Here is a 72,089-nt window from a genome sequence, read left to right as displayed (position 1 = left end):
GGCAAATTTTTCTCAATGATTATGAACTATTTTGAACCTAATAAAGCGGTTTTGAATTTGAGTTCTTTTTTTTTCCTGCCAGTTCTTCTGGGACATGAACTAAGTGACTGGGTGCTGCCCTGTAGCTTTGGACCTCTTGGCGAGCATTCTACGGCTTGAGTCACAGCTACGGTTTTTTTTTTTGCCAGTTGCTTTTTACTGGTTGAGATAAGAGACTCATGGAGTTTTTGCACCATCTGGCGTCAAACCATAATCCTCCAATGTCAGCCTCTTGAGTGGCTTGGATTACAAGTGTGAACCATAAGTGTGTAACTTATGTTATGCTTTTTCATGGTAAATTTTCTCAAATGAGCCTAGAAAATGTATCAATTTGTGATTCTATGAATGAGTGAATTCATTTATTTCTTCTGTGAAGTAAGTCACAAATTAAATAAGATTAAAGAATTTTTATTTTCAGACCTGAGAACAAATTCAGGGCCTGGCAGTTGTCAGGCAAGTGCTCTTCCATTTAGCAAAATCCCCAATACCAAAATTAAGATTCCTAACATTCAATAACACAAGATTCAGAGACTCAGTGGAAACTAGTTTGTTGACCACTGAATAGAATGAAAACAAATCACAAGATGAAAGGTCATGAAGGCTGGGAAAATGTAGGCTCCGATAAATAGCTCTGCACCTCTTCTCCCTGCTTCCTGTATTCACCTATTTTTAACCAGTCTTGGGGATTGGACTCAGGGTCTGGTCATTTTCCTGAGCTTTGTTTACTTAAGGCTAGCACTCTTCCACTTGAGCCACAATGTACTTCTAGCTTTTTCTGAGGAATCAAACTTACTGAGGAATCAAATTCAGGGCTTCATGGCTTCTAGGCATGCAATCTCCCACCAAGCCACGTTCTCAGGCCTCACTTTTTGTTCTTGAGACAAGATATTCAACTACAACACAGGCTGGCCTATGTCCATGTTTTTAGTATTAATTGACTTAGGAGAATATGCAGGGTACAACTTGCCTGTATCAATGTCTGCCACCTAATTGTTTCTTGGTGTAGGCCTTTAAGTTGGGTAGTGTATGATTTCACTTCTTCACTGTCACAGTGGGTAGAATACTAATAGAGATAGAAATATATTTTCTAAAAAAAGTCCTTAGTGATGTTTGAGGTCTAAAAATGTCATAGCATTAATTAAATCTTAACAAATGTAATTGACATTACAAAGGTAATATATGGAGGATTTATGGTTACTTTTGACTGATTGATTTAGAATGATCCCTTACCTATGGAGGAAGTCACATTCCAGAGACCCTTGACATAGATGATAATCCTAGAAATGGCAATAAGTGAAGTCTAATTATCACAAGAAACTGCATTTATTTTTTGTGCTGGTCCTAGGGCATTAATCAAGGCCTAAGTACTGTCCCAGATTTGTTTTTAATTTTAACTAAGACTATTACCTGATGAGTTTAGCACATAAGAACAAATATACTCATGAGGGTGAGATATAAAGACCTCTGATTGAGCCCTGCTTGGCCTAGAAAATGAATGGGACACTTCTCTCCCGAAAAGAGATGGAAGTGGTTCTGTACTTCAAGGGGTAGATCAACAGCCTTGAGAGAAGAAGCAAAAGCATCTTGCCAATTCACAGTGTTCAAGTCTAAGTATTGTTATATGTACACCAGAGTGTGTGTATAACACACATACACACACACACAGACACACACAGACACACACACACACACACACACACACACACACACACAAACAAAGAAAAAAAGAAAAGGAAAAAAACCCTAATAAGGTAATTAAGACACCTAATGTGATAAAGAGGAGAGAGCTTGAGGATTAATTTTTGTATTATTAGATTATTAAGCCACAATCTACAGGTGATTTAAAGTATAGAGATATAGCTGGGACACCAGAGTTTCATTCTTGTTAATGTGTGTTTGTATGCATGTGTGAGCTCATATACCCCATACTAGTGCTTGAATTCAAGCCCTTATTCACTTCATTAGCTTTTTCTCTCAAGGATGATGCTTCCCCACTAAAGCTACATCTCCAATCTGGCATGACTGTAACTCTAGCTACTTAGGAGTCTGAGACATGGGAGATTGTAGTTTGAAGCTCCATAAAGTAGAAAAGTCTGTAAGATTCTATCTCCAATTAAACAGAAAAAATAATGAGTCCAGAGGCCTGTCTCAGTAATTTTTCTGAGGTAACCTTTAGTCAGTCCTTCCTTACATTTCTCAGTGCTTATGTAACATACGGAGTCATATAGCTACAAAATATACTCAACCTTTAGACACATATGAGCATGCATATATTTTCATAATATGTACATCAAGAGAAAATATACATGTTTTTGTTTCTATGATCAGTCCACACATCTCCTAGAAGGTGGTGAGTTCATCTTGCACCCATTGCTGTGCATATGGTATTACTCTAGAAAGACGAAATAGTAGAAAGAGGCAGCATATGTACCACATAATTATCAGAATATCTTTCTTGTTGTAGGACTCTAGGTGTGTACACATGCACTGTGTACATATATTAAACTCATTTACTTGCACTGTTTGACAAGTGTTAGACAGCTGGCCCTGTTTTTAGCAGTTACTTTGAACGAATATCATGGGTTCCCTAAGTTGTGTTAGAATGCAGTGCTAGACTCTGAAAACATTAAGGATGGAATAGGAGAAACCCTAGGTAACCTTGGCATAAGCTGAAATTTTCTTTTCATTTTTTTTCACTTTGACAGATTTATTCATTTTAAATTTGTTTTAAAAGCATTCACGTTAATTCTTTGAATATAAGCTATTCAGTTTTATTATTTTATTGTGAACATATTGTACAGAGGGGTTACAATTATATGGGCAAGAAAATGAGTACATTTCTCATCAAGCATTGCAGCCTCCTCCTTTGTTTACCCTTCACATCCCTTCCCTGCTTCCCCCGTCCCTCCCATGCAATCGTTCCCCCCCCACCAAAGTTGTAAAGCTCGTTTTCAATATGACAACTTGTACTTATTGTTGCAACGGATCCACCTGTATCCTTAAATGACTTGTTTTTCACCTTCTCCTCCACAAATTATACCAACATCAAATATAGTGAAAGCAGGGGTTATACTGTGGGGGGGGGGGGGACATACAAAGCACCAAAGAAATAATCTTATAAATGCATTAGAAACAAATGCATGAAAGAAAAAAAACATTTAAATACATATCTAAGGGTTCATTTTCCTAACATCACATTATCTGAACCTTTTCTGCTTGACTAATACATATACTAAATATTGCAAATGAGGAAAACCATGGGACCTATATTTCTTTGGGTTTGGCTTACTTCACTTAATATAATTTTTTCCAAGCCTTTCCATTTCCTAAAAAACGGGGCAATGTTATTCTTTCTGATGGAGGCAGAGAATTCCATTGTGTATATATACCACATTATCTTGATCCATTCATCTACTGAGAGGCATCTGGGTGGGTTCCATATCTTAGCTATGGTAAATAATGCTGCAATAAACTTAGTTGTGCTGGTAGCTTTAGTGTGGTCTTGTTTGTAAATATTTGGGTAAAGGCCCAAAAGTGGGATTGCTGGGTCATAGGGGAGTTCTATGTGAAGTCTTTTGAGGAACCTCCATACTGCTTTCCAAAGTGGTTGAACAAGTTTACACTCCCACCAACAATGAAGTAAGGTTCCCTTCTGTCCACATCCCCTCCAGCATCTCCAAAAGTTTCTTAATAAAGACCCAGAAACACAACAAAGCAAAGAAAGGTTGGACAAATGGGATTGCATGAAATTGCAGAGCTTCTGCATGGCAAAGGACATAGCTAGAAAGAGCAAGATAAAGTCCACGGATTGGGAGAATATCTTCACTAGCTGTACAACGGACAATGGTCTCATATCTAAAATATATCTTGAACTAAAAAAATTAAGTATCACAACAAGAAATCTTCAAAGAAACAACTGCCCAATAAACAAGTGGGCTAAAGACTTACACAGAAACTTCTCTGAAGAGGATAGAAGGATGGCCAATAGACACATGAAGAAATGCTCAACCTCCCTAGCCATAAAAGAAATGCAAATCCAAACAACATTGAGATACCACCTCACTCCAGTTAGAATGGCTAAAACCAAGAACTTTAATAACAACAGATGCTGGAGCAGATGTCTCCGTTAGAAAGAATGGCATTGCCGCATTTGTTAGGAAATGGAAAGGCTTGGACAAATTATATTAAGTGAAGTAAGCCAAGCCCAAAGGAACATAGGTCCCATGGTTTCCATTATTTGCAATATCTAGTATATGACTGAGTCAAGCAGAAAAGTTCAGATAAGGTGATGTTAGGGAAATGAACCCTAAGATATGTATTCAAATGTTTTTTTTCTCTTTCATGTGATTGTTTCTAATACATTTATAAGATTATTTCTTTGTTGCTTTATATGTCGTTCCCCCACAGTATAAACCCTGCTTTCACTGTATTTCATGTCGGTATATTTTCTGGAGGGGAAGGGGAAAAACAAATCGTTTTAATAGGGATACAGGTGGACCCATTGCAGCAATGAGATGTACAAGTCGTTATGTCGAAAACGAAACTTACAAAGTTGGTGCGGCGGGGGGTGGCGGGGAGGATTGGGGGGGGGCATGGGGAAGGATGGGAAAGGATGTGAAGGGGAAACAAAGGAGGAGGCTACAATGCTTGATAAGAAATGTACTCATTATCACACACATAAAAAAAAGAATGCAGTGTTAGAATGCCTCTCATACATACCTACATACCTGGAAGAACTAGTACTTACTTATTGATTGTGAATGGGACTTTTTTTGCCAGTTGTGGGGATTGAACTCACGGTTGAGCACTGTCCCTTAATTTCTTTTTTTTTTTTTTGCTCAAGTTTAGTGTTCTACCACTTTTGCCACCTTTTCTGTTTAGGTGGTACTGATGAATCTAACCCAGGGCTTCATGCATGCTAGGCAAGCATTCTACCACTAAGCTAAAATTCCAGCTGAGAAGGGGATCTTTATAATTGTTCCCTATGCAACCTTGAACTCTGCTTTCCAAGTAACTATTTTATAGGTTTGAGACACTACACTAATTTTAATTTTTAAATTTTTATATATTTCATTTTCCTCCTTTTTATTGGTAGTTCTGTGCCTAAAAGTGGTTCATCCCATGTATAAGAACTGTGTTTAAGAGAAAATTGGTTTCAAGAATTATTCTGGGGTATTTTTGTTTCTGTTTTGTGCTGTAATGAAAGATTTATCCCTGGATGGTAGAAATCTCTCATGGTGGGTAGTGAGTAAGCTGTGGAGCATTGATGGGGTGATGTGTGTTACTTGTTTTGTCCTTTTACATTTTCATTTAGATGTGTTATTCCTCAAAGTAATTCCTTTACTATAGCAAGATTGTCCTTTTATTTTTGAGACATATTTTAGCCCAGGCTGATCTTGAACCCATGATGTTCTAGTTCAACTTCTTGAGTGGTAGGATTCCAAATGAGTAGCATCACACATAGCATGGATGTTCTGTAATTAGTACACACTTCTACTCAACTGCCAGTAGTTTGATGCCATGCCCAGTGTTTACAAAGTATTGTTCTATATTGGAAGATGTCTGTAGAAAGAATATCCTGCTCTAGATAAGTGAGTTATTTAGAAGCGCAGTGAGATGCATAGTAAACTAATTACACCATTTTCCAGGGCAGGACAAGAAGACTGTTAGGAAGTACACAGGTAAAGAATAGTGTGAAATATTATCTTGGGCTTTGAGTACAGTGATACAGAAGAGGACTTATACAGGTAGAGTCCTGTGAGGATTCTGGAAGTGGAACAGGTGTTTTCTAGGTAGATCAAATGTGAGGATGTCCAAGAGGAGGGACCAGAATTTTCTGAACCTTGGAGAGGCATAGCAGCAGAGTACTGGATGGATAGAAACAGAGTGGAAAACAGAATACTCTTTGGGTGTTTGTATGTGTACTAATTTGTTGATGGCACAAAGCCTTAACCCCTGCCAGCAGCAGAGGAAGCTGCCCAGCTCAATCCCATGTGTGTGCTGGAGTGTGTGAGGCTACTGAGGGAGGAAGATGTGGAAACTCAGTCCACACTTGAGCCTGGGTCATTCTATAAATTCACTGTGGAAGAGTGAACCTAGATTTGTCACATATGAAATTAAACTTGTTAGGGAAGAACTGAACTGACAGCCCTTTTAATAATACTTATGTTGTGCATAGGTTCTTGTAGGTTTTTCCTGGGCAACAGCCCAGAAAACTAGCTCTGCTAGTTATGCCTCCCATATAAACTGGAATGACAGATTCATGCCATTACACCTAGCCAATACTGATTGAGATGGTTACTTGGTTAAAAAGTATTTCCTTGAATGGTCTTGCACCATAATACTCTCATTGTGTCTTTACAATACTACTAAAGAAAAGTTTAATGAATGTCTCCTTGTCCTCAAGTTAATCATGATTCTACCAAGGATTTGCGTTCTCAAAGCAGGATAACACCTCATAGAGAGAAGTGTTATGTCAGGACAAAAGTACCACCAATGACTAATCAGCAGGCAGTTAGAAAGAATATGAGCCTGGCTCTCTTGGCTGGGAGATCTTGTTCTTTGTAACAGAATTAGCCTTTACTTTTCTTTTTCTAAGGTCCGTTAGCAAAAGATCAATACAAAAATAAATAATTTGCATTGAGCCTCCTATATAGAAGATTCTAATGACAATATCTCCTCATGGGTTTTGAGAACCCAGTCTTTGGTGTGACAAGCTTGGTGGGCTTGGAGAATTGTTTTCTGTACTCACAAAAGCAGAATCTGTTTCCCATGTTCCCTTGTAAGACTGTTACACTTGTATGGGATTTTAGAAGACAAAAATATGTTTGAAATACTAACTTTCGCAGCCAGTTGATTTACCAGTTTCTATTTTGGCTTCTTTTTTCAATGTTATGATAATTTCTTAGTAAGCAAGTGTATAACAATGGTACCCAAGGAACTTGAAATACAATAATAATTTTCCACTCCCTACTTTATAATTGTATTCTTTCACTATCTTATATTCAATCAACAATTATCTGATAGCCTTCAATGGCTTTGTCAAAGACCCCAGTACCTTAAACTTTGCCAAGTCTGTGTCAGCTCCATTCTTCATGTTACCTGACTTTGCTGTGGCAGGTGGCTCCCAGTTATCTCATCTCCTTTCCCTGCTCAAACTTTTTGGCTATTTCTTCCCTTATCACTCCAGATTCTTTGTCCTGGTTAAGAGGTCTTCTGGCACATTTGGACATGTTGGAGGCTTCCTTGATTTCTCACTTCCCTCCATCTGCACTCACACCAGCAATCTTTCTGGCCACGTGGCATTAAATGATAATTGCAGGTTGCCAGATTCCCATTGTGTATTCCCTGCCAGGTCTTTCCCTTCTAATTCACACCATACATTAAGATGGGTGAAATGTTTTCATTTGCAAGTAAATGGATAGAAATGGAGACTATCAGGCTGAGTGAAGTAAACAGGTTAAGAAGGATAAAGGTCACATGTTTTGTATAATATGTAAATGCACAATCTAAAATATAAGCATGTGTAAACACATAGAGAATCATATATAAATACATGTATAGAATCTGTCTGTACGTTTAGGAATTTTTAAGAGGATTAGTAGGATTGGGGAAGGATAAATAAATTTATTTGTCATCTGTGCATGGCAATATTGACAAAAGGAAACTCACCGAAATCTATTGAATATTGATGAGTAGGCTAGTTGGGGAAAGGGAGACTGAGGTCATCAATATCATTAAGATTACTCAATAAGAGTTTGTAAACTTTTATGGTGAAATCTCTTAAATACTATTTTCATGCAATTTAAATAAAATGGGAGATAGGAATGCAAAACAGCTACTATCATAGGTGCGTGTTTTAATGGAAGTGAGAAGGACAAACAGACTACAAAAGTAGGCAAACATGTTCAAAATATATAGTTTTTAAATAGGTGTGAAAAATAAACAACAAGGCATGTTGACATTGACTTGAGAAAGGCTGAAGATGTGTGAGAGTGATGGAGAGATGAGTCTCATAAAGATACATTGTTTGAATATACAAAAATGTCATAATCAATTCCCTTGGAAAAAGTGAGAAAAAATTACTACAGATATATGTGCTATTTTTCTTATCTCATACGCTAGTAAGTCTTTTTTAATTTTTAAAGTAACAGACTTTAGTTGTATATAACTGTCATAATTGAAATCTAGGGTTTAAATTATTCTCCCCACTCTATCTGCACAATCATATATGCCGTTCCCAAAAGAATACCATTGCCAGATATATATTGCCAGAACCTTTCCCATGCATATACAAACATCAAGTGTCCATGAGTATAACATACTCACATAAGATTTTACCGATTATATCATATATAGGTTTCTTCTCACTTGACCGAGCAACCTGCGGTGTTCACTATATATGAAACATTGTACTTAATTAATCAGCCTGTACATGATCAGTGGAAATTTCAATGGTTTTAAATTATTTTAGACACATCTCATTACTGCTAATGTCTTTCCACTAGTGAAGTGAAAGAATATCATTGGAGCATAAGGAAAGTGGCTATAGTTTCCCATTCCCTACCCTTCCCCACCATTCTAATTTGTGATAGAGACTGCCAAAGAAGTATGGCTATAAATTCTTTTTAAAAATGTAGGACATTCTGCCAAGGAAATAGTCCCCTTTAAGAGAATGTGAAATTCAGTGGGACTTAACATTTGTGAACATTAAATGTTGACACATGACTGAGTTTTCTAATACATAATTAACTTTGTGTGTGTGTGTGTGTGTGTGTGTGTGTGTGTGTGTGTGTGTGTGTGTGTGTGTGTGTGTGTATTTTCTGAACCTGAGAGTGAATTCAGAGCCTGAGTGCTGTCCTGGAGACTTTGTACTTGAACCACAGCTCCATTTCCTATTTGTGGTGTTTCACTTGAGATTAGTGTCTCAGAGACTTTCCTGCTTGTTCTGACATGGATCCTCACAACTCAGGCTCCTGAGTAATTAGGATTACAAGCTTGAGCCACAGATGGCTGGTCATTATAATCCTCTGGTTCTCAGAATGACACTTCTCTATATTTTGCTGTTAAAACTGGCAGTTGGCACTTCATTGGCCTGGTTAGGGTAGGAGCATCTTCAGGGATTGTGGTCGCGGCCTTAGAATTGAATGTAAGTAATACCTTCCCCAGTAGCTAACATCCGTTCTCATCACTGTCTAAATAAAATTTATAAATTGAGAAATTGGCTTTCAAACTTGAATTTCTATTAGACATATTGTCTTATTATTAGACAAATAATGGACTCCATTATATTTTCATGTTTTTATACTACATATTTTGATAATATTCACTTTCATTACCCTCTTTTGCCTGTCTCTTCCCAGGTTTTTACATTTTTCCCTCTCTCTCCCTCCATCTCTTACCCTCCCTCTCTATGTCTCTCCCCTCCCTCTCTTTCTCTCTCATTCTCTGTCTGCCTCTCTGCTAGTATTTGCTTTTCACTTTTTGCCTTCATTCCACCTTTTAAACAAAGCCTCAAGTTCTAGCTTTCTCCTGGTTAATTGGAATTAAGATTTTTAGCCAAGCATCGGTGGCTCTTGCATGTAATACTAGCTACTCAATTTGCTGAGATCTAAGGATCCGGCTTCAAAGCCAGCCCAGACAGGCAATTCCATGAGACTCTCATTTCTAATTAATCACCAGAAAAGCAGAAATAGCTTTGTGGCTCAAGTGGTAGAGTCCTTGCCTTGAGCTGAAGAGATGGTGGGTAGTGCCCAGGCCCACAATTGAAACGCCATGACCGACCAAAAAGATAAATAAAACAATTCCTTAGATTTTTCTGTCAAACCATGGTCATAAATTAAATGTATTCATGTAGATAATATAGGAATTTAATGTTGTTGGCTTATTAACAACTATTTAAATTATTTTTGACAAATATAATGAACCATGCTTTATGAATCTCATCTTATTCTGAAATACTACAAAAATAGTAGAGTTTTCGGACCCTTCCTAACCTAATAAGAAGCCCTATTCTATATCAGAAGTATATATCAACCATTTCTTTCTCCTGTGTTCACCTTAATTTACATCTATTCCTTTATTATTTTTATTTGTTAATTATCTTTAAGTAGTTGTAGAAAAGAGGTGCCATGTGACAAAGCAGTTTATGAATACAGTGTCTATTAATCCAAGCCACCCCTACAACATTCCCACCCACCTCTGACACACCCCTTCCCTTATTTTTTGTAGTTTTGTAGTATATGAAATGAATTCCTTTTTAGAAAATTAATTTAGTTTATAGTTATGATAAAGAGGTAGTGTAGAGGGAATACAATTGCATGAGTCAGAAGAGAACATTTCCTTTCATGAAGCATCTTCTGTTTACTCACTCTCCCAATGAGCTCAACTACATTCTGCCCTTCCTCCCTTCATTTATCTACCTTTTCCCTACCCTCTTCTTTGAGGTAGCCAATTTCTGCTAATATTCTCAGGCTTTGACCTAGTCTTTCTAAAGGTTATAGAATTTGGGCAACATTGGCAGCAGTGATGGTGCAGCAGGAAAGCTCCCACAATGAAGCTCACAATCACATGCAAGGTAAGGTGTATGGAGAAGGGCGGACAGGACACAGCACACCAGAAGTACTGGACCCTCTTCTTCAGATAAATGTCCCAGAGCAAGCCCTCTGAGGCCCAGGAGCTCATGTGCTCATAAGCATACTGCTATTCTTCCCTCATGGCCAGCACAACAGCACAGCAGCACTGTACATGCTGGTGTTTGAGTCCCCAAAGAAGGCAGAAGTGTATGTGATGTCTGGCTAGGGTTTTGTTTGATGGACCCCACTTCTCCACAGCCCTGAAGTGTTCCCGTTTGGGTTCCTGGAAACAGTTACACTCCTGGCTCCATCCGCTTTGGGCACTGACCCTATGGAAAGAGAGAACTCCTGGGAATCTTGATATTACTTCCTACCCTTCACAGACGGTGTGAGCTGCACCAACATCCTGGTGGAGGTCTCCTGGTGGAGGAAGCCCACAGCTTCCAAGGCAAGTGGACATGCTTATGGCCCAGGCAGCGCTGCAGTTTCTCTATTGGAAAAACAAAAGCTGGACTGTGGTCTTCATCATGTATGCACAGAAGCATCATCCATCAAGCACGGGTCAGCCTCTGTATAATCCCTGCTCCACTTCATCTGGTTTCTGCTGCTGACCATGGATGGTGGCAAACTGACTATATTCATGTTGTTGTGCTAGCAGTGCCAGCCCTCCCTATGCAGGCACCTAATTCATGACAAGTACCTTGACAGGACAGGACAGAATAGGACAATTCTACCTCAGGGTGTATCCCAAGCTTTTGTCTTTCTATGGAGGTGCTCAACCACCTCCTGGCCTCCCTTACTCGTCACCTAAAATGTTCTTTCTTACTTATGCTCTATGTATTAAAAACTTATTCAAAGACAAGTTAACTGTTCATGGCTTTCATACTCACTGCTCTAAATCCTGAGATGTCTACAGTATGTCATTCTGCTTTGAGTAAAAACCCTCCAAATGGATTTTATGGAAGCTTACAACTGTTATACAAAAAAACAAGGACTGAGTAAATGAAGAATCAAGTACTTAATGATTAGACAACTCAATGTCCTGAAAAAAATTGCCCTTCATTGCTCAGGACATGGAATATAATTCCAGACAAAATTCAGCCAGGTATATTTTTAAAGAACCTTTAATAGGGCAACTACTCTTTCTTCACTTTCTAAAGAAGTATTTTGTAGAATCAAAATGATCTCTTCAAAGTTTTAGGAAAAATCAATAATAAATTTATTAATTCCTAGAGTTTTCTTGATTGGAATGCATTTAAATGTAAAATAATGAAATATGCATAGATTCCATTTGTCTCTTTCTTCCTTAAGTAGGCTTGATAAGTTTCATCTTTGAATAAATCATCTGAAGTTATTGATTACTTCACTTTTTAATTTTACAACTGTAGGATTTCTGATAAAGTACTCATTTGTTTTGGTTATTGGCAACTGGTTTCTTCTCTGCTTTGTTATTATGTATTTTGATCAGTCTTTTTAAATATATGTCCATTTATTGATCTATTCAGACACAGCTACTATTTTCATTGATTTGTCTCTGCTGTGTTCAAAAGCAGGGTTTTTAAGCCACTTAACAAAGTGATTCTTAAATATCCATAGAGGAGCAAAAGAAGAATAGAAGAGAATAGAGGAATAAAAGAGTATCAGTTTAAGCTTGAAATCCTAGCTACTCAGTAGGCAAAGAGCTGAGGATTTTGTTTCAAAGCCAGCCATGGGAGGAAAACCTGTGAGACTCCTATCTCCAAGTAAAAACCCCAAATGCTGGAAATGGAGTTTGTGGCTCAAGTAGCAGAGCCCTAGGCTAGAATTATTGATGTGAATTCCCAGTGTCCTGGTAAGTTGTGCTTTTTTTAGCAGTATAAATGTGTACAGTTTTTAAGCCCTTAATATAACCCACTTCATGTAGTATAAAGTTACACATGCTCTGATAAGTCTGTATGGTAATCACTGAAATTTAAAATTCGGTCTTCCCGAATTTTTCAGTTTTCATATGGTCATTTCTCATTTAGAAACAAATTATTTCAGATTTTATTTAAAGTCTGAGACTGGGACTTTTATTTGGTGTTTGATGCTGTTGCTCTTCAGCTAGTACTATATCAACTAAGCTATGCATGTAACTCATAATTTCAGATTTTTCAAAATGCCAGAGAAGGTAATAGTGATAATGCTATTAAGTCCTTCACCCATCTAGATACCCACATTTGGTTTGTTTGGGTTCCTAGTTTATCAGTATATTTATATGTCATAACTTTTGGTTTTGATTTTGTGCTGTTCCTGGAGCTTGAAATCAGTACCTTGCCCTCTCCTTGAAACTGGACATTGTTAGCACACATAATTATCCTAACTACTCAGAGAGCTGATATCTGTGAATCCAGGTTTTAATCCAGCCCAAGAAGGAAAGATGAGTTTTTTTAATCTCTAAGTAATCTCCCAAATGAATTTGGAAGGGAATCTGTGGTTCAAGGGCAAAACACCGTCCTTGAAGGAAAACACGTGAGTGAGAAGGTAAGGTCCCGAGTTTAAACCCCAATATCAGCATTCAACAACGTTGTTTTCCTTGAGCTTGATATTAAATTGCTCAGAAAATAATCAGCATTGTAGTAATGTTTAGCACTACTATTACAAACATCAGTTATATTTATTGATGTTATTCCATTATTTTCCTAAATTTTACTTACACATTAATATCCAGTAATGGAAAGACAAGATTACTCTTTCACAAGTATTTATGGCAGTTGAATATATGGATGAGAGGGGCATACAAGGAGTTTAGATTGAAAATAGATATTTACAAGCTCTTCACATGAGTAAATGATAGCTGAAGAAGCTGTGAGCATGTATGAAATAAGCTAAAGAAACCAGAAAGGAAAGACAAGGCATGATTCCGGAAAGCAAACAATTTTGGAAGGATAGAACACAAGGAAAGTATGTAGCTTTTGGTAAGAACTTTGTAACCCACCTACAAAGTGAGCACATTTGATTCCTTATTTCTAGTAGAAGGCATTTCAGTTAACTTTATTTTACAAAGTTAAACATGATTAACATTTAATTTTAACTGATCTCTCAGTTAAGCAATTAGTCTAGCCAGGTGCCAGTAGCTCATGCCTATAATTCTACCTATTCAGAGGGCTGAGATCTCCAGATCCTAGTTCAAAGCCAGGTTGGACAAGAAAGTCAGTGAGACACTTCTCGTCAATTAACCAGGAGAAAATTACAAGTGTCACTGTGGCTCAACATGGCAGCACTATTCTTGAGTAATAAATCTCAGAATTTGAACCCAGGCCCTGAGTTCAAGATCTCTGAAATTATTCTTAAAATAACTTGTTCTTAGTAATTATTTAACTTGTCTAGAAGAATGTTTTAAACTTTGGGATTTTTTATTTCATGTTGACAGCATGGTTTTTTAAGATATGCAGAGAAAAAATATTTATAGTCAGAATTGGTTTGGTTTCCTTTGTATTACAGATTGCTTCTACACCCAAAATCAGGTGGAAAGCAGATGGCCAAATCCTGGCTCTTGGCAATGGAAATGGATTTGTGTTTCTATTATCAAAGAAACAAACTTATGAAATGATAGTCTTTATATATAACACCTTAATAGTAACTTTAAAATTATCATTACTATTATTATTAATATTATTAGTTTTTGTTAGTTGTGGGGCTTGAACTGTGGGTCTGCACGTTGTCCCTGAGCTCTTGAGCTCATGGCTAGTGCTCTACCACTTGAACAAGATTACACTTCACATTTTCTGAACGTTTAATTGGAGATAAGAGTCTCATGGACCCATAGTTCTCAGCGTCCCTAGTAGCTAGGATTACAAGTGTGAGCCACTGGCTCCTAACAGTAAGATTATTTGGAAAAAGACAAAAACCCATGATTGTACCTTTACAATATCACAATCTGACAATTGTATCTGTAACGTTAGTTGTATGAAGTAACCATAGGCAGCAATCAGTTGTAGATCTCACCATGTCCTGTCCAATGCTAGATATTATTTCATTAATTTATTTTACTTTTTCCTAACAAAGTTCATTATGAATGTCCAACAACACAATTTGCTATTGAGCACAAAGAACTCTTCAGCATATTTATTCCAACAAACAGCATTTTGCACTTGTTCTTTAAAAAAAAAAAACTTTGCCAGTCCTAGGGCTTGAAATCATGGCCTGGGCAATCTCTCTGAGCTTCTTTTGCTCAAGGCTAGCACACTACCAATTGAGCCACAGCACCACTTCCAGTTTTTCTGTTTATGTCATACTGAGGAATCAAATCAAGTGCTTCATGCAGGCTAGGCAACCATTCTAAAACTAACCACATTCCCAGTCATTGGGAATTATTTTGTTGTTGTTGTTTTAAGATAGGGTTTTTCTATGTGTCCTTCTGTTGACCTAAAACTTGGGGTGGTCTCAAGCTAACTTCTAAATTAGCCTCTCTATTTAAATGATTTATTGTTTCCCATCCCCTCCACAAACTATATCAACATCAAATACAGTGAAAACAGCGGTTATTACTTTGGCCGGGGGGTGGTGGCAGGGGGCGGGGAGCAATGGGAGGGATGGGAAATGGGAAGGGATGGAAAGGGGAAACAAAGGAAGCGGCAACAATGCTTGATAAGAAATATACACATTATCTTGTCCATTTAATTGTAACTCCTCTATATTGTATTTTCACAATAAAAAAAGTCAGCCTCTCAATTTCAGAGATATCAGACATGCACCAACATATTCAGCTCAGGATTCTTTGTAAGAGAATTCTTTCAGAAATAAAGTTATTCTGTCTTCCTTGGACTGGATGTCTTTTTGCATTCGGCACTGGTAATCACATTTCTTGTACTGGTGTGTTTCTCCTGCTAGATCAATAGAAATATTTCAGGCTCCCAACTGGAAACGGAGCTGTGTCACCAGCAACATCACAATCTTGTAAAAAGTAGCAGCTGGCATCATGTGTATGGCAGCCAGCTGGACCTCAACTATCTGATATCTTTGTTCTCCAACAATTCAATCATTTCTATGCACAGTCTGAAAACAGTCATAAGTAATTTTTTATTTATTCCATCCTCTTCCCAGCTACTTGCCATTCTGAGCTATGTATGTTTTAAATCCTGTTAAACATTAATTACTATTTCCTCCCACTTTCAAAAGTAACATATATGTCTTAATTTAAAATTCATTCAAACATGACAAAAACGTTAACATAGTTGCTGTACACCATTGGTTCATGTTTTAACTCTTAGCTACTGTAGAGGCCAAAAATGGAGGATCCTGGTTTAAAGCGGCCTATGCAAAATAATCTGCAATATTTCTCCAATTAAGAAACTAAAATCTGGGTTGGGAAGGTGGCTCAGTGGTAGAGCACTTTCCTTGCATGCATGAGGCCCTGGGTTCGATTCCTCAGCACCACATAAGCAAAAAGAAAGAAGCCAGAAGTGGTGCTGTGGCACACGTTGTAGACTGCTAGTCTTGAGCTGAAGAGGTGAGAGTGTCCAGGCCCAGAATTCAGGCCCACTACCGGACCCCCCAAAAAAGAAAGAAAGAAAGAAAGAAAGAAAGAAAGAAAGAAAGAAAGAAAGAAAGAAAGAAAGAAAGAAAGAAAGAAAGAAAGAAAGAAAGAAAGAAAGAAACCAAAATCTAAGCTGGTGCCGGTGACTCAATCCTGTAACCCTTGCTACTCAGGAGGCTGAGATCAGAGGATCACAATTAAAGCTAGCCTGAACAGGAAAGTCTGCGAGACTATCTCCAATAAACCACTACAAAACTGGAAGTGGCACTGTGGCTCAAGCAGTAGAGTACTCGCCTTGAGCTGAAGAGCTGAGAGATAGCACCCAAGACCAGAGTTCAAGCCCCATGACCCACAAATAAAAAGAAAGAAATCAAAATCCAGAAGTGGAAATGTGGCTTAAGTAGTAGAATGGCAGCTTTGAGCAAAAAGACTAAGTAAGAGTAATATGTGTACTTTAGACTCCATTATTTACTCATGGAACACACACACACACACACACACACACACACACACACACACACAATCTACATTCTCTTAGACTTCCATTCTTGAGCAGTATTCCATGCCATTAACTTAATGCATATTTTCTCCAAATCCTTATGGTAGGGAATAAAGTACTTTTGTACATATGATAATGCAACTTTTGAATTTTTGGTTTTGAACTTTTTTTGTACTTATGTGAGAAAACAGCATTTTTTGAACACTAAATAGAAATCACTGTTGTTGGTAAATAGGTGGGTGACAGATTGACAGATGCAGATAATACCACTTGAAAATTTTCTTCTTTAAATTTAAATATATAATATATAATACATATACACACATATGTATGTATTTAAAATTTCTGCCAAGATTTTATTTCCATTATAATGATCTATTTGTTCCATTATATAAATTTAACATATTGTATATTTCACAGGAGATTAATATTTATAAAATTTTCTTTCTTTGCGAGACTAAGTCCTACAGTGTGGACCAGACTTACCTCAAATCTTTATTCTTCTCTGTTTCAAGTTCCTGAGTAATGGCTGGAATTACCATGTGGTAGCATAGTACCATATCCACCTATATTATTTATATTTTGTATACTTGAAAATTAGTGTGAACAGCTTTAAGCCATAGTATCATCATGAATTTGAATGAATTTAATTCTGAGTGAATTCAAGTATGTTAGACATACCTGTAATCCCAGTACCCAGGAGGATTTAAGTTAAAGAGCAGCCTGAGCTACCCAGCAAGTCCTTGTCCACAAAGCCAACAATTTGTGTGTGTGTGTGTGTGTGTGTGTGTGTGTGTGTGTGTGTGTGTGTGTGTGTGCGGGCCCTAGGGCTTGAACTCAGGGCCTGGGCACTGTTCCTGAGGTTTATGCTCAAGTCTAGCACTCTACCACTTGAACCAAAGCTCCACCTCCAGCCTTTTTAGAAGTCATTGGAGATGAGTCTCATCCACTTTCTGTCCAGGCTGACTTAGAAACAAGATCCTCAGGTGTCAGCCTCTTTTTTAAGTAGGATTACAGGTGTGAGCCTGTAGTAGTTGTTGTATAACTGTTAAGTAATATGGTAAACATCATGCCATTTTATACTCCCCCCCCAGCAGTGTTTGAGTGTTGCACACACAACTAACACACAACCTGCTCCATGTTTGATGACATCCAGGTCTCATAATCCTGTGAGATAAGTATTGTTATGCTCACTTTACCTATGAAGAATTTGAAGTCCAGAGACTTTAGTTAACTTTCCATCCCCAGCTAGTATACAGTGCAGCCTGTATTCAAATTCAACTATGTTTTTTTTTTTTAAATTTCAGAAATCATGGCGTCAGCATGTGTTCTAGTCAACATGTATTCTAGCTTGTACTGCTCTTTACAGGTGCTGTTCTCTGCCTGATAGATTAAATTTCTCCTGTATGTATGGCTTATTCCTCACTCTTTAACTGTTTACACCCCCTCTCATAAGCTAGGGAAATAAAAGTGATGAGAAGAACCGTTTTTGAAGAGGAAATTGATAATGGGATTTGAACTTGCTATTACATATTAGTCTGAACTTATTCCATGTGAGTTATGCCTCCAGCACTATTTCTGTTTTTTTTTCTTTTATATTGTTATTATAAAGATGATTTAAACAGAGGTTATAGTCATATAATTTAGGTATGAGTATATTTCTTTTTGGAAATATCAGCCCATCCCTTGCTCTCTCAGTTTTTCTCTCCCACTGGTTTGTTTTTTTAATTAACTTCCTTATTATTATTATTTTATTAATATTGTGATGTAGAGAGCTTTGTTACATAAGTGAGGTAATGACTACATTTCTTTTGTCTTTATTTTTGTTATAGTCAGTCATGAGGCTTGAACCCAGGGCATGGGCACTGTCCCTGAGCCCTTTCGCTGAAGAATCGCACTCATCTTGAGCCACAGATCTATTTCCATGAGTGCATTTCTTTGTGGACAATATCACCCTTTCCTTTCATCTCTTCCAGTTTTCCTCTACTTCCCTGTCAACGTCTAGGGCGTCGGGGTCCCTGGATAAGGGTCGTGAAATCAAAAGGACATAGGGGATGCAGAGTCCAAAGAACAATTGCCACTGCATGCTGTGATTTATTATTAGTGGGTATTTAAAGACAAGCAAGCATGATCTTTGCCAAGATTTGGTCAGAAGACATTCATACAAAAAATTTCAACAGATACATTTTTATTTGACCTATGAGACAATATCTTGATATATTATTATCTAAACTATTTTAGAACAAGCTCAAACCACTTCTCCAATTTCAGGAAAATGCTTGACCAGCTGTTCATCTATGCTTAAGCAGCCAGAAGATCTACTTCCTCAGCTCCCAGGAGTCTATGACATGTGTTTTGAGATAGGGAGAGAAAACATTTTCCTTCTCTAGCCCGGCATACCAAGAGCTTTCCTAATCCCAAACACAGTCCTCAGATAATCCTGAGGCTGAAGCCTGCATCATTCTGCCCCCTCAACATAGACCCTGAGTCTTCACACTTCCCCACCAACAAGTTGCATAGTGCACTTTCAACATAGTCTCAACTGAGTACCACTGCTCCATATGTTCATCTTTTGTGCCTCCATTTCTCTGCCCCCTTTACCTTCCCAAAGAGAAATAAATGAAAAAAATGACAAATATGTCTAAGACAAGCAAAAAGGTGAGGTAAGTTGATGTTAGGTGAAATGAACCTGAAGATAAGGATTCAAATGTTTTTGCTTTCATGCAATTGATTCTAACATGCTTATAAGATGATTTCTTTGTTGCTTTGTATGTGCCTCCCTCACGGTATAAACCCTGCTTTCACTGTATATGATGTAGGTATAATTTGTGGAGGGGAAGGGAAAAAACAATTGTTTAAATAGGTGTACAGGTGGGCCCATTCCAACAATGAGATGTACAAATCGTTATGTCGAAAAACGAAATTTACAACTTTGGCCAGTGGGGGGGTCTTACGGAGCGGGGGGGGGGGCTGGTGGGAAGGGGTGGGAAGAGGAAACAAAGGAGGGGGCAAAAACGAAAGAAAATAAAGAAAATTATTATCTTGTTTCTGTTTCCTGGTCACTGGTTATTTTTGAGGTAGATTGTGTGTGTGTGTGTGTGTGTGTGTGTGTGTGTGTGTGTGTGTGTGTGTGTGTGTGTGTGTGTGTGTGTGTGTGTGTGTGTGTATACTGGGACTTGAACTCAAGGAGCTGACCTTTAGCTTTTTTTAGTCAAGGCTGACACTCTACAACTTGAACCAAACTTCCACTTCTGGAATTTGAACTGTTAATTGGAGATTAAAGTTTCACAGATTTTCCTACCTGGGGTAAACTTAAATCCACTTTCCTCAGGTCAAATCCTTCTAAATAGCTAGAGTTACAGCTAGATGTGAGTCACTGGTAGTGCTTGGCCTAGCTTCTTTTTATTAAGGAGTTGAAATGTAAAAGAAATTTGCAATAGTAGAACAAAAGAAATCAATATAACTTACGCAGCTTCATTAAGTTTTAATAATTTGTCATATTTGATATGTACAGAACAACATTTTTGTAAATGCCCCTGAAATTTTGTTTTTATCTGGGTTTTTTCCTCATCATCAACTTGATTTTATAACTTTTAAACTAATAAATATTGATGAGAATATGCCCAGAGGGCATTATATTTTGTTGGCTTTCATTAGGAAATGGTTCAAGCTAACACATGTCATGATAAATTCTTGTACTGGAACCTCATGATACATTCACATTCTTAGTCAGAAGGCATCAGAGCCTGTTACGAATCATCTAAACCTGACAAAACCCAGACTGAGGTCTTGTGATGACTTTCCTCTATGTCATTGTCTTAGAGAGCAATTCTGAATCTCCAGTGACCATGACAGAGTCCTCCTGGACCCTCTCAGAACACAGCCAAGATAATCATTCAAGCATGATGGGAGATTGGTGTCTGCTTCCTATGAGGAACAGCACAGGAACTGTTAGTTCCTTAAACTGTCCTCTGTACTGAGGATTCCTCATTGAGCATGGAAACCTAAGAATTAAGGAGACATTAAACTCTTTCTTCCTTCTGCAGGTTGTGGACCGGTTTTCCTTCTGCTGCTGTCATCTTCTGTGGAAAGAAATGATCTAGAAGCCATTTTGCTTATTCTAGGCCCTTAGTTTAAGTCTGGGATTTATATTTAGACAAAAAGATATGTAGTGATAAAAAAGTGAATTAATATTTTTTCTATTCTATTTATTACTCAAATATATTTTCAAATACCAATAATTCTTTTTTTGTGTGTGAAAATACCGTACAGAGGGGTTACAATTACATGGGCAATGTAATGAGTATATTTCTTATCAAGCACGGTAGCCTCCTCCTTTAATTCCCCTTGCCATCCCTTCCCATCTCCCACTCACTGCCCCTCCCCCCAGCCAAAGTTGTAAAGTTCTCATTTCAACATAACTAATTCTACATCTCATTGTTGTAATGGGTCCACCTGTATCCCTATTTAAATGATTTGGTTTTTTTCCCTTCCCTTCCTCAAATTATACCAACATCAAATAGAATGAAAGCAGGGGTTCAAACGTGAGGGAGGAACATACGAAACAACAAATAAATCATGTTATAAATATGGTAGAAACAATAGCAAGAAAGAACAACCATTTGAACACTTATCTTGGGGTTCATTTCACCTAACATCAACTTATCTGAGCTTTTGTGCTTGTCTCAGAAATATACTAGTTATTGCAAATAAGGGAAACCATGGGATCTAGGTTTCTTTGGGCCTGGCTTATTTCACTTAATATAATTTTGTTCAAGTCGTTTCATTTCCTAACAAATGGGGCAATGCCTTTCTTTCTGAAGGAGGCATAGAATTCTATTGTGTATATATACCATATTTTCTTGACCATTCATCTACTGTGGGCATCTTGGTTGGTTCCATTTCTTAGCTATGGTAAATAATGTTGCAATAAACATAGTTGTGTTGGTAGTTTTAGTATGGTCTTGTTTGTGGTCATTTCGTTAAGTGACTAAAAGTGGGATTGCTGGGTCTTAGGGGAGCTCTATGTGGAGTCTTTTGAGGAACCTCCATACTACTTTGCAAGGTGGTTGAACAAGTTTACACTCCCACCAATAATGCAGTAAGGTTCCCTTCTGTCCACATCCCCTCCAGCATCTGTTGTTATTAGAGTTCTTGATTATAGCCATTCTATCTGGAGTGAGGTGGTATCTCAATATTGTTTTGACTTGCATTTCTTTTATGGCTAGGGAGGTTGAGCATTTCTTCATGTGTCTACTGGCCATCCTTCTTTCCTCTTCAGAGAAGTTTCTCTTTAAGAACTACACTATAATTTTTTAGAAAAACTAACTCACAGCCCAACAAAATAAGCACCCAGAATTGAGTATTCATATGTGGGAGTTGAATCAAGTGCTGAAAGGCACATTAATGAGCACATGAAGGGTGGAGAAATACAGTTATAAAATCAAATTCATAATTAAAATGAATGAATATGTCATTTTAAAATGCATTTAATTTTACATGCATTTAGTTTTATAACTAATCTTTACATGCCTCTTGCTTTTTGTACTTTTAGGTTATCTTTCAATCTCTTTTATGTAGGCAATGCATGGACCATGTCACTGGTACCTATCCCTCTTATGTTGCTGAGATTAATGGTATGAGTATTCATGCTTCACTTGTTTTTGAGATTGGTATGCATACATTTTTGGCGAGGCTATGTTCACATTGTGATGCCGTAGATCTCTGACTTCTAACAAATATTTATCATAGATGTGAGATAGCATATCAGGCAATTCAAAGTCTTTAATCTCATTTTCAAGAAATAAAGTATGTTTTCAAAAATTACATTCAAAATGACAAGCAGCAAAATAACTCCTTACATTATCTGATTAGTGAAACTATATTTTCACACTTACTTACCCTATATTTTAACAGGAACAAACCTATTTTAATATTTATGCCAGTGATTAAACTCAAATTGTAGGCATGCAACAGTGCCTGACATCTGTAATCGTAGTTATTTGAATGCTGAGACCTGAGCATAGTGGTTCAAACCCAGCCTGAGCAGGAAAGTCTGTGAGTCTTTTGTCACCAAATCATCACAGAAAAAAACAAAAATATCACTGTCGCTCAAGTGCCTTGAGCCAAAGCATCCTAGTTCAAGCCAAAGTTCAAGCCATAGGAATGTCAAAAAAGAGATTAAAATCATATTGCCTTCAATCACTCATTTAGACAATCTGTAGTAGGGCAGGCTACTGGAGTTCACATCATTAACTGAAGAGATAGAATTTGAGATGATCACTGTTCAGCATCAGTCAGCAAGGAAAGTAATAAGATCTGCACATCGAAAACCAGGCATGTTGGAATGCACTTTTGATCCCTCAAATTCGCCGACAGAGGTGAGGAATTTAGACTCTGTTTGGCCCTCAGCAAAACTGATAACCTATGAGCAAAGTAAATCAAAAAAGGAATGTTGTTTAGCAAACAAAATAAATCCATAGTCATGTGCTAAAGAAGGAAAGGAAAAAGAACGAAGAAAGAGAAAAGAAAGGAGGGAGGGAGGAAAATAAGAGGGAGGGAAAAAAGAAAGGGAGAAAGAGAGGTATAAATAAAAATCTCAGCATGTGTTAGATGTTAATAATGACACTAAATCTTTTTAGCTATTATGCCATCATTTATTTATTTGGCAGAAACATTTTGTGTGAAGCCTACATAAACCCCAAACTGGACTTAGACATCTAATAGCTATCTCATTTTTATGTTTCCTGTTTGCAACACTGCTATTTTATCCTATTGATTAGTGTGAATTCTATGACCAATATAAAATCACATTTGGAATAAAACAGTTACTAGGTGAGACCTTCCTGGATAAGGTTGTGTGGGGATCCTGGTGGGGCCCTGTCAGGTTCAAGGGAGAAGCTGGTACTTACAAAGGTTCTGTGGTGTAACTGGCCAGGGCTTTGAGGGTAGAGGTCAGTATGGGTAGGGCTATGAGACAGTAGGGAGGGGACCGGAAAGACTAGACTAGTTCGGGGTGGGATTTCCAGGGGAACAGGGCATGGCTTTAGGAAGAAGGCCGACAGGTGGCCTGTTTGTCAGTATAAGAAGGCAGGGCAAAAGGGGAGCTTGTTATTTGCAGACAGGACTTTGAAATGGAAGAACAAGGCTACAGGGGAGAAGGGTTTCTGGTGGAGCACTGAGAGCCTCCACGGGATAGGCAGGGTGGGGTTTCCCATGGAGCAGGGAGGGGAATTGAGGGAAGAGGCTGACAGAAGGCAGTGTTTCTGGTGGAGGAAGGCAGGGCTATCAGTGAGAGGCTTTTTGGGGGTGTGGCTTTGAGAGGGAAGGGCGGTGCTCAGAAGGAGTGGGCTAGTAAGGGGTAAGGTTTCTAGTAGAGCATGGTAGGACTTTGAGGCATGTGGTAAGGTGGAAGTGATGTTTCTATGGAGCAGGATGTGGTAGCAGTTGACAAGCCTTATTAGGAGGGCTTTGTGTAAACAGGGAGAGAATCCAATGGACTAGACTAGTGAGGATGAGGTTTTCAGTAAACCCAGCCACAACTTGCAGACAGGGAGTACAGTTGGGTGGGTATTTCAGTATTGCAAGGCAGTACCAAACCTACTGTGGCTGGGTTTCCAGTAGGGCAACCTTAAAAGAAGGGACTAGGGAGGGACAGGGATTTCCAATTGAGCCTGACGAGGATTCCAGAGGGAAGCCAATTGATGCAGTGGTTTCAGGTGGAGCAATTTGGGTGTTGAGAGATCGGATAGAGTGATGGGTGTTTTCTGATGGAGCAGGGCAGGGCTTGAAGCATTGGGGCAAGCTGGAGGTGGAGCTTTGGGAAGGAGTGGAAGGGTTTCAAGGGTACAGGATAATTACAGGCAGGACATCTGATAGAGCAGAGTGTGGATCCGAGGGAGGAGCCCAGAAGGCAGGTTTATCTGGGGAGCAAGGCAGGGCATAGAGGGAGTGGATGTGGGAGGTGGGGAGGCATGTGGTGGAGCAGGAGGAGTTTTCCAGGGAGGTGGTGAGCTGTGCGAGAAACTTCAGGTTTAGCAAGGCAGAGTTTCAAGAGCAGGTATAGGGAGGTGGAACGTTTTTGGAGTAGCATGGTAGGCTTTGTGGGAGGAGGTAGGTTCAGTATTGGGCTTTGAGAAGTAGGCTAGTAATAGAGGGGGTTTCTGATGAAACTGGGAGGAACTCCATGGGGAAGCCTGGTTGGGGACAGGGTGTGAAAGGAAAAGAGCGGCTTGGAGGGACAATTATATGGGAGGGGCCAGACTGGGAGGGGCTAGAGTAGTTAGGGGGTTGTATCCAGTGGATAAGGGAGGGATTCTTGGTGAACTAAGGCAGTACATAAAGGGAGGAGATAGGGATGTGGACTGGTTTCTGGTAGTGCCGAACAGACTTCTAGGAAGGGGTGGAGTGGAAGAGGGATTTCCCTGTAGCAGAGCAGGACTTTCAGGAAGGGGTCAGGTTGCAGTCAGGGCTTTGAGAATTCATAGAAGGACTACCAGAGAGTAGGTTAGTTAAGGGTGGGCTTTCTAAGGAAGAAGATGACTGGAAGGGCGTTTCCAGTGGATCAAGTCAAGTTTCCTGGGAGGGGAGGATAGGAAACTGGTAATGCATTGAAAGTGAAGAGAAGGGCTAGAAAAAAATAGTTAGTACTAATAAATGCAACATAAGACTACCATTTTCTGTCAGTGTAGAATTAAATTACTTTTATGTATGAGAGAGATACTGGATAAACTAACCAAGTAATTCCTTCCTAGTGAACTTTTTCTAATAAAACCACAGATCACATCAGGCTCAGGGGAACAAAGTAGATTAAGACATATGAAGCACTGGACTTGATTCCCCACCACCACCTTTGGAACACAAAAACTATAAACTGTCTCATTTAGTCATAATGGACACTCTATTGTCCTCAAATTATGAATTAATAGAATTTTTCCTCTGAATATTTTAGAAATACTAAAATCAATTAAATAGTAATGATTTAACTTTATGCTTCTATATTGAACTTAAACTAAAACTAAATACTTAGCAAAATATAAAATATACAGAATGTTCAATCTTCCAGCATTAATTTTAATCTAAAAGAATTTAAAACTAGAAAATTGTCATATGGTGAGATTGCAGTATGGTTTTCTTTTCAATCATCCAAATGGTGACTTGAGCAATTATCATTGGATGCACCAATACTTAAAACGTATCCAAGAATATAAAGCAGTAATATGCAGACCTTGAAGAAACTCAGAGGGCACCATAAAATGATTTTGGAATAAAATTAATGACTGCTTCCACTAGGAATTGATCTTCATGAGGCCCACAAATATTTTCCAGAAGAAAGGTCTATATTGAAAAATAATGTAAAGAAATCAGGCAAGCAGACCATGATGTAAACATTATCCAATGAACAACATCTACTGAGGCATGATTGAGACCCTTCATTTACCTAGGGTACAGTACTGAGTTATGTTCTTCCCTGAAGGCAAATAACAGGCAAAGCAGCGAAAATACAGTAATCATTATCAAGATATTAAATGTACAGAATGAACTCAATGAATGTATTGCTAGAAAGTAAAGATATATTTATGAAATAAAGACTAAATTTAATATTCCCAATATCTGGCCCTGTGCTCTGAGAGGGGTACAGGCCAAGTCACAAGGAGAATGGAGTGAAGTAAAATAGTATATATCAGTAGTTCCCAAATACAGTGATGAAAGCAACAGGGGAGAAAATCAACATGACCATCATAGGATTTACAACAATGAAAATCAAAGGAGAATTACAAAGGATGCCCTTGCAAATTTGGCAGAACTGTGAACTGATATATGGTCAGAAAAGTGTCTGGCAGTGACTTCTAAAACATGTGGAGTGATTACAGGAAACTACCTGGTACCCACATAGTGCCACAAGAAGAGATGAACTTATGAATTACAGGATATTGAATAATCATAAAGGTCTTGCTTCAGTAGTACAGAGATAAACTTTAATAAACTGTTGTGAAAAAACTAACACATTATAAACCAAGACAAGGAAAATTATATGTATATATATATATATATATATATATATATATGACTCTACTGTGTGAAACAATAGAATTCAAGAAATCAAATTAAGTAATGTACATACCAAGTAATAAAAGTAATGCAAAAGAATAGCATAATTAAGGTAATCTTTCAACAATACGTATTTTATTTGAAGAGTGCTGTTTATGAATAATTTGCTTTCCTTACAGATTTTGAATGAACAAAAACAACAGCAAGAAACAAAACAAAACAAAAACACTTGATAATAAAGGTGGATGCCAGTATCCCATCAATATTCCTATATAAACAGGAGGCTAAGATTGAAAGATCAAGGTTCACAGCCTTTTGCAGTAGCAATCCATGAAACATTTATGTTCACTTTTGCAGACAAAGGCAGAGTGAAACCTTGGCTCAAGTAGTATAGCTTCAGTCATGAGTGAAAAAAACAAGCAAGAGTTTGAGGTTTGGAGTCTAATCTCATTACTACACACACACACACACACACACACACACACACACACACACACACACACAGATTTGAGGCTTGGAGTTTCTCTTTACTACAGAGAATAGAGGGAGGGGGAAGGAGAGAGAGAAGGAAAGGAAGAGGGAGAGGGAGAGAGAGGCAGAGGGAGAGAAAGGGAATATTAAGCTTATAAAGTGAATCTATTCTATAAAAATATCATTTTCAAAATAATACATCTGTAAGAATACATGTGAGGATTTCTACAGTAGAGTCATGAGCCCTGGAAAGGGATAAGAGATCGAAAAGCCATCTCAAACAGCACTCAGAAGAATGAAAGCTATGCCCTGGAAGGGTCAAACAGTCAAGTGAAGACAGCCACATAATTTTTTGCCTTAAATTTATTTAAGTTAGAGCTGTTAGGACACTAAAAGATTAAGGCCTTGGAGATAATATTGTTGTCTGTGTTACGGTTGATATGATTATTGCTCCCTTCTGCACCCTAACAGTAAGGGAGTTACATACACAGTGACAACTATGTATACAAACAATACCTCATGTTAATGACTAGATTATGCCATAGTTTGTGCACATACCTGTAACCACTGACAAAAACCCTGTAATAAAATGAATATAAAGCATATTAAGAAGGATTTTGCGATCCAGAACAATGAGCCTTCTGATCCCCAGGTGTATTCTTTCCTATCCCTCTCTGTGATTTCTCAGTTCTTTGTCCAGGTATCCCATCATCTGTGCTGTTCTATTGTTGCAGTTAGTGACAGTACTGATATTCAGAACACCTCAAAACAAACTGTGGAAACACACTTTCCCAACTTTTCTTTTTCCAAAGAAGATCCTCAACAGTAATGATATGAACACCTCTAAACAAACTGTTGATACACTTTTTCCCAAAGAAGATACATAAAATTATATGAGCATCTGGAAAGACAATAAAGCAGTCATCCTGTGATACACTAGCAAGGAAGTACATTTCTGGAGTATTGTTACTTCTGCTAATATAAGAGATGGATAAGTGTCCCTTTTATACAATTGGTATGTGGTTTTGCATAAATTTTCACAAACATATATACATTGTGAAATAATATGATTTATTTCATAGGTCACAAACTGACTGGAGTGAATGACCCTAAAGTCTTATCTCAGTTGCCTGAATCAGACTTAGATTAATCTGAATTGGTTAATTATTAATATTTCTCCATGAAACTCAACAACATAGAATGAAGTTTGAGGGTCGGGTCATCCCATACCTCTAAGGTTTTTATGTGTATTAGAGTAATACACACCTACCCTGCTCACTGCTCACACTCATTGCACACAGAAGTGTTATAATGGTCTTCAGATCATAAATATGCTAGAGCCTAAAGTAAAATGAGATGAGCTGTACATTCTCAACGCAAGAGGGAGGATCACCCCTGCAATTTTTCTCAGTGGAGAATACTTCCTATACCTTTTACTGACTTAGCTTCGACTCTGTACACTACCATTATTAGGGAGAGTCACACTGAATATGCAGCAACAATACTGCAGCAACCTTAGCTGCCTTTGAATTGTACCTCCAATGTTGAGACCAAGGTCAATCCTGCAATTTAATCACATATTTAATGACATCTGATCATTTCAAGCCCTGGTTTAAAATCCAGCTATCAATGCTCTTACCAGTGTGAAAGGTCTCACTCATTTAGGTTTTTTGTTTATCTTCTTGTATTTCAGATACTGATTAGATGTTGGTTTTTGAGATCGAGCTTTTAGTTTGCATTTGATTTGTGGAGGTGATTCCAGGTGAACGGCATATATTGTAATGTAAATAATTTGATGTTTTGACATATGAATTTAATTTTGGCAATTGAGGAAGTGAATACACATCACTTACAAAAGTTTCTTTATATGTGTTAGTATTGCTTTATTGTGAACTTCCTTAAAAGCAGTCATAGTAGCACATATCCTTAATCCCATCTCTTCTGTCACTGAGACAAGGCTTGAAACGTCTAGATCATTTGTCACTTCATAGTGAGAACCTTTCTACAAAGAAGGGGGAGAGAATAGCAAAAAGAGCAAATTAACCTACCATCAGTTTTGTTATATATTCCTTACACTTTGTCATTAAGACCACCATAATAGTACTTTTTATTATTCCTTACAATGCTCTTTCCCTGTTCTGAGCTATCCTTTATGGGTCTAAAAGAAATTAGAAATATACTTCAGGAAAGTATTAAGCATATAATATGCAATGTTTGCCTAAATTGTCTTGTTATTGGAAAGACACTTGTATTTTTTTATTCTGGTAACAAAGATTATAAACTAAGTTACAATTGTATTCCAGATGGAACACAGACTAGAAACATGAAGGGCAGCACTAAAGAATGCTACTGGTACCACTAATATAGTAAATAAATTTAGGCAAACCTCCTTTAGAATAAAAGCCACAGGACAGCCCCAACATTACTTTCATTGTTTCATGTGAAGAATAGAATATTTTTTTTAGTAAAGACAAATTTTCACAGATATTACCATCAATTGGGTAAATATTTCTGAAGGCATTCAGAAAGGATGCTGTGACCATGGTGAGAGAAGCAGATTTATCTGGGACTTATTCAAAACACCATTCCAAGCACTGCACCTGCACTAGAGTAGTTTTAGTGCTCATGACAGTTCTGCAATTTAGGAAAGGAATTCAATATATCACTCAAAAAGACCTAGCCAACAAGGCCAAGCAAATTTCCCAAGTACCTAAGACTGACCATAATTCAAATCCAGTTTTCCACAAGGCATATCTGAGGCAATTTTGTAAATGTCACATTCATTACCTTTTAAGAACTATGGAGTAGATGAAGCCACATTATCTTCTTCATTATGGTTATAATGGCAACAAAATTGCTACAGAATATAAATATTTTTAAATGAAAAGGGTATGGGTAATGACTTATATCAAATGATCTTTGTATCAAATAAAGATCGGTTTAATTTCTAGAGATATAGCTGAATGAACATCATACAGCTTTCAATGTTTGTGGAAGTAATTGGTGTAACAGTTTAAGGAGTAACAAATCCATGTCAACGACACCTATGCTTATGAACACAGGGTTTTATCATTAAGTACCTTGAATGCACATGGAATAGTTTGTTAGTGATATATAATCCAAAAGGAATATTTTTTTGTGAATAGGTACTTTGTTGTACTAAAAAAATCTATTCACTGTTCCAAAACATGTATTAATTTAATGGATAGTATTGTTATTACTATAATGTATGTATAATATATGTAATGTTATTATAATATATAAATGATATATGTATAGTATAATTACTGATATTCTATTACTACTATAAATTATATATGTATAAAATTTGTTTTATTATTATACTGTGAAGGATACAAGGAATGACTTTATTTAAATAAACATATTTGTATGTTTTAGGTGCATGTTATTTTTGTGCCAGTACTGAGGTTTGAACTATGGCCTGGTGTTTTCCTTGAGCCATTTTGCTCAGTGCTAGCAGTTTACAACTTGAACCCCAGGACAACTTCATACTTTTTTCTTGGCTAATTGTCTGTATGAGTCTCAGAGTTATTTTCTGTTTGGGCTAGCTTCAAACAGCTATCTTCAGATCTCTACCTACTAAGTAGCTGTGATTATCCGTGGCATGTTCTTAAGTCATTATTATTGAGTGTTCAATAATATTTTGATATTTCATTTCTAAACCAATTCAGAATAAACAACTACTTATTGGGTAAAACTTTATTTTGCAACAGAAACTGTAAGGACCCTTACTTTAAAATCAGTTTTCAAAGGTATTGCTAGTATAATTCTTTGTCTTACAAGCAGAAAAATTACATAAACATCCCTATCTTAACCGTCTCATTTTCAACAGTATACAAACTACAATATAAACATTCATCTTCCAGAAATCACACCTCTCTAATTACATATTCACCTTTGATTATCCTCCACATGATTATGAACATCCTCTAAGATAGGCTAAACTTATCCACTAGAGTCAGCCTACCACAGCAAACACATTGTAATACTTACTGAATAAATTTGCTTGTCCTCATCCTTATCAGATTTGCAGCTACTTCAGTAAAGAGTATTTTCTGCTGCTTTGCTTGTAGAAAACATCATCCTGTTCTATTTCCCAGCAAAGAAACTGTGGTTGGCAGGCTTGAGAACTGTTAGATTCAGAGGTTCTTTAGTTTTGAATTTTTCCTTTTCTTTCTTGGTAGGTAAGTTGGAATAAGAAAAAAAATTAAGCAGTGTAATTTAGTTTAAATGAAAAGACATTTATTTGAAAATGTATATGTCTGAGTCAAGCAGAAAAGTTCAGATAAGTTGATGTTAGGAAAATGAACCCTAAGATATGTATTCAAATGTTTTTTTTCTTTCAGGTGATTGTTTCTAACACATTTATAAGATTATTTCTTTCTTGCTTTGTATGTTCCTCCCTCACTGTATTTGAGGTTGGTATAATTTGTGGAGGGGAAGGGAAAAAACAAATCGTTTAAATAGGTATACAGGTGGATTCATTGCAACAATGAGATGTACAAGTAGTTATGTGGAAAAACGAACTTTACAACTTTGATGGGTGGGGAGACTAGGATTGGGGGAGGGGTGAGGGGAGGATGGGAAGGGATGGGAAAGGGAAACAAAGGAGGAGGCTACAATGCATGATTGGAAATGTACTTATTATCTTGCCCATGTAATTGTAACACCCTCTGTACAGTATTTTCACAATAAAAATGAAAAAGAAAGAAAAGAAAGAAAATACTACAAGTTGTTGTTATTTAAATTAATTTTTAATTCAAATAGAATAGGGTTGGGTTTAGTGGTGCTTGACTTACTATTTAGAAGGCTGAAAGTTGAGGATCATAGTTTCAAGACAGACAAGCTAAAATGGACCATGGTACTCACAGACAAGGTGAAATGGACTATGGTACCCTTACCTTCAACTAAGAACCAAAAAGCTAAAGGTGGATCTGTGGCTCAAATGGAAGAATGCCAACCTTGAGCAAAAAAGAAAAGCAAAAGGACCTGAAATTAAGTCCTAGCACTAGCACATAGATAATATATATATATACATATATATATACACACACTATATGTATATATGTATGTCAATATGTAAATTATATATGTATATGTATGTATATATAATTATATAATAAATTATTTGCAAGTGTCAACTATATACAAGCAAGCATTTAGTCTTGCTCTTAAAAACAGAATCATACACAATTATGAATCCCTGTGATTTATAGGAGCCAACATATATAGAAATGTAAATGACTAGATTAGGAAATTAATAGAATGATTTTTGTTATAGAATAGACTGTATGCACAAGATTAGGCAAATGATACTAAGTCTTTTTCCAAAACATTGAAAGAAAAAGCATTATAGTACAAGAAATCGCATTTAGATATGGACTATGCCACTCAGTAAACAGGTTGATCAGGAAAATATGATAGCTATATGCATATAAATATGCATATGTGTGTATAAACATGCACAGTGGAATTTTATTTATCCATTATAAAGAATGATAATGCATCATTTGCAAAGAAAGGAAAGAAATTGGGGGAAATCATGTTAAGTGAAAGATGGGAAGAAAGTCAAACCCAGGGAGATATGTTTTCTGTTATATAGGAAGGTAGACATGATCAGGATCAATACAATATGCACACTTTGGGGTGGAATCCAAGTATACACCTAGTTATGAACTGAAATATGGTTGGTTCAGAGAAGCATTTAAATAATGTAATTCCTTAGACTAGCTAACTAACCTTCCAACAAAATAAACACCAGGAATCAAGTACTCAGAGGTAGGACTGGGATCAAGGTAGGGAGAAATAGATATATGAAGCAATAAAGTGGGGATAAATGCAATGATCTAACTTAATGCGTATCCCATAAAATGAAGAAATTGAGGAAAAGTTGGTAGTGAGAGCATTGGGGAAAATTATGAAAGAGGTGACATTGATCAAGATCCAGTGTACTCATGTACTCATGTATTGAATGTCAACTCCTATGTACATGTTGAAATCAAAATAAACTTTAAAAGCCCAATATTCGGTATGCTTATGGAAATATTACAGTGATGGTGGTTCTCTGAATAACTAACCAAGAACGAAGAGTTCAAGAAAGTAAGTAGCAGAAAGGAAATCATGTTCAGCTGGGGAAGAAGTTTAAGATGGGGCAGATTAATGAAAACAGGAATGGATAGCAAATACAATCATAATATTAATGATACATATGTAAAAATGGAACCAGGTAACTTGGAGGATGGGTAGTGTTGGGAAAGATGGGGTAGATCAATGTAACACTAATCAAGGTGCATTATACTAATAAACTCATTGAATTGAAACCTCTTTGCAAAACAACTTTATGATAAATACAAATGAATGAAAACAAACACAAGAATTGAATTTGTATTCCATTTCTTATAGCACAAGTAATATATAGTAAGCTATAATTTGGACAAAATACAAAATTAATAAACTACATGACAAAATAGGAAACTGGAAATATGGGTAATATTGCCTTTGGAAATATACATGCCTTATACATTTCAAAAATATCAATATTCTGATTACTTCGATTTTCTTTTGAAAATAAAGTGATCTATAAACTTTGACACACGATTATCATAATGTTTAATGATACATAATTTAGCTAGATTTCCTAAGAAAACCATTTTTATTTATCTTATATTATAAAATATAAGGAACTGTTATGACACCACTATACTGTAACACAGATACTGAAGGTTCGCTCTTAAATCGCTCCACAGGAGACTGTTACATATAAGCTGCTACAAGTTGCAAAATCCCAAATATAAGTTAAATTACTTAGAAGGAAATGGTAGGAGGACAATTATTATCGTTCACAATCAATATCAGCCTTGGACATCCTGAAAGAGAGTAAGTCAGAGACAAATGTGTTTGTTTCACCAGGCCTCTACTTCCAAACTAGAAGTGTTGGAAAGACCCATCATGGCAACCTACTACTACCTACTACTAAAAGCCAGACCACTAGATAGTCAGATCCTCTAAGACTCCTACATGGAAGACTATCTCTGACACGCATGCTCTTCTTTTCACCAAAGAAACAGTGCATTTAGTAATTTATGTTTTTTGAATTTAGATAATGAATGAACATTTTTCATACAAATCAAGTTTGAAATACCTTTGATATATTTTCCCATGCTTAAAACTAGCAATACAATAAATAATAGTAGCCACAACTTGGAACTTTTCTGCATCAATGGAAAAACAATCTTGAAAAAATGGATTCTGGGAAGAACCGATTAAATCCAGGGATGCATCTATTTTACACACAATTGTTCAAGTGGAAGGAAGGCCAACATAGTTTCATTAAAGTAAGAATTAGTCAAAGGTCTGCACATCCACACTTAAAAAATATTATATTTGTTTTAAACTTGCTGATTGTACTCTAGGTAGACTTTGTAGACTTGGTTATTGTTGACAGACAAAATCTACTTGAGTAAGACATAGGAACCTTAAGCAAGACTTCCTGATAAAGCACATGGTGAGTTAGAAGAGGAAACCATAGTCAAAAAATGAAACTTACTTTTTGTTGGTCACAGCACATGAACTCAGGGACTGAGTACTGTCCTTCAGCTCTTTGGTTCAAAGCTAGCCCTCTCCAACTTTGGTACAGAGTACCACTTCTGATTTTTTGTTGGGTAACTAGAGAGAAATCTCATAGACCTTCTTCTCAGGCTAGCTTAGAACCCCCATCCTCAGATCTCCGTCTCCTGCATATGTAGGATTGTAGTTATAAGCCATCAGTATCCACCACCCCCAAACGGAAACGTTTGAGATTCTAATAAGTTCAATTTTCAGTGGAAACCTCAAAAAGTATGGCAAGGAAAGACCTCCTAGAATTGTTCTTGCTACTAAAGAATTGAAGCTACAGAGTGAGCAACCAGGAAGTTGTCTGTTAGTATAGATGCAAGTCTAGAAGGGTGCTATTAATTTCAGTTATTTTTTTCAATATGATGATCTTCAGTACAAACCTGAACTTGTCACAATGCATCTACCTCTTGGCATGAGCTGAGCCTGGACCTATTCTACCTCAAATGCAAGAGATGCAAAAGAATAGCTCACAGTTTTGGAATGAGTTTCATCAATGTACACCAAATATGCATATACTTCAGTCGAGTTGACCATGCAGATGAATCTGTTTTTCTAACCTTCTTCCATCTTCTATCATTCAACAGCTTTTGATGAATCTCATTTTGTACCTCTTTATTCAACTTCTCAAGATAATTTCTTATTAAGCTTCTAAAATTGTCTTTTCCCCCAATTGTTGCCTTCTTAACATTGCCTCAAATTATAAACTATATATGATTGTCCTGTATGTGTTCACTGATATATTTAAATTTTGGTCTACCATCCACATATTATAGGATATCTTTAACCTGCTATAACTGCTCTGAAAATCATTATGGAGGTTCCTCACCAAAGCAAAAACACAATGCCATAAAACCAAGTGAAATTAGGATTGTGTATATCCAAAAATATTTTTGAAATGAAATAGTAGAAGCATTCACTTCTCTTATATCCCAGTATATGTTTATAGCTATGAATATTACATTTTCTTTATTCCCTCTTTCTGGTACACCTAGGTGGACTGCAGAGATTGATTGTTATGAATGCTCCTGCCATGAACATGGATATTCATGTTGAATCATATTCCTTCAATATGTATCCAAGTTGTTGTAAAGGTCATTAAAATATGTGTCTTTTTTGGCATTGTGTAAACTTCCATTCTGAGCTGCTTATGGGTTGCACTAGTTTATAATGCCACACAACTGAATATTCCTGATTTATTTCAACCTCTCCAGCATTTGTTTTTACTTGTTTGAGTTGTGATAAGTATTCTGATGTGTAATATGGAATCTCAGTGACTTTTTGATACATATTTCCTTTGTGGATAAGAATTTCAAATATTTCATTTATTTATTAAACATTTACATTTGTAATACATTCCTAATCAGTGACTTTCTTTTTTTTTGTTATTTGATCAATTTTTAAGTTTTAGAATTTGTGATTTTTTTTCCCATTCCAACTATTCACCTTAGTAAAAAAAAAATTATCACTACAGTGCACAATTTACTAAAATCAAGCGATTGTACATTTATAACACTGTTTTTGGTTTTTTTTTTTTTACAACCAGGCAATTATTTCAATAAAGACGCCCAACTTCTTTCACTAGAAAGATAGATTGAAAGGATAGTATCTCATATTAGCCCTAAGCTAATCTCAGAATTACCAGTCACAGGGAAGGCCCCAAGAGTTGGGCTAAGTAAAATGCACTTACACAGTAAAAACAGCATTTCAAGTGATCAAAGGGCTTCATAAATTTTTTAAAAGGCACCACCTTCAACAAGCAAATGGTGCAGTTCACAAGCAGACCATAGGAATCTGAACATCAAGAAGATCAAAGGATAAAAGTATACAGAAGGGGGGCTGAGAAGGTGGCTCAGTGGTAGAGCGCTTGCCTTGCATGCCTGAGGCCCTGGGTTCGATTCCTCAGCACCACATAAGAAAAAAGAAAAAAGCCGGAAGTGGCGCTGTGGCTCAAGTGGTAGAGCACTAGCCTTGAGCTGAAGAGCTGTGGGACAGTGCCCAGGCCCAGAGTTCAGGCCCCACAACCGGACCCAAAAAAAAATTTATAAAGAAAGACAACTTTAGAACGTTGACTCAGAATTGGGGGGGGGGACAACCACTAGATACCAAAACTCAATGCTGAAGTGAAGAAGTGTTTTACCCCAAACCTCAGCTGTGTTTGATTCTCTCACATCACACAGACATAGACACACACAGACACACACACACACAGACACACACACACACACACACACACACACCCCTCATGTACACAAAGAACCCTAGGGGCAGTTGTTTCTGGGACAGTGAAACTTTTCTATTCTTCCTTTTAGATAATCAAATGTGATGTTGTGGTTGGCTTCACAGCCACCCCACACCTGAGCAGGAGGGAAAGGATTCCTGAGACTGCAGGATGGCCTTGTGTACCCCTGGCTTCCTGTGTAAGATTGTAGTTCGTGGACCCCTAGGCCAAGCTGAACAGCGGGTACAGTTTGGCTGGAGGATGGCACCCCAGAGCTCTGCATGCATGCATGGGAAGCCCTGTGAGCATGTCTAGGATGGCCTTTCAGCAGTGTGGAGAAGTTGACACCTGTAGTTGGACATGGCAGCAGGCAGGAGAATAGCAGGAATCCTAAAGACAGGAGAGGCACAGGAGTGAATGCGCTTTTCCATGGAGAAACCTAGACTACACGAATGAAGTTCCCAGCCCACACAAGACGGCCACCGCTCAGGTCCCCAGATGCCCTATCTGGTCTTGTCCACAAAGCCTGGTCCTGATCTAGAGCTGGAACCTCCCCGGTTGTCCTGGGCTCAGTGCCGCAGGAGCAGTGAACTCCAGATGTGCTTCCTACGCCCAGTCATTGCAACTCAATGATTATAGTCACAATTCTTCTTTCCCTGGTATCCTAGTTTCTGCTACTCTGTTCTACTACCCATAATTCATAGTACCATGGCTCCAGCCACCTGATTCCCTGACACCCCTGACACTGATACTCCATTCCCTAAGTAAAAAAGGGCAGAGTGGGCACAGCCAGTCGACTTTGGTACTCCTGGCATCTTTCAGGCACATTGGGACCAATTATTCCTCAGGTATTTAACATGAGCTACTAACTGCAGGTGGAAAGGGAAAAAAGTTATACGGAGGTGACTAAAATGTAGAGTCATCAACATATCATCGGTTGCTAGGAAAAGAAGGCCTTAAGGTAAAAGTTAATGAGAAGAGAAAATTTTACAAAGAATATTGGGGATGATGAAATAGGTTTAGCTTAGTCTCATACTAGTGATCTGATTTATTTTATGACACAGATATGTAACTTTTGCATTTTAAAAATTGATGAAGATGCATATATGTGGTACTTATATTAATTTATGGAATAGTTGCATATAATTAATGCTATTCAATATTTTATGTTCTATGATAGTTAACTCATGAGTCTACCATTGTCAATATGAATTGAGCTATTAACAAATGGAATTTCACTGTCAAATACTACAAGGAGATTACTGGTGCTAGTACCAAAATGAAAGCTAGTAAAACTGAATAAAGCTACAAGTTTGAAAGGAGGGGGTAGTGTTAAGGACTTCTTCACCATGGAATCTGGGAAGACTAGAATGTGTTTTCTTGAAATACTTGTTTTTTTAACCTTGTTAGAAATCAGAACATTATTATTTATTCTTGCTTTTTGGGACCTTTTTAGTGAATGGTTTACAAAAAATTATCAACATGACTTTGAAAATTCACTGATGTGAATTATCAGATGAACATTATATGCAAAGCTTCCCTGAGATGCAGGCAAGCTGGATTCCTTTTCTATTAAATTAATGAAATAAGCTTAGTTTTGAATGGATGGACAGTCCATGACATTTGTTCCCAAACAAGAAAAGATACAGGAGAAAATAAAAGAGAAAGGAGACCCAAGCCTCCTGAAATTAGCGGAAATATATAGAAATATAATTTTAAAAATCATGGTTCAAAGTAAACCATGGCAGGAAAATCTGTGAGACTCTTATCTCCAATTAACCACCAGAAAGGAGGAAGTGTTGCTGTGGCTCAAGTGGTAGATGCTTCTGCTTGATCTGAGGAGTTCAGCAACATGTTAACACTCAGGCACAGAGTTCAAGCCCCACAAATGACAAAAAGGAATTTTAAAAAATTAAAGCATCAAACAACCTGAAGATGTTGTCCAGAGTAAAGAGTGTGGCCTTATGCATTTACATGACTTAGTCACTTGCAACCTAATTTATCAGGTGAGGGTTGGTGATTTGTGTGAGTGCCAAAACCTGCAAAACTATTTTGCACTTTACCAAGGAAGGAGGGATTGGAGGAAGGGGAAAGGTGTTTGGCGGTCATTCCTTTTGGTTCAGTGGTTGTTTTCTGGAGTCAAATTCAGAGAAATTTCCCTGCTAATCCTACTTGCATGGGGAACTAAGGAGCTATGCCCTGGAAGTGGACTTTGTCCTGTCCTTCGCCTGGTTCCAACTCCCACTGGGTAATCAAAGTCCCTCTTCAGGACCAAGATGCCTTGAAGACAACTTATCCACCGGGCAGATGGACCTAACCACAGCCAGAAAGGCAAAATGTGCCATGTCAAGGGCAGCACATGAGATCAACACATGAGACCAGAGATTTTTTGTCATTCTCATTTTGTATTACCACTTTGATTCTACAAAATAATATGTTGATTTTAACACCTCTCACCTCTCCCCCCGCATTGGTAAAGCTCACAAAACTCCTTCTTTTGGCTCCCAGGACACTTAACTCTTAGGTTTGTCCAATCGTTTCCATGATAGAGAATGACTTAATTGTATTTTGAACACATAAAGCATGCATATAAAACTAGCACATTTTGATCTTAGGAGAAAATAGCCTGTTCCCCTCACAAATTTATTGACTGTTAGGCAGTTTTAGAGGGGAATCTGTTTTCCTTTTTAGATAAAAGGCTTGTAGGAAACTATGTTCATAATCTGGCTGCTCCTCCCCACACACCTAAAATACAAATTTCACAAGAATTTACAAGAAAGAATACAAAAACCAAACACTGGGAATGCTCAGAAACAGAATGTTTTCAAAACCCAGAATATAACTTTGTTGTCTGAGGGAGGGGCTCTCTTTATATCAATTAACCAACACAAAAGAGGAGCCATTAGTACCTGACATGAGTGTCAATGGTTGCTATTCCAAGGACAAGGAGCTGGACAGACTGATCCGGTGGGAGGTTGCAGGGAAGAAATCTTCCACAGTGACTTGGGTACAAAAGTTGGAGTTACCACCTCTGTGCCTGTCTTTCTTCTTGCAGCACAACAGAGTTTTCCCCTGCTCCAAGAAGGCTATCTATGTACAAGCAGATCTAGAGAAAGGCTTTGGTTCAGTAGGCCCCATCATGCAATGCATGATGACCCTTCCCAAGGAAGGGTCATTCAAGCCCTGGGCCTACAGGCCAGTGCTAGAGTACTTCAGTGGGCACCATGCCATGTACGCCTATGCCCAGGTAGAGCTTCCAGTGACTGCAGCTGGCTCTGTGCTGTGGCACCATCCTAGCCCGCCAGCATGTCTTCTTCTCCCACAGTCCCCTGGTATTGCCGAAGGTGGGCGAGCTGCAGTGAGGCTTCTACTTCACCAGAGGCCCCAGCATGCCTAGTGCGCATGAAGAGGCTGCCATCTAAACTACTAATTTTATGGAGCAGTTGTAAATAAGGTTATACACATTAGTGTATGCACAATGTTATATCCTGAGTCTGTAGTTTCCAAAGGACATTGAACTCTATACTAGCAAAAATAGGTTTTATTGTTTGTATTTATAAGGCCATAATGGCAAACTGAAATAAAAGTACAATAAAGTTGTTATCCAAAAACACAGTATTAAATATCAGAATTTGAAAAAAGTTGCATGTAAGTAGTGCAAATGTAGTTATACTAGAATGATAAAATACACACAAACTATATTACTTTAGTTACATTCAAAAATAAAAAATAAGGAATTACAGAAAGAATACCAACTGTATATAAAATATTAACATGGTTTTAAAGGTTGAAATAATATAGTTAATATATATTGCTGTAATAAAACATAATATTTCTATGTTCTGGTTCTGTTTATATCACTGAAGGAAAATATTAGAAAATAGAAAGTATATGTGGCACATGTTGCTTCCGGTCCCAAGAAGGGGAGTGGAACTTCTGAATGTGTGTCCTGGGAAGGTCCCCATGACCAGCCCACGAAGACCCATCAGAGGTCCATGTGGTGACCTTGCAGGGGCTCCAGGGTACCACAAGGATACTGCATTGTATCTCTAAAGCCTTCACCTTTGTACTACACTGAGATTTAGGGAGTAAGAGGGTAATGGGGCTTAGAAAAAGAGTTGTGATATTCTAAGAGAATATGTAAAACACCAGTCCACAAATCCACATTTTCAGTAAGGTACCTTTCTACCTGAATATAGGAAAAATACAGTGAACCAAAGAAAGTGGGCCCTAGAACTAAGCAAAAGTTACTAACCAGATATGACTGAGGCAAGCAAATTTAACCTAACACATAAATATGCAAAATCTGCACTGTTTATACGAATACACTTGGAAACAAAATGCAATAGAAGATAGATACCTTGTATTAATACTTACTCAGCTAGGCCACGGTGGCTCGTAACTACAGTCCTATATAGGAAAATTGAGCTTTTGTGAATAACAAGTATACAAGATTCCATTTCATAAATAACCAGGAAAAGATTAGCTGGACCGGCACTGGTGATACATACCCGTAATCCTACTTACTCAGGAGGCTGAGATCTGAGGATCGTGGTTCAAAGCCAGCCCAGGGAGGAACGTATGTTAGACTCATCTCCAAATAACCAGTAAAAAAACCGGAAGTGGCACTGTGGCTCAAGTGGTAGAGCACTCGCCTTGACTTGAAGAGCTCAGGAACAGCGCCTAGGCCCAGAGGTCAAGCCCCATGACCAACAAAAAAAGCTAGGTTGGAAGCACGACTTAAGTGGTAGAGTGACAAGCAAGCAAGCTGAATCCTTGAGTTCAAACCCTGGTACAAGCTAACAAGGAAGGAAACATATTCCCAACATTTTCTTTTCATGAAGGGAAGGAATGAGGTGGTTGTTCCATCAATCTTATCTAGGGAAATAATCAGTGATCCTTCTGGCAATCCCCAAGATGACAGAACCGATATCTTCTCTTTTTAAGAGAAGTTCTCTCTCTCTCTCTCTCTCTCTCTCTCTCTCTCTCTCTCTCTCTCTCTCTCTCTCTCTGTGTGTCCATTGTGGGCTTGAATTCAGAGGCTGGGAGCTGACCCTGAGTATTTTTGCTCAAACTAGTGCTCTACCAATTTGAACCAAATTGCCACTTTCAGTTCTGGTGCTTACTTCAAGATAAGCATCTCATGGACTTTTCCTGCCTGGGCTTGTCTTTGAATCTCAATCCTCAGATCTCAGCCTCCTGAGGAGCTAGGATTATAGGCCTGAGCAACCTGTGCCCAGCTAAGGGAAGTCCCTAACAGGATGATCATCTGAATGCCAATGAATGATTCCTACCATTCTCTGTCTGATGTACTGTTAGACTCAAATTTTGTCTGAGTACTTACTAATAAGTTGTTTAACCCCTGTGCTTCCATGTAAGAAAGTTAACAGTTAACTTCTCAGAGCAATCCAGAGTTCAGTGAATTAATACACAGAAGTTCTATAAAGAGAAGATGTTGGCACACAGTAATACTTAGGTTATTCCTAGGCTTCTACTTTGTGGAAACAACTGAGGAGGCTCAGAGGCTTGTAATGAAAATAATTTGCTAAATCCTGGAGATGTGGAGTACAAGGAATATATGGGATCAGGGGAGGTGGCCAGAATTATACTGAAGGAAGGACTCAGAGATAATTCTGGAGATATACCTGACAGTTTAAGGCACAGGATACATAAGATCCCACAAACGGGCTCTAGAAGAAGAGAAGCTGAAAGAGATGTCATTTTAAAAGACCTACAAGGCAAGGATGAGCCTTTAAAGGAGATGTTGAGACACAGAAGGAAAATCAGTACTGTGATATCAGAAGCCAGTTAGAGGACATGTTTAAGAAATCAATAAAGTCCAATGATTCTGAGAACCAAGAAGACTCAGGTTGAAACATCCATTACATCAGGAGACATGGTGACAGCTTCCAGAACACAAAGAGGGCAAGAGTGAAGTGAGGAATGAAGATGGGGTATGTAAATGAAGAAAGAATGCACACAACTCAGAAAGAGGGAATCATGAGAGAATGGAGGCTCAAGAGAAGGGTCAGCAGATTTCTGAGTGCCAAGCACCAGTGGCTCACACCTATAAGCCTAGCTACTCAGGAGGCTGAGATTTGAGAACCACAGTTCGAAACCAGCCTGGGTACACAAATCCTTCAGACTCTTATCTCCAATTAACCAGCAAAAATAGCAAAACTGGAGGCATGGCTCTAGCAGTCATGAGCAAAAATCCAAGTGACAACACGAATCTCTGAGTTCAAGTCCCAGAACCAGCATGAGAATGACTGTGTTTAAACTGTTGATTCCAAGACCAGAGCTGGGAGAAATGAGATGAATACAGAAGGGAAAAACCTGACATATGAAGCTTCTATGAAGTAGAGAGAGAAGACCAAAAGCTCTAAGAGCTGTGAGAAGATGGGCTTTTACCAGGAAGGCAGGAACTTAGGAGATGAGTGGCTATAGACAGGTTTGTACCTTTGACAGGGAAAAAACTGTGAAGTTCCCATCTGATGACTCCCACCTTGTTTATGACACAAAGCTGCACAGGGAGAATGAAAGAGGAGGTGTGGGGCGAAAGGGAAAGGGTAGTGTCAGAGTTCTGAGTAGATAAGAAGGACTAAGCTGTAAGGTGGTAAAAGTGAAACCCTGAAACAGATTGCTATGTGGAACTGAGGACTCATTTTAGAATACTGGGGGTCAAGCCTTGCAGAGATTTCAAATGATTACAGTGCCTGCCTGTGGGTACAGGCACGTAGGACAACTGTGAGAAGTCATCCTGCTGGGGTTTGGCTAAGCGAGATCCCATACGAACTCCAAAGGAAAAGTGGACTTAAGGTATAAACCTGCTAGATACGGACCAGGCACCTAAGCAACAAGAAGTAAAGAGAGAAAAGAGGGACTTGGTGATAATAACAGGAACAGAAAAAAATGAGTTGAACAGCTACTGATGGAAAGAGGTGGGTGAAGAACAGAATATTTGAATTTAACCCATTAATTTCATTAAAACCCATTAGAAGTAGACACAAGTGGGTCATGCTTCATGTTAGCTCTTCAGAAGACAGATACAGAGGATTGCGGTTTGAAGCTGGCCCAGGCAAAAAGTCTACTAGACTCCATCTCCAAAATAACCACCAGAAACCAGGAGGTACAGCACTAGCTGTCAGCAAGCTGAGCAAGAGCTCAAGGCTCCAGTTCAAATCCCAGTACCTAAAAAAATCACTCATTAGCAATTGTGTAGATTTTAAGTCAAAGCCCAGCAAAATAAGAACCAGGAAATGGGTGCTAGTAAGAAGGGAAGGGGGAGGGGAGGAGAAGGAAGGGGTTGATGAAGGGGGAAGGTTGGAGAATGCAGGCAAGAATCCAAGCCACAGAATTGAGACATAATAAGGGAAAGGGTGTGTCAAAAGGGTGTGTGTGAAGATGTGACACAAATCAAGATGCAGAGTACACAAAAACAGCTTTGGTAAATTGCAAAACTTTCCATACATAACCTAGAATTAAGATAAGTAAAGGAAGGGGTGGCTTGGAGAATTGGGGGAGAATGCTGATCAAGACGCATTGTATTCATCAACTGCTTTGTACAACTACCTAAAGATAACAAAAATATTTTTTAAAAGGAAACTGAGAATGACTATGGTCATAATGCAAGACACAATGTTATCTACTGTTAAGACAGAAAAAAATGGGAATGCAAGTTTTAGAACCCAAATAAGATGATTATGCTAAAAAAATTACTCATTAGATAGCTTGACCTGGATTGCTCCTTATTAATACATTAAGATGTATGAAAAGATTACAACCTAATGAGGAAAATATGTGAAACACCCTACTTAGTTGGAGACTCTTCATCCAGGACACACAGGGTCTCCTCCACTGAGTCCTCTTCCTTCAAGGCCATTAACTCCACGCCATTGAAAAACAGCAAAAGCCTCTGCAGTCATATGAATGCGTTTACACTAATGCTTTTACAACCATAAGATTGCAAAAGCAAATTTTAATGGCCCATTTCTTCTTTTTCTAAAAAAATGCTTTATTAACTTTTAAACTTAAGAGCATTGCACTGAAGCAAAATTTTCCTACTTATGCTTTCTGCATAGCTGAGATTACAGATGTATACCCCCATGTCTGGCTTGTTGATATTCAGTCTTTTCCCCCAGATAACCTCAAACCATGATCCTCCCAAGTTTCTAGAAATTACAAGTGGGGGTCACTGAGCTCAAATTTAGTGTCTTATTTCTTAAGTATTTGCTTTTCAAGGAGTTATGTGCACATACAGTTGCCACAGTAAAATGAATTTTTCATCCATATAAATTTCCAGAATATGAAAATTAATTTTATCACTAGAAAATTCCATAAAATAAGAATGGGCTATATGCCAGGCAACAGTGGCTCATGCCTATACTCCTAGCTACTCATAAGGCTGAGATTGAGAATCACAGTTCAAAGCCATCCAGGCAGGAAAGTATGTGTGAGTCTTATCTCCAGTTAATCACGAGAAAACTGGAAATGGAGCTGTGGCTCAAAGTGGTAAAGCACTTGCTTTAATGCACTAGCCCACGTCCTGAGTTCAAGCCCTACAACCAAGAGAGAGAGAGGGGGTAGGGAGAATGGACTATAAATAAATCAAAATTCTTATCTTAGAAAATTCCAGCTACTTAAAGGAGTCATAAACTGAGGTGTTCACACCTGTAATCCTAGTACTCAGGAAGCAGAGGACTGCAATTTGAAGCTAGTCCAGGCAGGAAGGTTTGTGAGACTCCAGTTAATCACCACAAAGGAAGTAGAATGGTGGTTCTAGAGGTAAAGCACTGGTCTTAAGCATCTAGGTCCTGAGTTCAAGCACCATGGTCAACATGAGAGACAGAAAGAGAGACAGAGAGAGGGAAACAGAGAGGACATCATAAATATTATTTTTTTGGTCAGTCCTGGAGCTTGAATTCAGGGTCTGAGCACTGCTTCTGAGCTTCTTTTACTAGCACTCTGCCACTTGAGACACAGCACCACTTCTGGTCTTTTCTGTTTATGTGGTACTAAGGAATCCAACACAGGACTTCATGCTAGCTAGGTGAGCACTCTACCACTAAGCCACATTCCCAGCCTCAACCATAAATATTCTTAAACTACAAGTATTAAAAATACTTCCTAAGAATAAGACTATGTTGGGCCTGGAACTACAGTAGAAGACCAACAAAATGCTGTGGCTTAAGTGACAGAGTGTTTGGTATAACAAGCCAAGTTCAGTTCCCAACACTGCTGTAAAAAATTTACAGTCACATATGGAATGCAGCATTTTTTACAACCTGGTTCAGAAAAAAAATTTTCAGTGATGGCTTTTTAAGTTTTAAAAGTACATATAAATTATATTGCATTAATAAAATACATCTCAACTTAAATATTTTTTGTTCTAAGTATGTAGAAACAACATTCAATTTTTAAAAACACTCACAATTAAAAGAGGTATTCTTAAGGAAGGGACCCAAAGGTGCAATGAATGCCTCTGTGCCAGTGAACATATAAAATAATATTTATCAACAGGAATTTCAGGAAATTGCAACAAGTTTTTAATATTTTTTTTCCTCTTGATGAAGATGGTGTTTTTTTCTTTTTTCTTTTTGGTCTTTGTCTCTTGCTTTTTGCCTGTTTTTCCTTTAGCTGTCTTTGGTGGGTAATAGGAGGCAAAGCAATGGAAGAACCAATGGTGAAAAAATGCAGCAGTGGTACTCAGTAGACACAGGAAAATGAACTGTGGAACTATACAATTTGTAGGTAGAGATGGGAGAGGGAAACGGAGATAACAAAGGAAGGGGTGAAATTGCCCCCAAAGAAAAAATTCATTACATGCTTATGAAATGGTAACCCTTCTATACAACTCTTTAATAATTAATAACAGTTGCTGGGAAGGTGGATCAGTGGTAGAGTGCTTGCCTTGCATGCATGAGGCCCTGGGTTCAATTCCTCAGCACCACATAAGCAGAAAAAGTTGGAAGTGTTGTTGTGGCTAAAGTGGTAGAGTACAACCCATGAGCTGAAGAGTTGAGGGACAGTGCCTAGGCTAAGGTTACAGGCCCCATGACTGACAAAAAATTTAATAACAATTTTTTAACCTCACAGTTTCTTTTTGCCATGAACTTTGATTAAATTCTACTTTAGTTTTGTTTTTCTTTTGTTGTACGGGTTCCGAGTCTTGAATTTAGGGTCTCTCTCTCTCTCTCTCTCTCTCCCCTTGCTCAGCTTTTTCTCTCAAGGCTGGCACTCTATCACTAGAGGTACACTTTCACGTCCAGCTTTTTATTTTTTTTCTTGTTTAACTAGAGATTCGAATATCTATCTCAGTTTCATTTGCCTGAACTGGTTTCAAACTTTTAATTCTCAGATCTCAACCTCCTGAGTAGCTAGGAGTATAGATGTGAGCAACAAGTCCCTTCCTTTAAAAAAATTATTATATATTAGTTATACAAGGGGAGATTTTGTTGTGACATTTCCACACAATGTTATCCTTCTCCCTCTTCTTAAAACAATTTCAAAAAGTTTCAGTTTTACTTTGACAAAAATCTACTTAACCATATTCATTCTCTTTCCCCTTAGTTAGCCAACCTTCTTGCTAGTTCTCTGCCTCAGCCTCTCTCTCTCCCCCCAACTTTCCATTGATCAACAGTTTTCATGTTATTTTCATATATAGTTATAATGTATCTCAAAATTATTCACTCTCTTTTTCCCTTTCCCTTCCCCTCTTAAACAGTCCTGTAGACTCAATTTGTAAATCTGCCCATATACACAAAGGTACAATCATGTCTATGAATATATATGCTCTTTAGGCCTAGCTTCTATATCGGAAACAAACACATATCTTGTGTTGTTTTATTTTTATTTTTTAGCTTGGTTCATTATGATGTCCTCTATTATATCCACTTTTCTGAGAGCGACATGATTTCATTTTCCTTCATGGCTGTGTAACATTCCATGGTACATCTATATTACTTCTTCTTTATCAGTTCAAGAAGATTCCAGGTGTCTGATTCCATCATTTGGATATTGTGCACAGTGCTGTAATAAACATGAGTTATGCGGGCATCTTTCAGGTATATTGATATATTCTACTGACATACGCCTCATATTGGTATAATGGAGTCTTTGGAAGGGTCTGTTTCTAGACTGTTACCCATAGTGGTTGCACTAGTTTGCATTCCCACGAAAAGAGTATAAAGATTCCTTTTCTAATTCATCTTACCACATTTTCTTGGTGGCTGTCATTCCAACTGAAGTAGATTTAATCTTATTGCAGTTTTAATTTGCATGTTCTCTGTTATAGCTAAGGCTGTTGAACATTTCCTCATGACTTTATTAGCCATCTTTTTCTTCTTCTGAAAACTATGTAATTAGATTATTTTTGGTTTTTTTTGCTGTCTAATTTCAGTCCTTTATATAGGATGGATATCAATCCTTTATTTGTTGAATAGCTGGCAGCCCTAGGAAACTCCAAATTGTCATTACTCAGTCATGTGGGTCTGTCCTTCTGCCAGTGTTTTCAGCATGAACAAGGGATGAACTGCACATCTCTTGGCTTTCACTTCCTCATGGATCCAAAGTTCACATGACAGCACTGACTTCACATTAGCTGATTAAAAACAACAGGAGGGCCTGGGGACTTGCTCAGTGTAAGAGAACTCATCTGGCAAGTGCAAGGATTTAAGTTCAGACCTCAGCTCTGAAAACTACAGAAACAATTAAACAACAATCAAACCCAAAACCACAAAAAGTGAGTCTTACCTGATGCTGGTGGCTTATACTGGTAATCTTAGCTACTTAGGAGGCGGAGATCTGAGGATTGTGGTCCAAAGCCAGGCTGGGCAGGAAAATCAGTGAGACTCTTATCTCCAAAAATCCAGAAGTGAAGACAAGGCTCAAGTGGTAGAGTGCTAGCTTTCAGCATAAAAGCTCAGGGTGAACACCCAGGCCCTATGTTCAAGCCCCAGATCCTTCACACATTAAAATGTCTTACACTAAGACTGATTTATTAACTATCACCACCTAAATTCCTGTCACAAAGAAACCCAAAATGAATGCCATGAGACACGTCTTTCCAACACCACTCCTGGAAGCCCCACAAGTGACACAGCCACCTCTTCATACATACATATAGATATTATGTGTATATGCGTATATATGTATATCTAGATACATACATACAATTGAAGTAAGAAAAAGATCATTGAGAATATGGAATTCCAGATTGAGCAACCACTCAAAAAGTTTCTCTTCAGGTCCTATAGAAGAGAATGGTAGTAAAACTAATGTTACATTTGGCATTATTATTTTATACATTTGTCTTTTAGAACAGATACTCAAAGAAGTATAGTTCTGCCTGGCATTGTGGCACATGTCTGTAATGCTAGCATTTAGGAGGTGGCAGTAGCAAGCTAACAATTTAGAGACCAGCCTGGGACACAGAGAACTCCAGGTCACCCTGGAACTGTCTGTATCCAGAATAATACTAACAACAAATAAAAACAAGATTGCATAAAAAGCTTAGACTCTTTAAACGAAGAAGAATAGAAGTACAGATGCATCAAGTTTCTAATTTATGGAAAGCTGGTCTTGCACAGTTCCTTGCTCTACATCATCCCTTACCCTACAGTAAATCCTACCACTTGGTCAGCAAACACCATGAAGGTCAACACCCCTGTAAAACCAAATACATACCTACTCTAGCAGAACTGGCAAAGATCGAAAGTATCATTAAACCATAAAGAAATGTCTAACAGGAGGAAGATACAGGAGAAACTTCTCTTGGAGCTGCAACCCACATCTACAAATGACTATAAAGTAAGAAGCAATACCAAGAAGCTAAAAGGACTCTGAAAGGTCTCCAAAAAGTATATAATATGTGGGAATTTAGAAAGCTTATTAAGACATACATAAATATGCCAGGCCATATACTTGTTTGGGCATCAACAAGTATGTAGACATCTGTCACAAATCATTAGCTAATATAAAATACGAAAAGATCCTTAAAAGCAGTTTCAAATCTAAATGCAACAGAGCAAACTTGTTTTAAAAAGTTATCACCTAGAAGCTGGGCACCGGTGACTCAGACCTGTAATTCTAGCTTCTCAGGAGGCTGAGATCTGAGGATTATGGTTCAAAGGCAGCCCAGGCAAGGAAGTCTGTAAGACTCTTATCTCTAGTAAATCACTGAAAACTGAAAGTGGCACTGTGGCTAGAGTGCTAGCCTTGAGCTGAAGAGCTGAGGGATAGCACCAAGGCCCAGAGTTCAAGCCCCACAACCAAAAATATAAAGTTATCACCTAGGTACTTACACCAAAAATATTACGTCAGTAAATCAAAGCCCCAAATCAGTCTCTGCTTAAGGATACATAATTATAAAGCATAATTCAGTGATCACAATTCTCAATAAAAGCAAATAAAGGTACATAGATTTACACTACATCGTAGGCTCTCAGAGGACACACATTCACCCCTTACCTGGTCTCTTTACCTAATCCCCAGGTACAAGCTCCATATCTACCTATGCAGTCTTCAGTTCTAATAGCTCTAGAGAAATGAATAGTATTCCTTTAAGCTACTACTGACGCTCTAGTCAATTTCTACATCAGAAAAAGCGATCATAAAAGTTGTCCCAAGATAGCCTTTCAAAAAGTAATACCATAATAGCATACTGATATGAATTTGGCTAAATATTCATACATAATGAACAGATTCATATATTATTGAAATTTATGTAGAAAATAGCACATATAAAATGACTTACTTTTTATCATTCCCACTGTATGTTTCAAAATCTTGTTTCCCTGTGTGGTCAAATGCATCAAAACCTCAATTCCTGGGACCGCCTCTCCCTCTTCTTCTCATGCCCCCTTTTGGGCTTCCACATCCTTTCAGCGGCCTGTCTCAATCAAACCTGTCCACTGGTCTAGTCAAAGATGACAATGCAATATGATAAGAGAGCCCAAGCCTCTGCCCGTGTTCTGCCTCATCCAGGCTCCTGTATGGTGTGGTACACTACCAGGATCTGGTGGTGTAATCACCTGCCCGCTTTCCCTTCTGCCCATCCTTGTGCTTTCTGAGGACCTACTTTTTTTCTACTAGACTCCAAGATGTAGTTCTAAATGAATACATCTTTTTAATCATTTTAACACCTTGTTTATTAACTTTTTTAAATTTGTATAGGCTTTCCAAAACATTTTCCCTAACAACAAATTACTTATTTAAAAGAGATCCTGGCTGGGCGCCGGTGGCTCACGCCTATAATCCTAGCTATTCAGGAGACAGAGATCTGAGGATCAAAGTTCAAAGCCAGCCCAGGCAGGAAAGTCTAAGAGACATTTTATCTCCAATGAACCACCAGAAAACTGAAAGTAGAGCTGTGGCTTAAAATGGTAGAGCACTAGCCTTGAGCAAAGAAGTTCGCAGAAAGTGCCCAAACCCTGAGTTCAAGCCCCATGACTGACCAAAACAAAAACGGATCCTGAAATCAAGTAATCCGGATTATTAATAGCTTCAATACTTGCACCAGTAAATTATCCTACCATTCTCTCATGGCTAAGAAAAGCCATTCTTACCACAATAAAAAAAAAGATCGAATTTACAATTTTCTTTTTTTGAAAACAAATGCAGAAATGATGATTAATCTTACCTTTTTCATATAAAACATTATGCTAAATAAATTCTCTACATTGGCTTTTCTACCTTCTAACAAAACCCAAACCAATTTTAAAACAGAACATTTTTTTCTGATTTAAAATTCTATTCTTTTCCAATTTTCTTTATTAGCATTTAATATAATTTTGAGAAAAGAGAAATTATTTTAACCTATCAAAATTCCTTACGTAAATTAGACTAGACATAGAAATACAGAAAAAAATCATAGCACATTATGAATTGTTAGAATATAGTCCAAAGGCTAATAATTTTTAAAATAATTTTTATTGAGATTCAGTGATTACATAAAATTCACAAATTTCACAGTATTGTGGGATAGTAATACTTAAAGTCATATACACATTTTAACCTTTACAAGGCAAATTGTCATTATCATGGTCTATAAAGTTTGTGAATTCTATAAGTTTTGACAATACAACTATTTCTTCCAAATCGGTTGATATGTACCTTTCTTTCCTTTTGTTTAGTGTAACCTGCTCCCTCTTTCCCTCTAATTCTCTCCCTTCCATTGCTGCCCTTGAATTCCTTAGTTCATTTTCATTCAATGTCCAATGTAGCTGATGTGCCCCTCTGTTATATAGTCTCCTATTTCCCTCTGATTCTGTGTCCTGCTCCTAGCTCCCCTCAGATGTGCACATATATGGTAAATATATATGGTACATATATATGGTACATATATATGGTATCTATCTATCTATCTATCTATCTATCTATCTATCTATCTATCTATCTATCTATCTATCTATCTATCTACCATATATAAGGTCGAGAACATGGAGTCATTTAGGAATGATATGACAAATTAAGTAGAGGTCCTTTGTTTCTTGAATCCTGTTTATTTTGTCATATGTCTTTGCATTTTGGATTTAACATTCACATATCAGGAAGCCATGTACCATTTGTCTCTCTGATCTTGGCTTACCTTGCTTGAAATGATTTATTCTAATTCTATCAATTTCTGGTGAATACCGTTATTTTATCCTTTCTAATGCCTGCATATTTCACTGTATGTATGTACTACAAATTTTTGATACATTCATCTGTAATGAGGCATCTGGGTTGTTTCCATATCTTAGCTATTGTGAACAGTGCTGCAATAAACATGGAGGTGCATGTGTCCTTGTATCCTGGTTCCTGTTGCTCAGGGTAGATGCCTAGGAGTGGTATGGCTGGGTCATATGGGAGATCTATATTTAGCTTTCTGAGGACCCTTCAGACTGCTTTCCAAAGTGGTTGTGTTAGTGTACATTCCCACTAGCAATGCAAGGGTTCCTCTTTCTCCATATACCCTCCAGCATTTGTCATTGGCTGACATTAGGATGTGTTCCATTCTGACTGGTGTAAGGTGGTATCTCAGTGTTTTGATTTGCATTTCCTTTATGGCCAAGGATGATGAACATTTCATGTGTTTCTTTGCCATTTGTATCTCTTCTTCTGAGAAGTTTCTCTTTAGCTGCTTTCCCATTTAATATTTGGTTATATTTGGGAGGATTTAGTTTCTTGAGTTCCCTGTATATAATGGATATTAGGCCTTTCTCTGATCTATTGCTGGTGAATATTTTTTCCCAATTAGTTGGTTATCTTTCTAGTTTGGTTTCTATTTCTTCATCGATGCTGAAATTTTGTTTTAAGATAGTCCCATTCTTCGAGTCTCCAATTTGTTGTGACCCGGGGACTTTGTTCAGGAAGTTCCTGCCTGTGCCTGTAAGTTCAACTGTCTCTCCTACTCTGTCCTGCAATAGTTTCACAGGTTCAGGTTTGATGGGAAGGTCTTCAATTCATTTTGAGTTGATGCTAGTGCATGGAGACAGGTTGGGGTCCTCTTTTAGTTTTGTGCATGTGGCCACCTTGTTTTCAGTTCTTCCACTGTATGTCTTTGGCTCCTTTGTCAAGTGTCAGATGAATATAGGTATGTGATTTTACTTCTGGATCTTCTAGTCTGTTCCATTGCTCTTCGGGTCTGTTTTTGTGCCAATACTAAGCTGTCTTTGTTATTATGGCTCTGTAGAAGAGCTTGAAATCTGGTATCGTGATTTGTCCTTCATTGTTTCTTTTGCCTATAATTGCTTTGGCTATTCTCGGTTGTTTGTAACACAAATCTTTAAAAAAAAGTCTACACAATACTTGAACAGCAAACACATACATGGGAAACAACATCAGTGAAAATCAGTCCTACATTTATAGAAATCTAGATCAGATAACAACAAAACACCAAAGTCTTCTCAAATATATTAATGATAGAAACCAAGCCTAAAATCATCACTGTGTATATTGTAATCCTTGAAAACAGTATATATTCCATATACTTTTTTCCCATTTCCTTTGTTGTTGTTGTTGTTGTTGTTGTTGTTGTTGTTTTGAGTTTGCATTTTTTGAAACGTAGTCTTCCTAATCTAACCCAGGATACAAACTTGCAATTATCCTGCTTCAGCCTCATAATTACTAGAACAACAGGTGTGAAGCAGCACACCAGGTCTTCTGTATTTTAAAACTTAATGAAAATTAAATAATCTTGTACTGAAGAAGTTTAATTCTTGACAAACTCTAACACAAAATGCAGAAGATTAACATATGGATCATGAAACCTGAGCTGGGTGTCAGTGGCTCACACGTGTAATCCAGCTACTCAGGAGGCTGAGATCTGAGAATTGTGGTTCAAAGACAACCTGTGCAGGAAAGTTCGTGAGACCCTTATCTCCAATTAACCACCAGAAAACCAGAGAACACTGCCACTTACATTTGGTAGGAGTATCAGAAGTTGTGTCCTCTCAATGGGTCATGTGAGAAATACATATGCTACAAAAATAACTGGTCTACACTTTATTCCAGATTAAAGAAGATAGAACACTTCGTGAAATTTGAATGCAAATTAAATAATTTAAAGAATCAGATAATAGTGCTATATCAATATTAATTACTTTAGTAATTCTCTCATGGTTTTTGGCAAATACATAAAGTATTTAGGGATAAAGGAACACTCACACATCTTATTTCTAAATGACAAAGAGAAAACTATGTAGAAAAGGAGAGAATGGTAAAGCAAATATGTTAAGAAGTTGATATTCAGGGAATCCAAATGAAGGGTATAAGAGAATACTTTATGTAATTCTTGCCATGTTTTTATAAATCAAATTATTTTAAAAGAAATAAAGAAAAGTCACTTCATTGTTTCATATCCCTGTGCCCCTACCATTACATATGTTATTTCACTTCACAGACAGATTTTCATGTCACAAAAATCTATCTTTTTAAGCCTACCATACTTATTAAAAAAAGAAAAACTGACATGTTCAATTATACTTTTTAAAGTTCCATACTTTTTAAAAATGATGGCAACGACGGTTTCTGCATTTGAACAAAAATTTCATTTTTTCCATAGAATAAAAGTCTGAGTAGAGAAAAAATACATAAACCTTTCAAAAATTTAGTTCTGCTCCAAGAAGCTTTACATATAAAAGTGGCCATTACAGAGAAAATTTGAAATAATCACCAAAAATAAAAAATAAAGTGAGCTTTTCCAGAACTTTCTCTAACCTTGTGGCAGATCCACCAGGTTGTGCATTGCTGTTTTATGTGTCCCTTCTAGTTAGTCACCATATGCACACCACTTCAGATGTGCTGCTCTCTGCTACAGGTCCTTTATTTACTTATTTCTAATTGACTCTAGCAGGGATGAGGTACACTTGACCCATGGGCCCTATAAGGCCTGAAAAATCATTTGGTACATGACAGGTTATAAATATCCAAATAGCGCTTGGTAGAAAATGGTTCCTTACTCCAGCCTTATAAAGCCATGTTCTTTGACTAAGACTTTGTTTCGGACAGGGTCCTAAATGAATTTGGATGGCAGGAAGTCAAAACACTTTGAGAAACTTGACTCCCTGAATACAGAACTATCTTACTAACAGGAGGCATAAGCAAAATAATAACTACGTTTGTAGAAGGCTTTGCTCTGACTCAGGAGACATGGTAGAATGCACCAGTCCTATGCATTACTTCACACCAGAGAACTTTCCAGAGTTTGGTATCATGTATCATATTAGACTTTTCTTCACATGTCTCATGATAGCCTACTTAGCTGATCATAGAATTAAGAATCTGTTTCAATCTATTTAAGAGACTGAATTCATAATGCTAAATCAAAACCCTAATTATATCCCTACTCTAAAATTAGCTCCTTAGTGTAAAACTTCAAAGTAAAATTTTAAAGAATCCAATATACTCATCTGTTTTGGTTTTGTTTTGTTTTGCTGTGCTGGGGCTTGAGTTAAGGACTGTATGCTTGCTACAAAAGCACTCTACTTGAACCATGCCTCCAGTTCCTTTTGATTATTTACTTGTTTATTTTTTTCTGGTGTCAGTATTGGTCCTTACACTCAGGACCTTGAGCTTTTACTTACCTTTTTTTGTTGTTGTTTACAGCTGCTGCTGTATTAGGCCTCAGTTCTAATCTGGCTAATTGGAGAGAAAATATTATGGATTTTACTGCCTGGGCTGACTTCAAACTGTGATCCTCAGATCTTAGCCTTCTGAGTAGCTAGTACTACAGATGTGAGCCACTAGAGTCCAGCTATTTTGTTACTTTTGTATACTTGCTTTTGATTAGGCCAGCCTGGACCCCATATTTATGCTTCCCACATAGGTGAAAGGCATGTACCAGGACACTCAGCTTTTCATAAGTTAAGGTGGTGTCTCGCAAAACAGCTATGTTAACTCGTGTGAAACACTGCACTGTGTGCTTCTCATACTTATGGAAAATATTTTTTTCCTTTGCAGTGGAATTAGACATTGATACTAGGGCCTTGTATATTCTAAAGAGCTCTCCCAATGCTCTACTGATAAAGTACCTTCCAAGCCCATGGTTAATTTATTATTTATTTATTTTTGTTGTTCATGGGGTTTGAACTCTGGGCCTGGGTGATATCTCTCAGCTCTTCATCTCAAGGCTAGCACTCTACCATTTAAACCATAGCACCACTTCCTGTTTTCTGGTGGTTAATTAGAGATAAGAGTCTCAAGGATTTTCGTGCTTGGGGTTGCCTTTGAACCACGATCCTCATATCTCAGCCTCCTGAGTAGCTAGAATTACAGGCATGAGCCAACAGAACCCAGCTCCACATTTAGTTTTAATTATACAACTGGCCCTGAATCTTGATATAAGGTCATCTCTGAAATACATGAAGATCTTTCAGGTGTCATCTAAAATAATAATGACTTGTTGCCTAAACTATCAAAATGTTCCTAAGATCTGTAATATGGAAAGGTCACAAAGGGTTATGGCTGTTCTGAAAAGTCCTCTGGTTCCCCAACCATCCCAGTTGAGGACTGTACATACATTTCAGCTGAAAACTTCTCAGCTGTAAAGTCGGCCTGCCTCTTGGCCTCAAATGGTCCATATTCCCTGTAGGATCTCTGCTCAGCTCTATTAAGTATCACCTGTTTTCTCCAGCTGTCATTCCAGCCTTGTTGCTCCCCCTTTCTAGGAGTCCACTTCTGGCCTGCCAGCAGAAAACCAAAGCAGAGGGCTAAAACACAACATCCATGAAACACTAGGTACAATTCTATAGGTTCCTTAAGATTTCATTTTTCCAAAAACCAGTTGGAATACCACTGGATAAATGGGAATTTCCGGGGGAAAAAGTTGCTGATGTTATTTTCTAGAATTTATTCATTTTAATAAAACCTTATTACTATTATGACTTCACTTATGTTTTAGAGAGTATACGATAAACCATATAATTATAGGTATCTTTTTCTTTCTTTTTGTTGTTGCTGTGTTTTGAAATAAGGTCATTACATATGTTTGAGATTAGCCTGGAACTCACAATCATTCTGTATCAAGACTCCTGAGGGTTAAAAACATAGGCATGCACCACACCTGGTTAATTATAGATGACCTCTATTAACACAATTTAATAAACTAACTACATTTCACATTTCAAAAGCAGCTTTATGAAACCATAGTTCTAAACCTCATCCAGGAAAGTAGTACATACCAGTACCTTTGATTGTAGTTTAAAGTACAATATTAGATTGTACTTAACATTGTATTTTAAAAAGATTTTCCTTCCCTTGAATGGGATTTATATATTTGCCATATGTCTCTAGTGTGGGCCTCAACTCAGTTTTCAACTCACTCAAGAAGGTATCTTTTTTTGTCCATTTGAGAATCCAGCATCCAGGTGAAACAAGGACAAAGTGCTAACCCTCTTTTGTCTTTTCTCTTCTGCTGCTTTAGAATATGCAATCAAATCCTGTATTTTAAGCCATCTAATAAGTTAGTAACTAAATTTTGAACTTTGTCATTTCTTAAACTGTCTTCCAAAATTGTCTTTTTCCCCTTAGATTTAGAAGGGTCCTCAAATATTATTTATAGCTTTTGCTATACTTCTTTGATTTTCCTTAGGAGTAATTACACCACGCTGATAGTACATATAGAAAAATATTAAAATTTATTCAAATAATGGATGTACATCTCATTAAATTCCTCTCATGTATCCACAATAAAAATACAGGCATAGAGCTGGGAATGTGGCTTAGTGGTTGCCTACCATGCAAGATGCCCTGTACCACATAAACAGAACAAGGCAGAAGTGGCACTGTGGCTCAGTGGTAGAACACTACTCTTGAGCAAAAGCAGTTCAGAGACAGTGCCCAGATCCTGAGTTCAAGCCCCAGGACTGGCAAAAATTACAAAATTTAAAAATACAGGGATTTTTTTCAGTTTTCTCATTATTATTTCCTAACTAAACTTTATACTCTAACACAAATAAGTAAGTACTATCAAGTCTTAAAATAAAAATCCTGTTTGTACATCACGAACATAAAATTATGTAATTACCTTGAATATAAAATGTTTTTGAGTGTCAAATATTGCACAAGGGATTTAAGTTCACTCTATGGCTCTAATATCCTATAATATCAATAACTATTTAAATCTAACTTACATCACTTTATGATATTTTCATAGAGGATTATACTTCTACTGTAGAAACAAATCAGATCAACCAAAATAGAAGGGGTAGTTGAAATCAGGGGGAAAATGTCACTAAGTTGTTAATAAGTTGAGCCAGGCACTGGTGGGTCACACCTGAAACCCAAGCTACTCAGAAGGTCAAGAGCTGAGGATCGTGGTTCAAAGCCAGCCTGGCAGAAAATCCATGAGGCTCTTATCTCCAATTGAGCACCAGAAAAACTGAAATTAGCACTGTGGTTCAAAGCGGTAGAGTGCTAGGCTTGAACAGAAGATCTGAGGGACAAAATCCAGACCCAGAGCTCAAGCTCCACAACAACAAAACAAAACAAAACAAAACAACAAAAAAACAAGTTGAAGGTGAGTACTGGTGGCTTATTCCTGTAGTCCTAGCTACTTGTAAGAATGGAATTTGAGGATCAGAGTTCGAAGCCAACTTAGGCACAAAAGTTATGTGATCTCTAAGAAAGCCAGAAGTGGAGCTGTGGCTTCAAGTGGTAGAGCAAAAACCATAAGCAAAAGAAAAAGCTAAGGGACAGAGCCCAGGCCTTAAGTTCAATTCCTAGAATTAGCACCTACATAAATAAAGTTAGCAAAGTGAAAAATTAAAAGATTTGCTTTAGATTTTCTATTTGCAACCCATAAGCATTTGTGTTTTACCATTATAGTATCTCCATTCAACTACAGAATTACTTCATTGATTATTCTACCTTCTTTCTGCTATCTCATTTTTAACTATATCAATTAAACTTGCTTTATAGTAAAGTCATTTCCATCATTTCTGTATGTAAATTGAAGTGTTAAATAGAATTGGCTACTTACTAGGATATTTACCAATATCCTGCAAATACTACATTCTCCCTCTAAATCTCCAAAGACCAAAGCTAATAGTGACAGACATTTTCCCCCCAAATCAGTTGTAAGAGGTCAAAACTGCAATTGAACCCACCTTGCTTTTCCACACTAGAACAGCAGCTTGCATTTCACCAGCCCTTTCCAATAAAAGGCTTGCATTAGCATTTGATCACTGATCTAAACACAAGCTTAGAAAAGGAAAAGAATACAGTAAAATTTCCAGCAAGAGTTCCCATAAAATAGTTGCATTTTGGCTCAAAGGGTTTCTAGGCTCTGAAGAAAGCTGAGAAAAGCGAGCTGAAACAGTCTCTGATGGTTCGAGAATATACTGAGCAAAGGGCCTCTCATAGGTTTCTGTACAGCTTTGGATAGTTTAGTACATTAAAACTTCCAATTCCACGGGGCAAGCATCTAATTCCCACATTCTGGAGGATTAATGTTTCTGGTGTATGTCAAAAAGTGTATTCCCAAATGCTTGACATTTCTCTATGCTAAGCATTCACTCAATCTTCAGACTAAATTTAAAATGTTTCATTTTGCCTAACATCAACTTATCTGACAGTTTCTGTTTGTCTCAGACATATACTAGTTGTTGCAAATAAAGGAAACCATAGGATCTATGTTTCTTTGGGCCTGGCTTACTTCACTTAATATGAGTTTTGCCAAGCATTTCTATTTCCTAACTAATGGGGCAATGTCATTGTTTCTGATGGAGGCATAGACTTCCATTGTGTATACATACCACATTTTCTTGATCCATTCATCTATTGAGGGGCATCTGGATTGGAACCCCAAGATAAGGATTCAAATGTTTCTTCTTTTCTTTTTTATTATGAGAATACCGTACAGAGGAATTACAATAACATGGGCAAGATAACGAGTACATTTCTTATCAAGCATTGTAGCCTCCTCTTTGTTTCCACTTCCCATCCCTTTCCATACTCCCCCCTCTCCCCACCCGACACTCCCCCCACCCCTCACCAAAGTTGTAAAGTTCGTATTTTGACATAACGATTTGTACATCTCATTATTGCAATGAGTCTACCTGTATCCTTAGTTTAACGATTTGTTTTTTCCCTTCCTCTCCACAAATTATACCAACATCAAATACAGTGAAAGCATGGGTTATACAGACAAGGGACTCATATCTAAAATATACCTAGAACTTAAAAAATTAAATCCCCCAAAACCAAATCTTCAAAGAAACAACTGCCCAATAAATAAGTGGGCTAACGACTTAAAGAGAAACTTCTCTGAAGAGGAAAAGGATAGTCAATAGATACATGAAGAAATGTTTTTTTTTTCTCTCCTGCGGTTGTTTCGAACATATTTATAAGATGATTTCTTTGTTGCTTTTTATGTCCCTCCCCTATGGTATAATCCCTGCTTTCACTGTATTTGATGTTGGTATTGAAAGGTTAAAGTTTTGAGGCAGTGACCACTTGTTGCTTGTTTGTAGCAAAGCAACAAATGGGGCTAAACTGCACGGTTGTGTGCCTTTATAAGACCTGAAAATCCTTAGCTCAGGGCTCTCCTCCTGGGCTCCGCTGTGTCGGAGTGGAAGACGAGGCCCAAGCTGCAGCCTGTTTAAATAAAACAGCTGTAGAATCTGACTCTCGGTGAGAGGTCTATTAGGGATCTAGTAGCCGTGGCAAAAACAGGAAAGGAAGGACAGAAAACATGAAATTGAGCATGAAAAGAGAGACTGGGTAAAGGAAAAGAGGCCAGACTTGTTGGAATCGCCACTATCACATGCTGAGCATACATGGTTCACAGAGGGCAGCAGTTTCATTCGAGATGGAAAAAGATACGCAGGCGCAGCAATCATCACGGACACTGAGATAGTGTGGGCAGAAGCACTCCCCCAGGGAATGTCTGCACAAAGAGCAGAGCTAGTGGCACTAACAAAAGCCCTACAAATGGGAAAATGGAAGAGACTAAACATTTACACAGACAGTCGGTATGCTTTTGCCAACGTGCATGGCCATGGAGCCATTTCCCAAGAGAGGGGGCTGCTGACAGCTGAGGGAAAATATATTAAAAACAAACAAGAAATTTTAAGCCTCGGCCAGATGGGAAACAGCAAATATTGCCATTATGCACTGCCCTGGCTATCAAAAGGGAACTGATTCTATAACCAAAGGAAATAACTTGGCCGATCAGGCAGCTAAGGAGTTGGCCCTCCAGCCCAGAGCTGACTCTAGTAGACCCAGGGCCACGAGCTTTGCCTCCTGAGCCTCAATACCCCCAAGAAGACTTGCAGTGGATAAAGAAAATTCCCATGGCCTATAAACCTCTGGACAGAGAAGGAAAACTGGTGAGGGGAAAGTTATCTTGCTAAAAAGATTGGGGAAGGGGATTCTAAAGAGAATCCATTGCGTCCCTCACATGGGAACACGAAGACTGCAGGACATGCTCCAACACTCCAAAGTAAAAATCAACTCATCGAGGACATTGTTAAAAATTGTGAAGCCTCATAGCTAGCAAGATCAATAGAAAACCCACGGATTGGGAGAAGATCTTTACTAGCCATACAACTGACAAGGGTCTCATATCTAAAATATACTTGGAACTCAAAAAATTAAACCCCCCAACAACAAATCCTCAAAGAAACAACTGCCCAATAAATAAGTGGGCGAAAGATTTAAAGAGAAACTTCTCTGAAGAAGAAAGAAGGATGGCCAATAGACACATGAAGAAATGTTCAACATCCCTAGCCATAAAAGAAATGCAAATCAAAACAACATGGAGATATCACCTCAATGCAGTTAGAACGGAAAAATCAAGAACTCTAACAACAACAGATGCTGGAGGGGATGTGTACAGAAAGGAACTTTACTTCATTGTTGGTGGGAATGTAAACTTGTTCAACCACTTTGGAAAGCAGTATGGAGGTTCCTCAAAAGACTTCACATAGAACTCCCCTATGACCCAGCAATCCCACTTTTGGGCATTTACCCAAATGTATACAAACAAGACCACACTAAAGCTACCAGCACAACTATGTTTATTGCAGCATTATTTACCATAGCTAAGATATGGAACCTACCCTGATGCCCCTCAGTAGATGATTGGATCAAGAAAATGTGGTATATATACACAATGGAATTCTATGCCTCCATCAGAAAGAATGACATTGCCCCATTTGTTAGAAAATGGAAAAACTTGGAAAAAATTATATTAAGTGAAGTAAGCCAGGCCCAAGAAATATAGGTCCCATGGTTTCCCTTATTTGTAATATCTAGTATATGTATGAGTCAAGCGGAAAAGGTCAGATAATGTAATGTCAGGAAAATGAACCCTTAGATGTGTATTTTAATGTTTTTTTCTTCCATGCATGTGTTTCTAACACATTTATAAGATTATCTCTTTGTTGCTTTGTATGTCCCTCCCCCACAGTATAACCCCTGCTTTCACTATATTTGATGTCAGTATAACTTGTGGAGGAGATGGGGAAAAACCAGTTGTTTATCTATACAGGTGGACCTGTTGCAACAATGAGAAGTACAAGTTGTCATGTCCAAAATGAGCTTTACAACGTCGGTGTGTGTGGGGGGAAGGAATAGGATTGGGATGGGGGGGAGGGGGGAGGCTGTGAAGGGATGTGAAGGGTAAACAAAGGAGGAGGCTGCAATGTTTGGTAAGAAATGTATGCATTATCCTGCCCATGTAATTGTAACTCCTCTGTACAGTATGTTCACAAATAAAATAAAATTAAATTTAAAAAAATTTGTGAAGCCTGTCAGCTCACCAATGCCCCCAATCAACTGGTTACAAAAGGAGCTTGCCTCCGTGGAGATAGGCCAGGTGTGTATTGGGAAGTAGACTTCACAGAAATTAAAACTGGAAAATTTGGATATAAATATTTGCTAGTTTTTGTAGACACTTTTTCAGGATGGGTTGAAGCCTACCCAACAAACATGAGACTGTGAAAATCATGGCTAAGAAGATCCTGGAAGAAATCCTACCCAGGTATGTCTTCCCATCCACTGTTGGGACAGATAATGGATGGGCCTTCGTCTCAAAAGTAAGTCAGGGAATAGCCACAGCACCTGGGATGGATTGGAATTTGCACTGTGCTTATAGACCCCAGAGTTCAGTGCAGGTAGAAAGAATGAATCAGAAAGGAGACCTTAAATAAATTGGCCTTGGAGACTGGCGCAGATTGGGTATCACTCCTTCCTTTTGCCCCTGTTTAGAATAAGAACTTCACCCTATCGGTTTGGCTTTACTCCTTTTGAAATAATGCATGGACCCCCTCCACCCATTATCCCTAGTCTTCAGACTGAATTGCTTGCTGATTTGGATGATACTGAATTTCTGTGTAAGCTTGACTATTTACAGCTGTTGCATAAGAGTATGTGGCCCCAGCTTAGAGCATTATGATTCTGCTTCTATTCCTACCCCCCATTTGTTTAAACCAGGGGACTGGGTGTTTGTTCGAAGGCACAACTTGAGATCTCTGGAACCAAGGTGGAAGGGACCTTACATGGTGCTACTGACTACTCCTCCTGCCCTTGCTGCTTGGATCCTCTGCTCCCATGCCAGACCAGCTGAACCCTTTGCCCTGGATGACCGTGGGGAAACATGGGAAGTCTGCAAGCATCCTACCCAACCACTCCGCATACACCTCAAGAAAAGAAAAATAAACTGGTTGTTATTGATATTATTGTTTAATATTATGGCTAAGGTCAGAGAGGGACTATACCCGTTCAAGTTCGTGAGGTATTGGAAATTAGTTTTGGCCCAGAGCTACAAGATTGTGTCTCAGGAGTATAAGTCAATGGGGGGGAATGAAGGGTTAAAATTTGGAGGCAGTGACCACTTGTTGCTTGTTTGTAGCAGAGCAATAGGTGGTGATAAACCACCTGGGTGTGTACCTTTATAAGACCTGCACATCCTTAGCTCAGTGCTCTCTTCCTGAGCGCCACTGTGTCAGAGTGTAAGATGAGGCCCAAGCTGCAGCCTGTTTAAATAAAACAGCTGTAGAGTTCTTCTTGGTGGGGGTCCTGTGACCTTGGCATAACATGTATAATTTTAAAGGGGAAGGAAAAAAACAAATTGTTTAAATAGGGATACAGGTGGACCCATTGCAACAATGAGATTTACAATACATTATGTTGAAAAATGTACTTTACAACTTTGGCAGGGGTGGGGGTGGGGTGGAAAGGGGAAAGGACGGGAATGGGAAACAATGGAGGAGGCAACAAGGCTTCATAAGAAATGTACTCATTATCTTGCCCATGTAATTGTAACCCCTCTGTATGGTTTTTTCACAATAAAATAAATAAATAAAATATTTAAGTAGAGAAAATCACAGACCTTCATAACAGGGCTTACAGAAATTTGTGTAGAACTTTAACACTCATTACAGATAAATTTAGTACAGTAACTACATAAATGGAAATTAATGAGGTGCTTTCTTCTATTATGCACCTTGAAAAAAACTACAATGTTATTCTACCTATAAAATTACCTCAAGATTTGTAAATATATATCTCAAAAGCCAGATTGCCTAGACTCTAAATGGACAGAAAAGTTGGTAGTGCACTGTCAGGCAGGAAGTGGACTGCATCCCAGATTATATCACTTAAGTTTTGAAAAAAGAAAAAGCACTGTGCATTTATGTAATTAAATTTGTGTATATAAATTCACAGTGCTGACGTCAGGAAAAATAAAGGGTGTTCATTCAATGTCATACATGTTTAAAATTTCCACCACAGGGTAGGACTATAGTTCATTGATAATGTCCTTTGGCCTGGCTTGCTTGAGGCCCCAAGTTTGATCCTCAATACTATAAGAAAAAAAAATGACAAAAATTTATTTTAAAATTGAAAACTGTGAAAAGTCAGCTTATTAGCAATACTAGCTGCAGTGTCACACTCTTCTAAAGGACACAACATTTTCATTTGTTTAAAAAAATGAAGCTAGACATGAAGTCATGATGGCATGCACTTCTAATCTCAGCTTTGTAGGAAGCATAGGGAGACAGCTATATCTAAAAATTAGTGAGGCCATCAGTTCAAACTATTACAGCAAAAACTACGTAGATCAGTAAATAAATGGAGAATCCTTGCCTCATTTAATTTTATATTTCTCTAATTTGAGAAAAAAAGTAAGGTAAAAGTGCATTATCTCATTTGATTAAGTAAGGTCATACACTTACTGACATACCGAATAGCATTTGGTTTTCAGCATCTTTATTTTACAGACTTTATTTTACAGACTTCTGATTCTCAAGCAACAAATCTTCTCCACACAGATAAAGGTAGAGTCGCGATTTGCACAAGTCAAGGTGCTAGCACTTAAAATTTTCTGACAGGGCATGAACTCACACTTTGTGTGTGTGTCTGCACACATGTATATGTGAGTGTGCACGCATGTCCATGCTCAGGCCTGAGCACTGTCCCTCAAGATTTCTGGCTCAGGGTTGTCACTCCACCACTGAACTGCAGCCCCACCATGGTTAACAGGAGGTAAGAGTCTCCTGAACTTTCCTGCCAGGCTGTCTTTGAACCTTGATTCCGTTTTAGCATCCTGAAGACCTAGGAGAACAGGCGTGAGCTTCTGCTGCCTAGAAAGCAGTGGATGAGTCTTGACCAAGCCAAGAATAGGCAAACAAGCTCTGCTAACGATAACAACTACACACCTAAGATCACTACTCAGAACATTGACAACTACACACCTAACTGCAGTACTCAGAACAGTGACAACTGCACACCTAATCTCAATACTCAGAACAGTGACAACCACACTCAAAACTACAATACTCAGAAAACTGAATACAGAACACCAAACCTCAATACTCAGAACAGTGAAAACTACACACATAAGCTCAGTACTCACAACATTGACAACTGCACACCTAAATTCAACATTCAGAAAAGTGACAACTACAAATCTAATCTCAGTAATCAGAACAGTGACAACTGTACAGCTAACATCAATAATTAGAACAGTCAAAACAGTGACAAATGCACACCTAATCTCACTACTCAGAAAAGTGACAACCACACACCTAACCTCAATACTCAGAACAGTGATGACAGCACACCTAACCCCAACACTCAGAACAGTGACAACTACACACCTAACCTCAACACTCAACAGTGACAATTGTACACCTAATCTCAACTCAGAACAGACACAGCTACACACCTAATCTCAATACTCAGAAAAGTGATAATTTCACAGCTAACCCCAGTACTCAGAACAGTGAAAAATACACACCCAACCTCAATACTCAGAACAGTGAAAACTACATAGCTAAACTCAATACTCAGAATCGTGACAACCACACTACTAACTTCAATACTCAGAACACTGACAACAGCACACCAAACCTCAATACTCAGAAGTGACAAATATACACATGAACTCACTACTCAAAACAGTGGCAATTACACACCTCATTTCAACACTAAAAACAGTGACAACCAAACACATAACCTCAGTACTCAGAACAGTGACACCTGCACACCTAACATCAATACTCAGAACAGTCAAAACAGTAACAAATGCACATCTAATCTCAATACTCAGACTAGTGACAACTGCACACCTAACTTGAATACTCAGAACAGTGACAACAGAACACCTAAACTCAACACTCAGAATGGTGACAACTACACATCTAACCTCAACACTCAGAGCAGTGACAACTACACTCCTAACCCCAGTACTCTGAACAGTGACAACCACACACCTAACATCAATACTCAGAACAATGACAATAGCACACCTAACCTCAGTACTCAGATCAGTGACAACTGCATATCTCAAACACATATCTCAAACGCATATCTCAAAAGTGACATCCACACACCTAACTTAAAAACTCAGAACAGTGACAACTGCACACCTAACATCAATATCAGAACAGTCAGAACAATGACAACTGCACACCTAACCTCACTACTCAGAACAGTGACAGCTATATACCTAACCTCAGCACTCAGAACTGTGACAACCACACACCTAACTTAAATACACACAAAAGCAACAACTGTACATCTAACTTCAGTCATCAGAATAGTGACAACTACATACCTAAACTCAATACTCAGAACAGTGACAAATACACACCTAACCTCAGTTTTCTGAACAGTGACAACTACCACATAACCTCAGTACTCAGAACAGTGACAACCGCACACCTAACCTCGACTCAGACCAGAGATAACTACCCACCTAATCTCAGTCAGAACAATAACAACTACACACTTAACCTCAACACTCAGAATAGTGACAACTACACATTTAACCTCAGTACTCAGAACAGTGACAACTACACACCTAACTTCATTTCTCAGAAAAGTGACAACCACATACCTAACCTCAATACTCAGAACAGTTACAATTGCACATCTAACCTCAACACCTAGAACAGTGACAACCACACAGCTAACCTCAACAATCAGAAGAGTGACAACCACACACCTCACCTCATGACAACCACTCGCCTCACTCAGCACTCAGGGAAGAAGTGGGAGGCAGGTGCAGATGCCTCAGGCCAGGGCGGGTCAGGTGGAAGTGTTTTCTGAGGTGCCCTTCCTCTTCCTGCACCAGGCCATGGTCTGATGAGGCAGGAGACATCTAGAAGCTTGGAGGTGCCAGGGTTAGGAACGCCTGTCTTAGAGCAGTCAGGGGTGATTCAGGAATGCAAGTGCAGCCAGGCCAGCGCCAGTTAGAGAAAGGCAACCCCACCCCCCGTCCTCTGTGGCCCCCCACCGGCCACCCCCTTCCCTTCATGCTGGTAGCACCAGCCCGCTCCAGACTTGCTTGCTGGCTTGGTGGCACCCCAGGACCACCTGGGGCGCCAGCCAGGCTCCCCGTTTCATAGGCTCCCACCTTCCTGGCCAAGAGCACTCTTGGCACATGAAATGCCTCCAGGGCGCTCACCCTCGCTGCACACAGTGCCTTGGTCTCATGCCGAGGATCTAGGCAGCTGGCCTGGTTGTCCTGCACCCGGTGCCCTTCCTCTCCTCTCCTACCCATGTACCTGGTGGCTGAGGGCCTGGGCTGTCCTGCCAAGGCTCACCGGGCACCGGGAGGCTCTTGAGCTCCTTCTGAGACTCCCTGGGGCTGCCGCCAGCGTCCGGCCTGGGAACCTAAGTTCCTGCGTAGCTCCACTGGAGCTGCAGCCACCATGGCGGTCTTGTCTTGCTTGCGGCTATGCAGCTGCTGCTGCTGGCGAGAGCGATTGGCATCGCACAGGATGTGGAACTGGTCCTACTCACCTTCCAGCAGCTTGTAGAAGCGGTTGGCCACGACCCAGCAAAAGCTCTCCTGCATAGAATCGCTGGTGGTTGTCACAGGGCACCAGAGCACCCTTATCCAGCTTTGGTCACTGCAGGTCTAGGCGGGCAGCCCACACAAGCAATGCTCAGCACATCCTGTGGCAAGGACCCATTCCGCCTGCCTCCTCCCTCTCTGCTGGGCCCTGTCCAGTCCCTCCAAGCACCTGCCCCTGCCACTGCTGCTACCGTTGCCTACCCAAACGCAGTGAGACAGCCAATCAGCACCCAGAGACATTCCCCTTTCCCAACCGGCGAGCCAGAGAGCCCAATCACAGGCTGGTGGCTGTTACTTCACTTGACCTCTGCACCCCACTCCCGGCCCATTCCGGAGAGATGGGGCCAGAGGTGAAACCACAACAAATGGACGCAGGTGACTTGCACTGCCAACCAGGGGGTCAGTCTTGGCTATCCTGTAACCGCATGGAATTGGGGTACTTTCCATGTCTGCCACACTTCTGTTAAGGTTACACATTAACATAGCCATTCAACAGCCATGTACTTAGCATTTAGTGTGTTGTTGAAGAAGCACCAGCTGCTTCTTGTTATGGACCTTAGACCTTAGTCTGCATACTGAGAAAAAAGAAGGAATCCTTTCTAACTTCCAGTCCAAGGTTCTACCTTGAAGACGTGATTCCTAGTGCAAGGAAATAGCCATGAGGACATGACTCCCAGCACAAGTGCAAGGATCTAATCATGAGGTCGTGACTCCCAGTGCAAGGATTTGACCATGAGGATGTGATTCCCAGTGCAAGTGTCTGACCATGAGGATGTGACTTCTAGTGAAAGGGTCTGACCATGAGAATGTGACTCCTAATGCACGAATGTGACCATGAGGATGTGACTCCAAGTGCTAGTGTCTAGCCATGAGGACGTGACTCCTAGTGCAAGGGTCTGAGCATGAGGACATGACTTCTAGTACAAGAATCTGACCATCAAGATGTGATTCCTAGTGCAAGGGTTTTACCATGAGGATGCGTGGGAAAGCTTTCCTTTGGAAATGAAGGTTAAGGTGAAAGGGAAAAGTGATAAGGGGCAGATGAAGACGTCTTGAGGTGGGATGGAGTGCAAACCTTATTAAGCTCAAAGGAAAGCAGTGTGACTGGGACTAGAAGGATTAGACAAAGACCTAATTTTAGTCTTTCTTCCAGGAGCAGTGCCTTAAACACAACCAATTTATATTTGAAAGGACCACTCTAACTGTGCTGTGAAGAAACTAGAGTGGATTATCCAGGGAAGAACTGATGAGGTCACTTGGACTTAGGATGGTAGCAGTGGATATAAGTAAGAGTGACTAGATCAGCAGGACTTGGGACTGTGTTTGGTATGGATGATAAAGCTGATGTGACGATTCTTTTGCTGGCATGGGCATCTGAAATGGGAATGCTTGTCACAACTAAATACAACACTGGGAAGGGACCATGAGTTTCATCTTGGGCATGTTGAGGTTGGTGATTGGATAGTTTTGTTTGTCATTTCAGACATTCAGTTAAGGCCTGGAGCTCAGAACAGATGGGTTTCTTTCAGGAAATCTTTCCCACATACTAGTGGCTGCCCCATCTTACAGACATCACTTTCTCTTACATTTTGGATTTTGTTCAGGTATCAGGTAACTGTGGACCACAGGGGAAACAGGGCCCCTTCCAGCCTCAACCTTCATTAATCTTACATCATTCATTGTAATTCCATTTCTTTGCCAGCAACTGCTGAGGAATAGGTTGCCTTGAATATCTGGCAGAGCAGATTGGAGGGGGAAAATTCAGGGCAAGCTTTTCTTATACGTAAAAAGAAATTGAAGCTGGGTACGGGTGGTATGCCTAGCATCCTAACTACTGAGAAGACTAATATGTCAGGATCATGGTTCAAAACCATCCTGGGCAGACAAGTCTGGAAAAAACTCTTCTCTCCAACTAACCCTTCATTGCAACTACACATATGGAGAAAGCCTAGATCCTGAATTTTTTGGTACTTCCAACTTAACCCACTTGGGAACCTCCCTACCTCCCTACTTGTCATTAAATAAGTTCACCAATAAAATAAAGTGGAAAAAAGATAATATGGACAGAAGGTGTGTTTCATTTTTTACTTTTTTTGTGGTCATGGGGCTTGAATGCAGGGCCTGCTTGCTGCCCTGAGCTTTTTTCTCTCATGGTTAGTGCTCTACCAGTTTGAGCCATACTGGCACTCCTAGCTTTCTGGTGGTTAATTGGAGATAAGAATCTCATAGACTGGGGTTGGGAAGGTGGCTCAGTGGTAGAGCACTTGCCTTGCATGCATGAGGCCCTGGGTTCAATTCCTCAGCACCACATAAGCAAAAAGACAAAAGCAGGAAGTGGCACTGTGGCTTAAGTGGTAGAGCACTAGCCTTGAGCTGAAGAGCTGAGGGACAGTGCCCAGGCCCAGAGTTCAGGCCCCATGACCGCACCAAAAAAAAAAAAAAAGAATCTCATATCTCAGCCTTGTGATTAGTATTACAGAAGTGAGCCACTGCCTTCTGGTTGGACAAAAGGTTTTGATAAATGCAGTGACATAGTTAACCTCCCAAACACTGTATTAACTAAAAGAAGCCAGAGGTAAAAGGCCATTTATTGTATGATTCCACTGATATAAAATATGTGTAGAACAGGCAAATCCATAGAGACAGAGTAGATTGGTGCTAACAGGAATTAGGAGCAATGTAATGTTGGAGAATTACTCCTTAATAGGTCTTCTGTAAGGTAATAAAAATACTCCAGAAATAATGCAACAGTAACACAAAATTGTGAATTGCTAAATGTCACTGATTTACACATTTCACATTGTGAAAATAATAATTTTTAACCACAACTTAAGGAGAAAATGTACTTTGTACCCAGATCAAGATTTGAACCCTGTCCTGCCACCCATTAACTCTGTGATTTTGGACACGTATTTCTGGGCCTTGTTTTCTCATCCATAAAATGGAGACATCACAGTCCCTACCTCCAAGGGCTACTTTGAAGTTGGAATGAGATCATTCATATACAGTGATCAGCACAGTGCCATCACATAATAACTCATCATGAGAAGTCTTGTTATTAAATGTTATTAGTGTCATTCATCATCGATCACATAATTTTCAGTCAGACTTAATAGCAGATGTTTCCTGTTAGGAAGAGCACAGACCCTTTGTGCCCATCTGGACCAGCCATGTTGAATAAATGGCATGCTAGTGTGCCCAGTGTCTGCCACATGGCAATGTGCAGCAGGCAGTTCAAGCTGCCGCTCTGGCCAAAGTAACATAGGCTTCCAAAACTAGCTGGAATTTCCACTTTCTTCTTGAGTCCTTTGCAACTATTT

General features: G+C 38.5%; 1 long non-coding RNA gene across 2 annotated transcripts; it reads right to left on the bottom strand.

Moving 5' to 3' along the window:
- Nucleotides 1-27,694: 27,694 nt before the first annotated feature.
- LOC138820428 (uncharacterized) lies at nt 27,695-68,932 on the bottom strand. 2 transcript variants are annotated; one of them, XR_011369877.1, is made up of 3 exons: nt 68,715-68,932; nt 31,145-31,327; nt 27,695-29,132 (listed from the first exon to the last, which is right to left on the bottom strand). It is a non-coding gene; the product is annotated as an uncharacterized lncRNA (long non-coding RNA). The 2 variants fall into 2 exon arrangements; XR_011369878.1 differs by having other exon boundaries at nt 31,145-31,323.
- Nucleotides 68,933-72,089: the final 3,157 nt, after the last annotated feature.

The sequence above is a fragment of the Dipodomys merriami genome, unplaced genomic scaffold (genome assembly GCF_024711535.1).
Source record: "Dipodomys merriami isolate MVZ:Mamm:240054 unplaced genomic scaffold, mDipMer1.0.p SCAF_882, whole genome shotgun sequence".
NCBI lineage: Eukaryota > Metazoa > Chordata > Mammalia > Rodentia > Heteromyidae > Dipodomys > Dipodomys merriami.
The sequence above is the reverse complement of the archived record's forward strand: the minus strand, read 5'-3'. Positions and strand labels throughout refer to the sequence as shown.